The sequence below is a fragment of the Arachis hypogaea genome, chromosome 5 (genome assembly GCF_003086295.3).
Source record: "Arachis hypogaea cultivar Tifrunner chromosome 5, arahy.Tifrunner.gnm2.J5K5, whole genome shotgun sequence".
Classification (NCBI taxonomy): domain Eukaryota; kingdom Viridiplantae; phylum Streptophyta; class Magnoliopsida; order Fabales; family Fabaceae; genus Arachis; species Arachis hypogaea.
The window spans coordinates 104106666-104178754 of NC_092040.1; the positions used below are offsets into that span (position 1 = coordinate 104106666).

Below are 72089 nucleotides of genomic sequence, written 5' to 3' on the forward strand. Positions count from 1 at the left end.
TTATAAAATATCAATTAAATTTTATACCTTGAATAAAATAGTTACGTTTCTAAAAAAAATGAACAAAAATATTTTTATTTTTACTAAAAATTTATGTCACTTTAGCTTTTTTTCTATATCACATCTTGTATTTTTACTAGAGAGTTTTTATTCAAAATAAGAAAATTTTATTTTTAGTTATTCTTTTCTTTTAGTTTTAAATATTATTTACTAATATAATAAAAAATTAAAAATAACAATAATTACTCACATAATTAAAATAGATATCCTAATATATATATATGATCTAATCCTATGTATACCAAGAATTATTATATATAATAAATAATTTTTTATTTTTTATAATTACTATTTATAAAATTTATTACATCATTTTCTCATCTTAATATCAATATTTAATGAATATAAGAAACAAAATATTATTTATATTATTTAACATACAAAACAAATATCTTAAGTCATCATGTAGAATAAGAAGTATAATAGTGTAAATACTTACTTACTTATTTATTCTATTTATTTATTCTATTATATAAATATTGAGTTTCTGCATTTAATGATGAAGCTGACGTAGCATGCTTCAGAGAGTGTTTCTCGATTTAATTATTTTAACTCATTAAATACAATTTATTACAATAACTTAATTATATTAAGTAATTGATTTGATTTGATATTTAAATATTAATATAATTTATTAAAATCTATATTACTTAATTAATTAGACTACGTTAATTATAATTCATTATATCAGTGAATTGGTTTTTTCATTTATGAAATCTAAAATAAAAATAAATAATTTATTATTTATTCTAATTAAATTCATTAAATTGGATGACGCATAACAACGCACACGACGACAGAACAGACACGACAACAGTAGTAACTGGACAGGTGGAATAACGGCGACGAGATGAAAGTTGCATATTCTTCTCTATTGCAATCGAAAGCAAGTCAAGCAATATTCTACTCTCCTGGGTTTTTGGGAGAGAGATCATAGAATTGAGGGCAAGAAAAGTTAGGTGGCTATTTGGTTTTTCAAGGCTTTCTTTTTTTTTCAGATTTCTAAATACTTAAAAGAGTACCGTGTTAAAGATTATATATCCTTCATTTCTTTCTTTTTTTTTAAATATAGATGAATATAAAATATATTAAAAATTGTCTCCGAGAAAATTAAATTAAGTTAAACAAATATATTATTATTATTATTATTGAATAAATTAAAAAAATTAATTAAAAAATATCGTTATTCTTCAATTTAACTCTAGCTATTATACAAAATCTCTATTTATATGATTTATTTCTCATTATATCTAGATTATATCTTATTAATAATTATAGATAAAAATTTTTATTAATTACATTTTAAATTTTCAATTATATGTGAGAACTAATTTTTTTTTATCTAAAGTTAATGTAAAATATAAAAAAAATTCACATCAAGTTATCTAGACTCTAGAATCATTAATAAGTTTTTTGACCAATAAGATGTCATTAATAATCTTCTCTAAAAATTTAAGTTGCATAAATATAATTAGATAATTTTAATAAGAATAATATTACGCATTTAAATTTATCTATTCTATTATATAAAAATCGAATTTTTGTACTTAATGATGAATCTGACATAGTATGCTTCTGAGAATGTTTTCCGATTTATTTATTTTAACTCATTAACTATAAGTTATTACGATAAATTAACTATATCAACTAATTAATTTGATTAAATATTTAAATATTATATAATTTATTGTAATTTATATCAATTTGATTTGGTAGTATTTTTTAATTTATTTATTTTAATATTCTGTTAGTATTTTTTAAAATTTATTAACCCAAATTTATTGTGTGTACTAATTAATTAATTTGATTAATTTATTAGTCATTAAAATAATAAATCTATGAATAAAATAGGCAACTAAGATACTTTCAACTAATAATCAAATCAAATCAAATCAAATCATATATATTGAGCTAAATTCAAATCATGTGAATTATGGACCAAATTAAAATAAAATAATTTCTTACTTATTCAATACACTTTTTGTATTTACAAATAAATTATTGTCTACTTCAATATATGAAATTTTTATGAATCTTTTATTGCGCAATTCACTTTAACACAAATAAATTAATTTATAAAAATTTAAACTTGAACGCTTACTATGATTAAACTCAAACTTTAATTTATTTTGTCATATTATTATATAGATATTAAATTCTTCGATTAAACACTTATTTGATTATGAAATAATATTATATATTACTTTATATTGACAATTTAATTTCAGTTACTACACAAATATTATATTTTAGGTAATTGTATATTTTTTTTGTTATGTTAAAAATTACTATATAATTTTAAGATAATTTAGTTATCTTTATTTTTTTAAAAGTATTGTCATTATTGGAGAGTAACTAATGTTTGTGATAGTATAAAATTAAAAAATAAAAATACAAAATATTAATATACTGTGTTTTCGAAGTATAAATCTTGAAGTAAATATATGTAATTATAATTAATGATCATAATTAAAAGTCTTTATTTTTTTTCAATTTTTTCGGGACATGTTTATCTTAAATTTTATTCCTTTATCAATTAGTTTGTTTTTTACATTTAATTATCATTAATTTATATAAATCAAAATGTATAACTTAAAAAGATAGATACGTGTCTAAAAAATAGAAAAAAATATTTTTTTGTTAGTAAAAAATTTATGAGCTTTCATTTTTTTTTGGCATCATATCTTACATTTTTATCATAAGTTATAGGTAAATTATTAAATATAAATTAGATTTATTACTTATTATCCTAATTCGAATTCATTAAATTCGATTTAAATGGAGACAACTAGACAACGTTATTGGATTTAGGGGATTCAGGTAATTTTAGGGTGACTTTGATTTATCAACATAAATTAACCTAATATGTGATATTAGTTATTGTTATATATATAAAAAATGTGATATATTTATGCATTGTTTAGATTAGAAGAATTTGTAGAGAAATAACATGCTGAGGAAGAAAATGGATGGAAAAATCAATTTTTCATCATTTGGTTCAACAAAGAAATTGAATGAAAAACATAAAAGTGTATATGAAGCTCACGTAAACTTTTTCTCTTCAAAATTGCGAAGAAAACTGATTCAAAAATGCAAACAGGGATAAAAATACAGAGTTACCATTTGAAATATAATTTATATATAATATATAAAAACATTAATATAATTTTTCTCTATTATAATTTTTTCTCTTCTTACTTTTCCTTCCATTCAAGCAAAAGAAATTTTTTTCTCTATTTTCTTTTCATTCATTTTTTTCATCTAAACAGCACACACAAAAAATATACTTTTCTTTTCATTTTCTTTCCTCTTATTTTTTATCTTATATCCAAACAATAGTTTAGTGTTTATCCATTTATCTTTTATTAATATTGTTATAACAAGGATACATGTAACTTTATAAAAATGATATAACCTAAACTTTGATTATCTAAGAATTGAGTAGCTAGAATAGCTCAACGTCACGAACCAATGAATGCTAGCAATAAGAATGATCACAAAAACAGCCGAAACGGGTATTTGCAGGGATTACTCGCGTTTTGGAGTTAGATGGGGACCCCTGAAATCCTCACGACCTGCCATTCGAAAATAAATGGGGACTAGGGGTGGCAAACGGGTCAAAATTTGTCGAGCTGGGCGTATAACCCGCCAAAAAATGCGGGTTGGGCTGGAAATTTATGGCCACCAAACTTAAAAATTCCGCCTACCCTGCACCGCCTAATCCACAGGATTTGGCGAGTTTCGGCAGAGCAGGGCAGGCTTTCTCGCTGGACCAAACTTTTATTTTGATAGAGCCATTTTTTTACAAATTTCTATGATGTTATTGATCTACAAAATGATGAAGATGATAATTGAAGAAGTTTTAAGTTATATTCTGGATAATATTTGTTTTGCTTTGGACAATGTTGGTTTCATTATTTTGTTTCAAAAAAATATTTATAATTATATTTATTACACATTTATAATTATAAAGCGTTAATGTACATGAATTTAAAAATTATAATTTTTTTATATTTTTAGAAATTATAAATTTATTGAAATTGTTGTGAAATTATATATATTGTTTAATATTTAATGACTTATAAAAAAAAGTAGATCCCGCCAGCCTACCATTAGACGGGCAGGGGAAAATTCAGAACCGTCTTACTTGGCGGGGCGGGCTTTTGGCGAGACAGGGCGGACTTTCCCATTTGCCACTCCTAATAGGGGAACGGACATAAGTACCCGCCCCATGAAAATTATTAAATATACGCGAATATAAAATTATTAATTTATCCTAATTTATATATACGTAAATTCATTTATTGAATTTAGTAATCCTAATTTCTGCCTCAAATTCAAATTTTTTCTTTCTCTTCCAGATTCATTTTCAGCCTTGATTCTCTTTCTCTAACTCACTTTCTCTACCTCTCATCAAGTCCATCACTATGTCGCTCAGTATTGTTCTAAAAAATTATGTTATGTTATTATGTTGGATTATTTTTTTATGTTTTCTCCTTTTGAAATGTTATTTTTCATAACAAATATGTTATAAATTGTGTTGAATTATATTGAATTGATTATTTTATGATTTATTATATTATGTCTTTTTCTGTTAATTTTTTAAAAAAATTTCAAAGAATATTCGTAGATACCCGAAGAGATCTACGTTCTCTAAGGGGTAATTAAACAGGAACTTGCAATGACGGAGAAAGAACGGGGACATTTTTTTTAAATAGGAATGAGGGATGGTAAGTGGGTTTCTCACGCTCTCCTGAGTCCTCATTACCATATTAATTTATTTTTCAATAGAATAAATTATATATTGAATAACAAAAGTTGCTATCGGTTTCTTTTCACACTAACTAATACTCAACGATGGTGTTTCGATACACCATATTACCAAAAAATATTAATCGATCTAATAACTTTTGTAATGACATAAGTTTATGAATTTGAAAATTTAAAAATTATTTCATAAAATGTGAAGTTTAATAAGTAATAATGTTGATCATATTATTTTGATTTCAAGAATGAATACGATAGCAATAAATAAAATTGTCCCAAGTAAATTTTAACAAAGACAAAAATTCATAAGTATTTTTATTATTGAAAAATTAATCTATTTTAAAGACAAATACAATTTTTTTCTATGGATTCCTAACTTGACAAGTCGAGAATTAATCCACCACATATTGATGCTCTATTTATTAAGGGTCTGTCACTAACTAATGGATTGTGATACACACAAGACGAGATTCAAACTCCAAATACTTGCTTAACCGGGCAAATGAGATGACCATTCAATAAATTTAAATTGATTAAAATAAATATTAATTATTTTTAATATTTTAAGTTGTAAAATATTTATAATAATAATTACTATGTATATTTTTTATTTAAATTTAATAAAAAAATTTATATAATTTTATGTATTATCTCGTGTAGGACACGGAAACATACACTAGTTAACATATAAAAAATCATTATTGAGGCTTTTAATGTTGAAAATATTAATATAAAGTATAGTCCTACAACTCTACAAGGTGGTAATTTAATTGATATAGTATTTTAATTATTTCTTAAATTACATATTGTATAAATATAGTTAGTCATTTATATTGTATAACTATCTGTTACTTCTAATTCTAAAAAAATTCAATTTTTAACTCCTATAATCCTATGCCATCTTAGAGGACTATGCTTTATATTAGTTTTTTCAATATCAAAAATTTCAGTAATGATTTTTAAATGCCAATTAATCAAAAGAATGATTTTTAATAAATTTTTAGAAATCGTTTATTATTCCGTTTTGAATTCTTAAGTTTATAAAAGTGTAGAATTTTTGGAATTTGAACAAAAATATAAAAATTAAATTTCTATTTTTATACATTTTAATTTTTTTGTTATTTTATTTAAATCCAAATAAGGATATTTTTTATTAATATTTATGTTTTAAAATTAATATACAATAAATAAACAATTCCAATAATATGTACAAATAGTAATATGCTGCAAAAGTAGTAAATAGAATCAGCTAGATTCGATTTACATGTAATTAGTGCATTAGTAGTAATTGATTCGATTTACATAGAATTAATGTAAATCGAGCATTATAGCTTCGATTTACATAAAATTAGTGTGAACAATGAACATGCATATAAGCTTTTTTAATATAGGGACGAGTAAAAAAAGATATTACCTAAATCTGACCTTGACCCCGTCCCGTCCCATCCAAGATCTCGTCCCACTAAAAATTCGTCCCGCATTAAATAAGGTGGGGGTAGGTACCTGCAGATTCTAGTAGTGTTATCATCCTTAATCTCACTGAATTCCTGCTTCCACAGTTTCAATAATTATAAGAATTTTCTTGTTAAAAACTCAGGATAACTACTAGTAACACAGAATATTAAAAGTCTCAACAATACCCGCACAATAAGACTCAACCACAATGACAATATGACATATTAGACAAGTATGGTATATAAAGAATGAGTTAATACTCGTATTGATATCTAAAGTTGCACTTGCGCCTCAAACTTATTCCCAAAATTTCAATTTACTCATTTTAATCCTCAAAGTTGACATTCATGATTCTCGTTAGTCCCTCAACTATTTCTTATTAATGGCATGCTGACATGACATATTAATGTAGACTGTTAGTTAGTTCTACGTGTCTAAACATGTTAATGTTAAGATCTATATGTAGGTATTTAAAAAAATCAGTTTAACTAAGTTGAACTAAATTATACCATAGATACTTTTTTTATTTTGGGATTAAATTTTTTATACTTAATATACCATTATATCGATGTATCAAGAAGTTTTGCACATATCATTTTTTAATTTAAAAATTTTTAAATTGCTAATTTTTTAACTTAAAAAATTTAAATAGTTATTTTAAGGGACTGAGTCAAATATTTAATTAATCATACGAGTTGAATAATACAAGTACGTAATATTAATACATGTATCTAAGAAACTGAATACTCGAGATATGTGTTTAATGTACCTTGCGTCACAGTACCTGAAATGTATAAAATTACATATATCAGTAAATATTCTATGCGTTATGAATTTTGGTAAATAATATATATAATTAATTTAAATAAAAAATTTTAGGAAAAAAGAGATAAAAAAAAAAAGAAGAAAGAGAGAAGTTAAAATTAATTTTTTATATGTTAAAAATTAATTTTAGCATATAAAGTAGTTTAAAGTGATATTATAAATTGGTTTAAAACAAGTTTCTATGTAAAAAAAAAAAAAAAACAGTTTAGTTCAATTTCTGAACCATTTAAAATAATTTGGTGCAGTGATACCATAATCTTAACACAACTTGAAAACTGGAGTTGAGAAGAATTATTTCGAAAGAGAATTCTACTTTTGCTATTCATATGTTGGCCGGGATAAAATAGTACCCCTGTCTCCAGAGAATTTAGTGAGAAAATTCAAAGACATGAAGAGAGAATGAATTATCAAGATTTCCCATATTTCCAAAGAAGGGAACAGAAATGAGTTTAAATATCAATTCTATTGTGATAAGGATGGATGTCCATTTATATGGGCGGCTCAGTTTTTCTATGATGAAAGGTACAAGTTCTCAAAATGAAGCAAATTTAATGAAGTTTGAAAAAGTAAATTTTGTATGCATATAAAAGCATAATCTAAGGCAAAAAAAAGACACACAACAAACACTCCTCTCTCTCTCCTCTTTCTCTCTCTCTATACCCTGCAACATATACTTAGTGAATATATATGAATCATTTATATTATATTGATATAATAATATTGATGAATATTAATACTAAAATTCTCTATTATACTTTTTTATTTTATATTTATTTCTTCTTTTTTATTTATTTATTTCACAACACGTTATCAGTACATCAAAATTTAAGAAGACTTAAGTAATAAATTTTTATTATGTCAAAATTCTCTCATCTTGAATTTAATGCTCTTAATATATCTGGAAACAACTACTTATCATGAATATTAGACACCGAAATTCATCTTAATTTAATGGATCTTGAAAATACCATTAATGCTAAAAATAAAACATCGCAGAAGGTTAACGATAAAGGATTGAAAAATGATTATCTCATATTAAATGATTCTGTAGATCTGTGAAAGAATCTTGAAGAAATGTATAATCATCAAAAGACAATGATACCTTTTCAAGCCCCATATGAGTGGACACACTTATGTGTACAAGATTTTAAATCTATAAATGATAAATTCAACGTTTTGAATTATCTCACAAATAAAATTATGTAGAAAAAAGATAAAACTTTCTCGACCTTCCATGCCTCAAATGTACTCCTGCAGCAGCAGTATCGAGAAGAAGAATTTAAAAAATATTTTAAACTAATTTCTTGCCTCCTTATTGAACATAAACATAACAATGAAGTGCTTTTAAGAAATTATGAAAAGAACCCAGCTAGCACCGCTCCATTTTCTGAAGCAAATGTGAATAGGTAAATGACAAGATTTTGATAATAAGAAAAATTATATTAACAAAAAAAGATCTCACTAGAAGTGGAATTAAAAAAGAAATAATAAGCAAAATAAATCAACAGAGGATACATGTTTTTGTTGTGGTGGAAAAGGCCAGGCACGATATTTAGCTACCTTACCCAAGGATGACCTCTAAAAATTTTGCATCGCCATTGAGCAATTTTTACAATTTGCATCAGAATTTACAAGTTATGACCTTGAAGCATCAATTGCTGCTCATTAAAGCAACAATTCACAGTATCTGGGTTGCAAACCCCCACAAATCTTAACGCAACTCTCATAAGATCCAGGCACAAACAGAGAAAGAAATGTCATGATTCCTGTAGAAGGATCTCATAAATGTCAGTTCTCAGATTCAACTCCTTGTCACGCATAACTTCCTGCAGATCAGATAGCTCTTTCGCAGTAAGGACAGAGTTCAGTCTGAGAAAGCCATCCAACCATAGTCTCTTTGACCTGGTATGCATATTGAAATAAATATATAAATATCACAGGAGTAGATACAACAGGTACCAGGCATGCTTGCTCACAACACATTTCAGTAAAAGGTAAGCTTCAAGATATTTGAAAAGTTCATATTTCTAGGTCTGAATTCTAAATTAAAAACATTTGGGTTAAGGATGAGAGTCTAGTGATATGCTTATAGACACAACATTTTTGGGGGTAAAGTCCTAAGTTCATTAACACTCAACTCTAAAAACTAATTATTTCTACATCATCTAAGGCAACAGTTTATATCATTCGCACATCTAAAACACAAGTTCTCACCAGGGGCACGCATGGATAGCACGGAAGAAAACACGTCGAGCTGCAGAAGGATCCTTTACAATGTCCATTTCATACGCAATGTAGCATCGCCATAGTACCACAGAACTACTAAGTTTATCAGAACCCAACGCCCTTTCAAACAACCCACGGATTCTATGCCGTGAACCACCTCTAGACATCTCATACGACAATGCAAAAAGCCAGAGAACAACAGATGGTTTCCTGAAGATTTACATTTAAAAAAAAAATGAGTGCTTTAAAAACTCATAGCAAAGTTTGAAAGTATAATACACAGAAAACTGAATAAGGATGTTACTTGTAACAATAGCCATCAAGCACCCGCCGCACTTTATTAGATGTTGTGTACAGATGGCCAACCTCCACTACACCTTTAAGAAGTTCTGGACTGAAGGGATACATCTGGAGTCCCTTGGAGATGGACTCCCAAACTTTAGCCAGACTTGATTGGCTCTGATGTCTCTGAAGCATCCTTATGTAATAGTTAAACAAAAATTCAAGTTGATAGCTATGGCTTCTCGTTTCTGCAGGTAGCAACAAAACAGACAAACAACATAAGCAACAAAGTCAACATGTATTAAGGAATATACAATGTCAGTTCCTGTAACAAGACAAACTGCTTCTGTATGATATGTTTTCCTGACAAGAAACTAGCTACTAAAGATGCATAACCTGGAAGCACAACTGCAAAAGCTTGATCCATAACATCAATGCCTGCATCCCACCCAGAGGTGAGCTCCTCAAACAGTGCAGCGGAACATATTAGAGCGACAGACTGATCATTTATTATACCACGAACCCAAGATGATCGTACAGTTCTCAGTTTTTCCTTAAACCCTTGACGTGCTCTAAGTTGATGCAAACTTGTTGCTTGACTTTTAAATGGGCTATATTTTGTATCACTACCCAAGCATGACAATATATGTATTGCTCTATGTGAAGATTCACGATCATTATCAGATTTATTTGCAAGCTCCATCTCAGCATACCAGAAATATAAAAGAGGAGCATTGGACTGTCGTTCCTACTCCATAAAGTAAACAAAAGCAATTACAAAAAGAATAAAGTCTTAGGCATAATACCTGTGTAATACACAGAATCTGCATTTAATTTGTTATATTATAAGACAAACAGGGTCATGATCAGAGGATAAGATATCATCATTAAATCCAAAAACATACAAAAATAACAACAAAAAGCAAAGTAGGATAAATACAAATACATACCACAGGAAGCCCTTCCACGGATAATAATGCCATGTCAAACACTTTTCTTGCATGATCAATGTTACCATAACTTGCCTCTCTTTGAGCATATATACCACATAATAGAACATCCTACATTAACCAAAAATAAGTACAGATAGTAAGAAACAGGCAGAGTAACAAATACTGTCCTACATAAAATTTGAAAAGCAAGGGCCTCTAAGATATTGTGAAGAAAAGAAAATGAAATAAAAAAGGATTTTATTATTTTTATGATTTTCACTTTTTACTTCACAAAACCTTGAAAAGAAGAACACTGAAAATGAAAACTAAACATGCCCTAACATCACTCTATTTTTATTTTCGCTTTTCCTCTTGTGGTATGCTCTTCAGTGTAACAAACAAAAACATAATGTTGATTCATCATAACAAGTATATCATTATATCAACAAGGATAGTTGTAATATAATTCTAGTAGATACTAACTCTTCTGTTTAGGAAGACACTTATTCATGTTACAAAAAAGAGAAATTGAGAGGAGAGGAAAAATGAGTACCTGCCTATCACTTTTTAAGAGAGACTTTGCTAAAGCTCGACATGGTGTAACCATGCAATTAGAAGGATTAATTTTTGTTACTAATAGCTCTTCAGAAATAAGGACAGCTTCTTCCAATATGTGATTACGTGGAAAAACAGTCAAGAAAAGTAAGACAGCATTGCGTAGAAATTTCATCATATCAGCATTCCTCGAGATACTGCCTGATAGAAAACCAAAACTGAAATCAGTAGGACTGCTTTCTTCTTTTGTCAACACTTCATGGGTGCTTTTCAACTTCTCTAACATAGATTCTGGCAGATCCTCAAAGCTAAGGACATTCTCTGTCCAAGTTGGACTGTTTGACGAAACCCTACAAAAGCAAGACAGGCAAAATGAGTAGCATTCAACTGGTTAAAATACAAATAAGCCCAAGCCACATCAAAGCAAGGAAGGACCCATCATACTATGCGAATCCTAGGTTTTGAAAACTGATCCCACAACCAACTGTGATGCAACCTAGGGAGTAGGAAAGGATATATAAGACCAAGAAGATTACAATTGAGATATCTTCCCACCATAGAAGTCAATGAACTGGGATACCAAAGATAATCGAGCCTCTGCTGTGCTCAAGGAGAATAGGTACTCATTCACATCTTCATATAAGACGGTTCTCAACAGTTGTTCATCGGCTTCTGCTTTGGGTGTTCCAATAGCAGTAGAGGTCATATCTGTTCATGGTTAATCAACATGCTAAAATCAGCACAATGTACGCATTGCATGGAGAGAGTCAAGAAAAATTAAAGCATAGAAAACATGTCGTGTGTGCACACACTATGTAGCAATACTGTATAGGAGGGACAAGTGAATAAAGAAGGAGAACTCTACCAGATTTCGTATGCAGAGGCATCCACTGATCACAATCTCTGGAAGATTCTACTTCTGACCATTTGATCCAAGTTGAAGCATCATTCACTTCACCACCATCCCCAGCATTGACATCAATTCCTAGCATTTTCATCAGTGTTTCATTATCAACTTCTGGCTCAACATCTTCATCTTCATCTTCATCCTCATTATCCTCCATAACCAAATCATCGTTGACTTCATCTTCAACTTTGGCAGCAACCTCCTTATCTTTAGACAATGGTTCTGACCAACCAGTCCAGCCACCACCCTCATTTTCACGTGAAAGCTCCTCTTTGACAATCCGCTGCCTAGTTTCCTCCTCTTTCTCCAACCAGGTGGACCAACCAAGAGCTCCTTCTTCTCCAACTCTAGCACCACCACTATTCCAAAAATATTCAAACAATCTTTGCTTACTCTGCTCTGTGAAAAGCAAAGGTGGACAGAACAAACTAAACTCAATTTCAGCCTGAAATAAAGCAGTGGCCAACTCCCTGTAACCAGCCTGCCATTCAAATCTGCAAAGACTGAGAAATATATCCACAAGACCAAGTTCTAGCTCAACAATTACAGGATCTGGCGAAGAGGGATCAGCACCTCGGTGAACCTGCTTAAAACAAAGTATTCACATGACATGAAATTACTTGGTGAAAACAGTCTGGTAAAGTGTGTAAAATCAACTACAAGACCTCAGACATACAAAGCTCATTAACAAAATTTCTTTCTTTAAAGACATATATGCTGACGGGACCAATTTTTTAACTCTTGTAGTCCATAGATAAAAGAAAATGGCACTACATGAGATTTCACTATAATCCAATTATGGCTCACATTACAACCACTCCCAGAGTTAATAAAAAATAAAGAAAAAGGGGTTGCTCAGTGAACAGTATCTCTCAATTTATTTTCTTACCCTGTTTCATTATCATAAATCCAAATAAGGGATCTGATCATTGTTTTCTATGGAATATGGCACTACCTATGCAATTAAGATAAATAACTCAACAGATAGGCAATGTGCAGTTTCAAGCACAAAATAGAAGAGAGGGTAAAGAATAAAATATTAAGAACCTGCCTAGAGTGCTTGCTGCATGAAGCAGATAGAGCTTCAATTGCATGTGCATACATCTTCCTAACCTCTGAAACCTTAAATCTGGAGAAATCTCTCTGAACAACATGCAAGAATTCTCTCCACAACTTATAGCTTCCAGAGTGTTGCACAAGTATCTTCTGCCATCTCCCAATTAGCACATCAGAGCTGTCTCTTGTTTGATATGTTTTCAAAAGGTAAAGCAATAGCACATCATTGTCTGGGTTAAGCTCAACTGACTTTTCCAGAATGCTAATCTTCTTTTCAAGAGTCTGCAAGCGAGCACCTTTTTGTCGTTGCATCCCTGCAACCTTATCTTGGAACTCAGCAAAAGCTAACCAAACTTTCTCATCATCGGGATGCTCCCTTGTGAGTTTGTTAAACTCCCGAGTTTTGTTTAACATTTCATCTTCCCAAGATTCTTCAACCACTGATGCAGTTTTAGAGACAGAATCACTATCCACAGCTCGATGAGATGTCCCAATATCAGACAAAGGTATAAACTCGTCATCCGCCAAAACGGAAGACAATTTTGGTGCAACAAGACGAAGACGCTTAAAACTTTTGTGCCGTTCCAGAGCTATATACTTCCCAGACCAGTAACGACCAGCAGACTTCATTGTACCATCCAATGTATCCACATCGCTCTCTTTTTCCAAGAGAGAAACACTATGGTTCCGCCAATATAATCTTCTAACATTTAGCCCAGATAGTTTCGAAGGATTGTAAGGTTTGTACCATGCAATATCCATTCTGCATGGTAGTTATAAAATCCTTCAGCATTCATTACTCATACTTCGAATAGCTCAGGTAAAAAGAAAGAACTCTTCAGGTGAATAAAAGTCAAAGGTTCAACACACACTAAACTAAAATTCCCTACACGGCTACACATCAATGTAGTTGTTATTGTTAAATTTATTAAATCTGACAGAAGAAAAGTGAAACTCAGATTCACCTCCCCATTTCTTTCTCTACTTCAACAAGTGATTTTATTTTCCCTTTATGGGTATATTAGCCCCAACCTGATTTATGGGCATACACAAACAAACAAACAATAGTTGCAACCCTATGGTTCATACTTCCTAGTTGGCTAGTTCTATGAATTTTGACCATGAAAATGCATATAGAGTACTACATTTGATTCTCGATTCCCAGTAAGTGAATCACCAATATGCCTAACATGACCAAATTTGCACCACACAATCTCCGTCATTCAACCAAAAAACACTAAGCACTCAAAACCTCAACAAAAGTCACTTGAAACCAACCACCAATGCAAGCTTACTCTAACTATTCAATTTAAAGTATGAAATTATAAAAAAAAAAAAGTACCTATAGATGCAACCAAATGCAAGATTATCACGATCACCGTGAGAATCGAAATAATAGTCTTTGGCGGCGGTGGACGACTCTGAATCGGCCCAAGCTCGAACGCCCGACTTCCTCGAATTATAACTGTCGAGTCCGCCTCTCTCACGTGACCTATCGCGCTTCCGCTTCTTACTCTTCTTACTCCTCTTCTCCTTCTTATCTCTTCCCTCAGACTCGGAAGATTCTAGAATCTCGTAGGAAGAACGAGGAACGGCCTTCTCCTCAGCTCGATTTCCGCCATCTTCTTCGTGTTCCTCGTCGTCGTCGGAGCGGTGGCGCTGTGGTGGCGATAGGGCGGTTTCGCTGAGGAGTTGGGAGGCAACGGCGTCGTTTATGAGAGACACGTCGGCGGTGAAGCTGGAGTTGGAGAGCCATTGAGGGACCGTACTAGTGGCCAGCGTAGAGGAGGAGCTTGCTGTGAGAGGGAACAGAGGGAAAATAGAAGTTGTTTCGTCGGTGGCTGCTGCGGTGACTTCCTCCTCCGTCGATGTCGGCGTCAGTTGCTCTGGCGGTTTGTTGTCCATCGGAAAGTTGGAAAGGGGAAACAGTGGCTACGGCTAATGCCTAATGAACGCACCGGTTGCGAAGGGTATAATCATTTTATTTAGGTGGAGATGGATTTCTGTGAAGTCGTTAGCTCCTACTAGTGAGATCATTTCACAATTTTAATTAAACTGTCATTGACTCTCGAATTATCTTTTATTTGTTGATATGAATATTTTGATTTGAAAGAATTAATTAAAGAAAAAGTATAGGTATATAATTTTTAATCAACCAACTTTAAATAATTATAATTAAAAATTATTAATTTTATATTTTTAAAAAATAAAATCTAAATAATCATTCATAAATGATAAAATTTAAAAATATTTATTAGTTTATTATTGATTAGAAGAGGTAATGACCAATTCGGTACCCGAAAGATTCAAATGCTGACATTTTGGTACTCAATTATTGTTATTGACAAAAAGGTATTTGAATGATTAAAAATTTTGGCAAGCATGTCCAAGTGCTTGACGGAACATAGCTCCGGTGAGTACGATGCTTACGTGGACGTCGGTTTTTGCTGACAAGTTTAGTTTTATATTAGATGGAATTTATAATTAAAATTATGCTTATCCTACCTGGAAGTTAACTTAACCTAGTTGAACATTGGTTTAGCTCCAAATTAATTTTGCCCTAAAACCCAATTAGCATATGTTGTTACTAGTTACTGAGTTACTGTGGTTAGTGTGTCACTACTAGCGAAACTCAAAGGTCACGTAGAGAGAGAGAGACGTTGCTCTGGAAGCTTGGCGTGAAGAAGAACGATACAAGGCGAGAGACATTGTCGAATCAAGGGTAACGGTTCTCAAATGGCATCGTTGGATCACCATTCTTCGCAAGGAGCAACCCTACAAAGAGGTACGTTTTGCTTCATGTTCTTGGTTTAAGTTCTGATTTTTTGCATTTGCTGGTGACATCCTGTTTATTCATTGTATCTTCTCTCTACTATTTCTTAGATGGATCGTGTAGTTCCGTTTGTGTATCATCACATGGGTTGCTTGAAAAGGGTTAGAGATGGGAATGTGATATACGAAGGGGGTTTAGTAACTGAGATACACAGGGTGAGTGTGGAGACATGTAATTTATTTTTTGTTGAGGGGTTGTTTTTAGACCTGGGTACCCTGGATTAATGAGGCGTATTGGCTAGAACCTGGTTTCGAATTAGGTCAGGGTCTTAGAGTGCTAGGACAGATGCTGAAATGATGAGGATGTGTGAGAGTGCAATTAAAAATGACAACACTGTCCACCTTTATTTTGATCACCCATTGATGCCAACACTGAAATCATTGATGACGATGTGGTGTCTTATGGTAGCAGTGAGAGTGTGGTTGAGGTCAATCCACCTGGTGATGAGAAGGAAACTGAAGTTGTGAGTGAGGAAACTGGCGAGGTTAATCAGTTGAATAAAGCTTTGACAGTTGTTGTTAAAGAGACTTTGAATGAAGTTGTGATTGAGAAGGGTGTTGATGTTAATGAGTCGGATAAATGTGAGGGTGGTGTTATGAATGGGGATAAAGAGACTGAACAACCTGCAGCTCCAGAGAAAGTTGTTAAGAGGGTGAGAAAGAGGCATCCAAGACCACCACCCAGTGGTTTATCACAAGAAAGAAGAGTTGCTAAATCTGAACAGCCTGAAGGTGATCCTGTAGAAGCTGAAACAGTAAATGAAGAAACAAATGAGAAGAATGATGATGATGCACATGTTGCCAACGAAGGTGCTAACATTGAAGAACCATTGGTGGATGAGTTGAGGGCAGAGGAAGCAGCTACTCAGAATGCAGCAGGTAAAACTATTATTTCTATTTGTTATAGCATTTTTGGATAAGTATTGGGTTTATTAATCCAATGATTATGATGCACCTGTTGCCAATGAAGGTGCTAATATTGAAGAACCAGTGGTGGATGAGTTGAGGGCAGAGGAAACAGCTACAAAAAATGCAGCAGGTAATACTAGTATTTCTGTTTTGTTACATCATTTTTTGATAAATATTGAATGATGACTGACATATATCATCACCTGATGTATTAACAGATACAGAAACACAAAGAAAGGAAAGGACAAATACAAGGAGAAATCATCCACGGCCTCAACCATCTGGGCAGAGGATTGTACCTGAAAAGGATGATGAAGCACCAAGGGTAGAGGTGCCTAACCCAAACAAAGCAGATGGAGACATGGGACCTGAGATGTACCAATACGAATCTGATGAACTGTATAGCCCTCCTGGATCTGATGATGAAGATGAACCTGTTTTTTCCTCAACATAACCTGAACACACCCTATGGGAAAATTACTCTAGAGTTGAACATGGAGTTTGAGACCATGGAACACTTTAAAGCAGCAGTGCAAAAGTACAACATACAAATAGGGAGACGGGTATTCTATCTTAGGAATGAGAATAAGAGGTGCAGGGTGATTTGCTACGACCCCGACTGTCCTTGGTTGTGTTACTGTTCTAGGACCAACTATCCAGCCTCGTTTCAGATTAAGACATTTGTGGATGAGCATACGTGTCCGAGAAGCAACAAGAGTAAGTCAGTGAGTTGTGCCTGGGCTGCTGAGGAGCTTGTGCCGAAACTCAGAATCCATCCTAACATGTTACAAAGGGAGGCACATGAGTGGTTTAAGGTGGAGTATGACATCTCAGTTAATGAGAGGATGATGTACAGGGCTATGGATAAGGCTAAAGATGTTATTGAAGGAACGGAAAAGGATCAATACCTGAGACTTAGAGACTATCTGAATGAGATCATCAAGGCTAATCCTGGGTCAAGAGCCAACATGGGGACAACTCCACAGCAGGAAGGATAGCCTAGGTTTAGGAACTTGTATGTTTGTTTGGCTGCTTGCAAGCAGGGATTTAAAGCAGGGTGCAGACCCTTCATAGTGTTGGATGGGACGTTTCTGAAAGGCTACTTTGGAAGGCAGTTACTAACAGCAGTAGGTCAGGACGCGAATAACCAGCTTTTCCCAATTGCATACGGTGTTGTCGATGCAGAAACTCGGGAAAATTAGAGATTCTTTCTCGAGGAGTTACATACTGACATAGGGGACTATAATGAAAATGGCTGGGTTTTCATGTCCGACCAGCAAAAGGTAATATGCAGTGTATTCAATCATTGTTGATCTTATATTCCTAATTGAGTATCTTAAGTGTATTAATGTTAACTGCTGAATTTACCCATGATTGCAGGAATTGATACCAGCATTACAGGATGTGATGCCAGGTGTGAAACACAAATTTTGTTGTATGCATATGTGGAGAAACCTGAACAAACGATGGAAGGATAAGGAACTTAAGGGAGCATTCTGGCAATGTGCAAAAGCAACTACTGATCAAGAATTCAAGGATGCAATGGCTAATGTGAAACGGATTAATAAACAGGCGTGGAAGTATTTGGATAAATTTGAGCAAGAACAGTGGTCGAGAAGCAAGTTTTCTGAATGGCCAAAGGTAGATAGCTTGATTAGCAACAACTGTGAATCGTTTAATTCAACCATTGTGGGTCTGCGGGGGAAAAGCATACTGACAATGCTTGAGGAGCTCAGGTTCTATATCATGAAAACGATGGCAACTCACAAGGACGCACTGATGGCTTACACTGGACATATAGCCCTTATACAAGTGAGTATATTAGAGAAGAAAAAAAAACAAGCTAACTACTGGGAGGCACAGTGGTGTGGTAATGATGACCACAACAAATTTGAAGTCAGAAAGTGGCAACATAGAGTCAGGGTGAACACAAGAGAGAGGACATGTTCCTGCAGAAAATGGCAGCTGACTGGACTACCATGCTGTCATGGTATAGCAGCAATCCAGAGGAAGAATGAGAAGTCTGAAGACTATGTCCATCACAAGCTCACCATCGAGGCATACAACAGGACTTACCAGTTTCACATTAACAGTATACCAAGCCAAGAGTATTGGGAGCACCATGAAAGGTTGCCTTGTCTGCCTCCTCCATACAAGAGGCCTATTGGCAGACCTTCAAAGAAAAGGAAGAAGGACAGCAGCGAACAAGACTTTGGGAGCCAATACAATGCCAAGAGAAGATATGGCCAAATAACATGTCAAACCTGCAAGAGAGTAAGTCAAACGAATTTATTCTCTACTATCTACTTACATAATATCATTTAATCATACATAAACTGTTTGAATACTGATTTAAGTTATTCATTGCCTGGCTGCCAAGGTTGGACATAATAGTAGAACTTGCCCTGAGATATTAACTGGAACAGCAGCTCAAGAGACTATGGAGGCTGCACATGCTGCACATGTTGCAGATGAGAAAAACCTCACTCAAAACCACCCAGAAAGTCAGCCTGATGAGGTAAACTTTTGTATTTTAGTTCAAACCTTATTCTTTCCAATATGTTGCACCTGGAACTGAGAAAGCCATTTTTTAAACTAAACACCCTACTGATACAGAACACTGAGGCTGATATGTCTACTACAACAACTGCTGCACCCCCTAATGCAGCCACTACACCAGCAACCAGCTTAGGACCAGCACCTCCAGTGGCAGCAAGGCCAATAGGGCCAACACCACCAATACCACCAAGAAGAGGCACGGGCAGGACCAATCGAAGAGGAAGAAACCCAAGCTCAACAGTAGGGTTGCCAGCGATGCTGCTGGATCTAAATCTCAGATCCCAGCCACACCAACCAATGTTGCAAGACCAAGTAGTGGGCCTGGGTCAATGTCACAAGGACCTTTGGTTAGGCCCACTCTTCAAGCCTAACATTCAGCCACATCTAGGCCACCAAGTGTGACTAGGGAAACCATGGCAGCAGCAAGCCCAGCCACACAGAGCAGGTTCACAGGCTTCATGCCCACCCCATCCTTGAAGAAGAAAAAGGCTTCAGCAAGCATCAAGAAGTGACCTTACTTTCTTGGATTTTCATTTTATTTTTAATTCCATGTTGGACCTGATGTAGATACTATGCAACTAAATGCCATTATGGCATGTTGAGTTTTTAGTTCCATGTTGGACCTGATTTAGTATTACTTGTTATAAACATAAGTGTCATTATGCCATGTTAGGTTTTTTGGGGCAAAACTTGTGTTATTTTGGGTCTGAGGTATGTTACTCTGGATACTTATGGATTATGATTTCATGCTATGAGACAGGTGTTTTTATACAACTTCTGTTTATGCCATTTTTTCATTAATGGCTTACCTATCTTATATATAGCTTGCTCACAATTCAACAGCAATAACTCAGTCACAGAAGACTCATAAGAGTGCATCCATTAATTCATTTCAATTACAATTAGGAGAACATTACAAAGAAACAAAATTTCATTCTTAAACTCTTAAATTTGACCATTGTCTTCCTACTTAGCCATACAAAGCAGACTCAAAACCAGATTTAACCCAAACAATATACAGATAACAATCAACAACAACTCAACCCTCCTCAACTGCTCCTTCATGTCATTCACCACAAAAAGCACCATCATCATCCTATCCCTTTCCCAGCCATCACTACCCTCCTGGTTGATTCTGCTTTTCTTCTTTGGGTCTGCTATACCCACCATGTTGCTATTCTCCGAAGAAATTTCTCCTTCTACACATTGCTCTTCTATTTCATCCAACCATTGAAAATACCCACAACGTCCTTGTGTGTTCTAGCATGGCACAAAAATTTCATGAATCAGACAAGATCGGAAAGTAAATCTGAAAAAGTGAAAAAAAGAAACCCAGGAAGAATGCATCATTTCGTCATGTATACATCAACATTTTTAGGTTACCTTCCACATAGGGCAACGTAAAAACCATCTATCAGGGTTGCTACTTGTCTTCGACTTCAACGGAACCACCGGAAGGGGACAAAAGCAACACCCATCATAGATTTTACTACCAACTCCTGAACTACCATCAACGTCGAAGGCTTGAATGGATGAGTGCTTTCTTACGGTTCCACCTTTTCCACGAGCCCTAACTGCTTGCATCTTCCAGATTAGGATCGTGCTCTACGAGTGAGCCAAGAGAACAAAATTGGGTTTTAGGGCAAAATTAGTTTGGGGCTAAACCAATGTTCAATTAGGTTAAGTTAATTTCCAGGTAGGATAAGCATAATTTTAATTATAAATTCCATCTAATATAAGACTAAACTTGTCAGCAAAAACTGGCCTCCACGTAAACATCGTACTCACCGGAGCTATGTTCCGGCAAGTACTTGGACACGCTTGGCAAAATTTTTAATCATTCAAGTACCTTTTTATCAATAACAATAGTTGGGTACCAAAATGTCAGCGTTTGAATCTTTCGGGTACTAAATTGGTCATTACCTCTTGATTAAAATTTTGTTAGTTATCTAACGAAATTGTTAATTAAATTGTTAATAATATTATTAGTAAGGTGAATAATAATATTTTGAAATGTAAATTAAAATATTTTTTTAATACAAAATAATTTTTAAAATAAGACATCTTTTAATTATATTGAATATAAAAATATCAAATGATTTCAATTTTAAATTTTTTTGTAAAATAATCTCTAATAATTTTATTGATTATTATTATTATTTAGTGACTATATATATATATATATATATATATAATATAATATGATACAATATTATTATTCAATTAATAATAATAATTATTATTTTATTTTATTTTTTTTGGATGAAGGACTGTTATATCTAATGAAAAAAATATTGGAGATTGATCTGTGTATTAACTTTTTTTGAGACTAAAATGTCCGTTTTTAAAATTTTTGGAGACTGATTTGAATAATTACTCTGCCGGAAAATAAATTAGAGATTGATTTGTCTGTCGGACTAAAATCTTAAGGATTGATTTGTCTGTCGAAATAAAATCTTAAGAATTAATTTGTGTATTAATTTTCTTGAGAACTAAAATATCCGCTTTTAAAATTTTTAGAGATTAATTTGAATAATTACTCTTATGAATATAAATATTTATTCACATTGATTTTAAAAAATTTTAAATTAGACTAGTACAATAAATTTTAATAGTTTTGAGTCTAATAATTATTATTGTTTGTCAATTTGGTTCTCCCATCAACTTGACTAGTCAAATCCTAATGACAATGTCACACATGGCCTATTAACCAATTGAGTTAGAGGAACATGTGAGATCGAGAATAAATTGATCCATACCTTACCAAACGTAAAAACATCATTTTTTAAGGATTAATTAATCTAACTAATAATATCATTTGGTGCGACTAATATGTCTGACTATATTCATTTTCTATGATATTATGTCTTGTTCTATACTTCTATGTGATTGCTGAGTGTCATTAGGATTTGACGGGTCCCACCAATTTGACGGATGTAAATAATTATTGGAAATTCACAAAACTATTAAAATTTGTTGGAGAATAATACGTCTAGGAATATCTTGAAAACTAATTTAGATAAATACAGTATGTCTTTTTCTTAATTAAGTAAAATTAGGTAAGATTTCATATACAATTGTCTTTATATAAAGTTAATAATTAAAAATTATTAAATAATTTGATAGATTTAATTAAATTATTATGTAATGGTTATCAACTATCCCTGATCTGTGGAAGAGGAGGACATGGAGCTTGGAATTGTTATTTTCGCTTTGACCAGTAATTCCAACAAAACAATGGTATGGTACCAATGCATCACCAACAGAGGTTCCCTACTCCAATTCCATGCCTTCACCACCCTCTCCAACTTTTCATCAACCGCGAGCTTACTACACAGTGCCTACTTCTACAAATAATACTGCATGGTTTCCTGATTCTGGTGCTAGTCACCATTTGCTATCCTCCACACCATGCATTGCAGACTCGGACAGGCTCTATGGAGGTAATCGTACAGGTATCAAAATTCGTAACTCTGGCTCATCTTACCTAGTTGAAAAATTGAATAATGTGAGTTATAAATTGCTCAATTTATTATATGTCCCTCAAATCACTCAAAATCTGCTCAGTGTGTCTAAGTTTGCTGCTGACAACAATGTACCTCATACTGTGCTTGTACGTGATCAGTTTTTAAGAATCTGCTTCTCAAGGGCCAAACTAAAGGGCGCATATATGTGCTTGACAATCTGCTCTAGTGCTCTTGTTCCTAAAAACTTTATTTGAATAAAGAATCTCTCAGTAGTAAATATCAAAGAGTCTGTAATAACATAGCTATACCTAGTATGCCTTTCAATTCAAATTCATCTTCTTGTAACTCTATACTTTCTTCTAGTTCCAGTAATGAAAGTCCATTTTTTCTGAATTCCACTTGCAATATATCCACTAATGATCGTAGTTTTACCTTTGGTAACAATCAAAAAAAAAAAAAAAATAACAATGCTTGCTAGCTCAAAAAAATATGACATTATATGAACTCTGGCACAAACATTTAGTCCATACTGACATAGCTACTGTTATTAAGGTTCTTAAGCAATGTGGCTTGACTCTAACACCTAAATATGTGCCAAATATAGTGCGAGAGACTTGTACCAAATCAAAAATGCACTCTATTCCCTTTTACTCCACTGACACACTATATACTACTCCCTTAGAATTGTTTTTGCAGATATTTAGGGACCTTCTCCCATCACTTCTCGAAATGGATATAGGTTCTATGTTTGCTTTGTTGATGCTTATACCAAATATTCTTACTTGTTCCTTCTAACAAACAAATCTCAAGCTCTAACAGCCTTTGAAGTGTATAAAAATTTGATGGAGATACAAACAAGCTGCAAAATCAAATCTATACAAACTGGCCATGGTATGGAATTCAAATCTATAGCTTTTACTTCATTTTTACAGAAACATGGAATAAGGCAAAGGTTTTCTTGTCCTTATACTCATCATTAACAAGTAATGTTGAGAGAAGACATAGAAGTATCACTGAAATAGGTCTATTCTTATTATTTACTACTACTTTACCCATGATATTTTGGGAGGATTCATTTTCAACCGACGTTTATCTATTAAATAGGTTACCTACTAGCATTCTTAACTATATGTCACCCTTTGAAAAGCTGTACAATAAAAAACCAGACTATACTCTATTAAAAATATTTGGTTGTGTTTGTTTTCCTTTCCTAAGACCATATAATAAACATAAGTTGCCGCTTAGATCTGAGAAATGCATTTTCCTAGGCTATGATAGCAGTCATCATGGTTTTAAATGCATGACTAAATCTGGTAGAATATATCTATCAAGAAATGTGCAATTTGATGAACACAATTTTCCTATGCTGAATTATTTGATCATACTAATATTCTTCCATCTGCTACTAACCAAGACACTGACTACTAATCCCTCTTTTTCTCTTATGTCCATAAGCTCTATTCCTAATGCCAGTAATATTCAGACTGTATCATTAATTCCCAGCCCTGAACAACAACAACACACTACAAATGACAGTGTAAGTACAACACAACATTCTCATAGTACTTTCCCATCTTCCAGGCCTCTACACAACACTAAATTGAAGGGATCGTATGAACAAATTTTTTCCCCTGTAATCAGACCTCCCCCCCACCCCCTCTTTAAGAATTGTGCTAAGCATTAGTTCTTGTATTAACACAATTATCCAAAAATACATGTAATTATTGATATTGATTATTAGATATGACTCAGAGAAAAGGGAGTGCCATTTTATGAAAGGACTATGCTATAGAAGAGTCAAAATGAGTGTGTTTTTTAAGCTCCAATGAACAAACTATGCACACAGGGTATGAATAAATAAAATGTAGTGGATCTGGATGAGAATTAAAACTGAAAACTAATCAAAGTTCAACTCGATAGCATTTAGCTAGTTTAATCTTCTTGCTCATAATGTAAACTGCCAATTTCCTTGTCCACAATTTATGCTTGTTTATCCTGTGTCATAAACTCTTTTGACTTGTTCTTCACACAAGGATTTGATGATTTGAAAGTTGCATTGATATATATCCCTTTACTCAAGTTGAGCTATGTACAAATGACAGATCAGTTTTAATAACAAGAAGCACTTTGGAAGAGCTAAAGAGGCAACAATAACTTACCAATGCTGTTCCCTAACCATACTTCTCTGTGCGGGATTAATAGTTCAGATGCGTGCCAGCTGAACGGTGGAGGATCCTTCTTGCCACGACCGTGGTCAGGATGGTCTCGCGGTGTTCTGACAGACCCAACAAATTTTCTTTTATATCTTTTCGCCAAAGCAGAAACAGTGTCGTTCAACAATTCCGCCATCCATTGACAATAAAGTGTAGAGCCAGGTAAAAAATTAAAAATAAAAGCAGATTTCGTTACATACTGCCATGGAAACTTTGCGCAATGAAAAGTGAAAACGAAAGAAAGGAGGAGAACGGGAACACGGAGTCGGAAAAAAATTTGGACCATTTCTCGATTTGTGCGTGTCATCCTTGCGCAGGGGCCATGCTAATCTTCTCTGTATCGTTCCAATTTTATCGGATGTCCCCGAAGGGACGAGCCTTTGCGTTCGCCTCTGATATATAAGTTATTGGTTTCTCAAAACTCGGGCGATGTGAGACTTGTTTGCCATTGAGAGCAGCTGAAGAATATCAACAAGTTCTCAACCTCGCTTTATGGAAAATGAAGAAGGGGATACAACTAGTTGTGGGTTTCTGTGTTCATTTCGGTGGTTCTGCCTTGTTGGTGGTTGCATGCATAGCCATTTCAGGTTAGCCTTGGGGAGTTTAAGAGATGGTTTGCAATGTTCTTAAACACGGTTGGTCATGAAATATTTTCATTATTAATTGCTTGTTTGAGGTTGTCTATAAAATATATAAAGCTATTTGATCCAAAGTTTTAGAATGTTCATAGAAAAATAAAAAATGATTAATGATATTGGCCATCTTTTTAAAATGCTATAGGAGCAATTTATGGCGCTTATATTTCATATGCAGTTAGCCTAAGTGAATAACCCAAATTTATTAGAAAAAAAATGATATCTAACACAAAATATAATGGTCGTGAGTGATTGGGATATGTGCTTTATTTTTGCATTACCTAGATCTGGATGAAAAGGCACTGCGCATGACGCACTATATTCGACGATGCTATTACAACTCCTACTATAAATATCCTCCTCCAGGTTAGTTTCTATAATATTCTTACAAATGAGCTATATTTACTTGGTTATCATATGATATGTAACTAATTTTATTATTTATTAGGTAAATATTATTTGGTAGATGACAGTTATCCAATATCGAAAAAGTATATTGATCCATATAAATGTGAACATTATCATCTTACAGATTGATTTACAAATCATAACGAAGTGTTCAATTATTATTACTCAAGCTTAAGAGGTACAATAGAGAGGACTTTTGGAGCATGATATGTACAATCATGACTATTTATAACTTTATTAGAAATCATTCTGGAACACATTAAATTCAATCAATATGAATATACAAACATTCTTGATGCAGAAGATGATAGTCATGTTAGTGAAAGTTCTGATCAAACTTTAACTTTTAGCTCTTCTACAAAAATAAACCGAATTCGAAATTCGATTAAAAATCAAATTATTAATTACATGCAACAAAAATAAGTGTTATTATGTATTAATTTTGTATAGCATATTATATTATCTTTTATGTATTTTATTTATATTTTATCTATTTTTTATATAAAATATCAATTTTTATGTTATTTTTTATTTAATAATTAATATTAATTTTTACTATAAAATTGGTTAATTAAATTCATTCAAATATCTAAAACAAAATAATAGGATAATATAAAATATTATTTAAATTCATGTTATACAAACTTATCTTTTATCAAAATCAAGTTTGAAAAATCAATTTGATGCAAACATTAATTCAAGCACACATTATGACATTATATCATTTAAAAAAAAATCCAACATAAAACCCAAGTAGGATAGGACGATAGGTTCATTTTTGCTTGTGATTCGTACCAATGACTACTCTTAGTTTATAAACCATAATTTCATAAACAAGTGGTATCAAATAGAAGAAATATATTTACATGAACCATAACACTTTAACGAGAAACAAAAAAACAAAAGTTGGTGCAATAATTGGGGATAAACAAGCTAATTCAGAAATTCATCTCGGCATCCATGTAATTAAACAATTATCTAATGCCATGCAATGCAAGAGTCCACAACCTTCGTTGAACTTTGAACCCATTTTTGCTACCAATATTAACTAGAACCATTAAAAACCAAATTGGAGAAGGTTCTTCATAGGCTCATAGCATTCCAACCAACAGGGACTTCAAAAACTTGCATGTGTCAACCATTTCTCATCATATTTCACCACCTTTGCTTCCAATTGGTGCTTCCAACAGTGGAATCAAACCCCATTTCAAAATCTTATAGGTATTCATTCTACTTTCACAAGATACTACTAAAATAAGCCTAAAAAGGATTATCCAACATCATGTACAAGCCAAAGATATCAAAGATTTCCCTCCCAATATCAGCAAACAAAGGAAAGAAAATCCGCAACCTACTGTTACGTCGTTCGAGTTAAAAATATTACATCATTGAGTCATGGTTAACTAGGATACAATTTGAAGAACTGAGGAGGAGGAGGAGGAGGAGGGGGAGGAGGAGGGAGACAAGCATTACCCGAGAAAACCAAACACCTTTCAGCGACGCATTTTTGCAGGGTTGTGAAAGGGCATAAATCTTTCCATATCATCTTTAAAATGGATGATGAGAAGCAGTAATAATGTATAGCAGCAGTGCCTTCCATCTCAATGTCGTATTTTAACCGACTTAGGGGGTTAAGCGTCATCATCAGAAGAAAAAGAAACTGCTGAATACTTCAAGATGATATGGGTTCATAGGGGTATGATAACCAAGGGTGCTTCAAGGCCTCAGCCGCAGAGGGCCGCTTCTTTGGGTTAACCTCGAGCAAATGAGCAACAAAGTCAATGAAACCTTGATCTCCCATCGGCAATCTATGCCTCAATGACGTCTTTTTCGGGATCAGGTATTCTAACTTGTTGGATTCCTGTGTAAAAAATATATCTTTACCGTCAAACTCTTTGAAGAAAGTAAAGGGCATAGGTAATGGCAACATTTTTACATTTTTAACATGGCAAAAACTAAATTATAAACATTTTTCTGGAATGATGACCAGTCTGTTTCATACACTGAAAATTAGAAATATAATTTGTACCTGATTCCGTTCATAAAGCATATGATTTTTGGTGAAGTACTTGTATGTATCTCGTCCCTTTGCAAGCATACTTTGATCAATTGGACCAATGATCCCAATCACCCGGGCGAGTAATGTTGCAGGGGAATCATTTTGGAAAAGAACCTACAACAAATTTAGTGGAGTGTCACATGGCAAAGACGAAGAAGGATACAAGATAGAGGATAACAGTTCCTCTAAACAAGAGCAAAAACAACCAAAAGAGTTATCTAAAAAAACATGGGTAAGAGAGAATTAAGCATCGGGAAAATAGGCATATTATGCACTATGCAGTTATTATGATTCCATTTTTGGGATGTATAGTTATTTTTCACTTCCACATCTAAAACATGCTTCAAGTTTATTATTTGATGTTACTACAAAACAATCCCGAACTTACTTGAGAAAGATTTCCAACATCTAAAAGAACATCATCAGGGAGAAATAGATGTAGAAGAAAACATTTCACAAGTAATTCCCGTGTGAACCAGAAATGAATATTAGGTACAAACTAAATGGTTGGAAGGATATATCAAATTTAATGTGATTTGAGAATACATATTTACCATCTAATCATATATTAAACTTACATTGCCAGTGCAAAGTTCTGCCAAGATGCATCCAAGTGACCAAATATCAATCTTCTTGTCATATGAAAGTCCCAAAATGACCTCAGGTGCACGATAGGACCTGGACTGAACATAGGAGCAAAGGTGATCCGTCTCAAAACAACTACTTCCAAGATCAATGACCTTCACCTCACATCTGCTATAGCTTTTAACCAAAATGTTCTCCGGCTTTAGGTCACAATGTATTAGTCCAAGGCTGTGCAAAAACTGAAGTGCTTCCAAACACTGAATGGTAATTGACTGCACACACAAATTGAAGAGTTTATAATGACAGTAGTAGGATAACAGTTAAGGAAAACTTAAGATCAAACACGTAAACAAACATACCTGTAATCTAGGCATTGTGAAGTAGACTTCACCGCCTGATTCTCTGTTGAATTTATGAAACTCGTACAAATTGGCTTTAAGTAGCTCGCATACTATTAACAAATGTTCCTGCATAACAAAAGGGGGAAGGAATGAAATGTGAAAAGTCAGTCATAGAACCACTAATCAAAAGATATTTAGTGAACTCTTGTTAGGAAGTTTAATTCATTAGACATAATAACATAATTCAACTCTAATTAAAAATTGAAATCAGTGCTGACAATTTATACCATGTCCTGTAATGCTATGGAAACTGCCAAAGCTCAAATTGTCATTAATTAACATAAGTTTTTGGAATATAATGGAAATGTGTAGCCCAGATTCGGTAACCATTTAACATAATGTACGGTGTAGAGACTTAACAGCAGAAGGGAATAACAATTCAGTAAATTAAATAAATAGACTTATATATGCAAACATGACCAAATAAAAAATTGATTGAAGATCAACAGCACATCCAAGATCACTTACTCTATAATAGAAATAATCATATAATCGCAGAAGGTGATACTTGTCAGCAGGATCATGCTTATTGACATACTTCAGAAGCTTGATTTCATCAAGGCTTTGGTCAAAGAAGTCCTTGTTGTTTTTTATAATTTTAACACAAACATCCATGCCCGTGTGCAGGTCATGAGCTTGTATAGCTTTGCTAAATGCAGCAGATCCCAGATACTCAGTGACATGATAACGGCCGGCTATTACCGAATTCAAAACAACATGGAAATGCTTGTCTTCCTCAAAGCCAGTTCTGATAGCAACAAACATAGGTTCAGATAGACTATCTTGGCCAAAGGAGGAAGGATATGAACAACAAAAAGGAACTGTTTAGCTGACATTCAAAGGGATCAGCATGCATTGTTCATAGCTAAAGCTTTTATGTCCTATTTACACCTTTTGAATCTATGCAATCATGGCTAATGTACTATCTTTTATGTCCCATCTTTTTCCATCAAAAGAAAAAATTAAATACCAAGTATCTACCAAAAAAAAACTAATGGATCAATTCACTAATGTACCAAACTTTTCAATAGTTTCCAACATCTAGTAAAATATTTCTTTCCTCAAATACTTTGCAAACTTTTAAAAAAGGAAATAAAATAAAATTAATATATATATAGCAGCAAATGTATGTAGTGAACATGCCTGTTTTTCCTGTGCACAATCTTCAGATTGAAGGTTTCAAACTCCTCCTCCTGGGCTTTTATTTGCCTTACCTGCTCTTGCACAGCAGCAGCCTCTTCATCATCTAGTGAGGCGCCTAGTTCATCTTCCCTTTCAGTGCCACCTTTTTCATCCTCTTCTAGCTTGGCATGATCTGTTTCAGTATACCCATAATTTGATAATGTGGTCGGGGAAGAGTTTGTTGACCTCACCATATTAGCATTATTATCATCCCTAGAACTTTTAACGGGAGAAGAATCGCTGCTCTTTCGCCTCCAAGAAGAAAGCATGTCATCGGTTCCCACATATGCATTAAGACGGTCATCTCTTTCGTCCACATTACAACTACTTGACCACAGAGCCTTACTGGGACCAGCTTGAATAATCTGGCCATCATTTAAAGTTTGGGGGAATGAGAAGTTCACATCATTATTCGTTTTCATCTGTAAGCGTGCATCTTTATCACCCCCAATGATGTATTTATTCAACTCACTCTTGTCACTTTTTTTCTTGCTTTTTATCGATTTGTTCGAAATGTTATCCAAATCATGACTGTGTTTGGAGCCACCAATCCCGACATCTCGATCACGGAAATATTCTAAATCCCCTTCGCTACTACCCCCAATCAAACTTCCATGCACTTCACTGCCAAAGTCAGCAGCATCACTGTTAATCCCCACTCCAATTGACCTAACCGAACCATGCTGATCATCTTCCATACAGATATCTTCAAGTCGTGATCTTCCACTATCATTTAGAAGCTTCCCATTTCCTAACATGGTGCGATCATTTGTCTGGGAGACAAACCCCTGCCATACAGGTTCCACTCGCATCAGATTCAATTCTTCATCGTCAATCAATTGTCCATTGTATTGACCAATTGTGTCAATATCATTCGTTCCTCCATACATTTCAGTAACCGTAAGACCAATGGGATCATCCGAAACAGTGACTGGCTCGGCATTCTTCGCATGAAGATATTGCTCTCCAGAGAAATAAGAATCCTCCTCAGCAAAAGACTGATCATCATCGTCATCTTTGGCCGGACCTCTTTCCTGAGGATCTGGAACACTTCCATGTGTGGTCCCCTTTTCATTGTCACTAGGGTAATCAACTTCATGTGCCAAAAACCAGGCCTCATCCTCAATGGGTTGTCTCATGTACCCAACATCGTCATCATCGTCATATTCATCAGAGTCCCAATATTCATTTGGATAGTCAATAGATTCACTCAACCCATCGCCAATTGTTGCAAAACCAGATACAAGATCAGACGTATCCTCTACAATCCCTTGACTCACAGACAGCCAACTACCCCCTGAAGGCCTCCTCATACCTGAGACCCATGAAAAAGTCAAAGCCAGTCTTTGGGACAAAATAAGCATAATGAAATACAGGAAGCATTTTACAGTTTATTCAATCTTTGAATTTGTGCAAATTTCTTATGTTATTTCTAGAGGCAAAACAGGTCAAAAAACACCATTAATGCAAAGAGCAAACCTTCCTTAAAGTCAATTAATGCAAAGGGAAAATGCAAACTCTTTAAAACAGAAAAGGAATTGAGAGAAAGATGTACCATAATAAAAAACTTACATTATTTTCTATTGATCAATACCTTGTCTAATAACTGATGAGAGAAAATGAAGTCCTTGACATTAGGCAATGAATTCACTCACAAATAAAAGATCATACGAATAGAGTTCAAACAACAAAAACATTCAACGAAATTCAAATTTACTAAGGAAAAAAATCCACAGCATGAATTGAGTAAATCACCAATTGAACTCTTAAAAGTCAAAATGGCAACTAAATCCATTCCAAACATAAATCCTAACTTGATCAACCAAAAGAAAATCTAACAAGGACTAGCTAAATGAGTTACAGCAATTGGCATGAAATGAACAAGTATGTCAAACTGTCACAACTGCAAACTTCATAATACAAAGAAGCCAACTAAATAGATCAACACTTGAAATATCAAGTCTAGTTTGCAAAGGAACATAAGAAATAGAACTACAAGAAACAACATCCTTAGACAGAAAAAGGGAAAATTGTCACCGAGCATGTAAATCTATCATATCAACATTTGAGTCCCAAAATAAAAGGAAATAACTAATTAAATTGCAAAGAATAATGGAAAGATATGATATTTTAACCAATTTAATAATATTCTTAAGATGTTAAAAAAGCTTACCTGCAGTTTTAATTTCTTGTCCAATGGGCACATCCAAATATGACCCAATAAGCAAAGTGTTGTCAGTAGAACCACTGAGTTTTGCGGACAGTCCATCGCGCTCAAACTTCTCCTCCCAATTAATAGCCAACTGCTTATCTTCTGACTTGATCTTAACAGGAGGAAGCCGAGGAAATTCTTCCTTCTGGTTCTCTGGTGAAAGAGGGAAACTTAGGCTGCTGAAATTATTCTGTTCGGAACTGCCTTGCAACTTTCCTAAGTACAAAGCCCTCCCCACTTCATCCACCTGCTCTTTTATTGCTGCTCTGGCATCACTTGTTTCTTCCTTTCTCTTCTCCTCTTTTCTGCCTAAATAAGTTGACCCATTATAGCTCGTAGACACATCCCCTGTTCCCGTTGAGAACGGGAAAACAGTCTTCACGGAACAATCTTTCCACGGGTCCAATGACAAATTCACATTATCATCATTTCTCGACAAAGCATTATCGACCAAGTTCTCTTTCAGAGAAGAACTACTAAATTTTAGCTGTCGATCCAGTTCCCTAGGTTCTTTGCTTTGAATGAGCTCATACTTTGGTTCAGCAGTGGCTTTACTACTACTTCCAAGCCAAGTGGAATTTCTTTCCATAGGCACAGCATTTTCCTCCCCAGATTTTGCTTTCCTGTTGGCTGCATCAACAGCTTCACTTGTTTGAGATTTTGATTGCTGAGACATTGGGGTCTTCAACATATTACTAGCCCCACTACCACCATAAGTTTGGTAAGGCTCCGCTGGACCATTTCCAGGGCCAAACTTCCATGAGTTCAAATCAAGAAGATTGTCCTCCGAACCCTTTGAGAAACTGAAGTTTTTGTCACTTGTTCCACCCACTTCGTTGGATTGATTACGCTCCCCTGTAGAAGCAGCAGCTTTCCGTTTGCTTTCAACATTATTTCTACTAGTTCCATACTCTATTTCCTTCACAATCAGCTCTTTAGAACCATCAACACTATCACGAGAATCCGAGCCACGGCTTTCTAGCACTGTCGTCCCCTTATCATCATGTGACACATTACACAATTCCTTTTCCTCTAATTTAAGCTTCTGAAGGAACCCATTCACATCAGAACGGTTGCCGAGTTCACTACGCAAGGCTGCCTCAGCCCGGGTGAACCGGTTCCTCCTCAGAAATTCCAAAATCACATCAACTGAATTCGGGTCTGACATTTCTAAGCTGCTACCAACCTAAACAAATAAAAACACACACAAATACTTCAAAAACATCCACAAAAGAACTTCCATTCCAATCTACAGATAAATACCACAACCTACAAGACGTCAATGCACATTCCCATATAGCAACAATTATTTTCTTATGAACACACACCCATTAAAAAATTTAAAAAATTCGCAAGGTTTGGAGAGAGAGCACTTCAAAAGCTCACCTACCTCTTGTACCAATCAAAACCAAGTGGCAGAACTATCATGAGTCCCACGTATTGCACCTAAAAACATACCCCAGAAACTAAATCCTTGTTTCTTCACCAACACAACAAAAAGGAGGGGGGAGAGAGGAAAAAACCTTCAACAACCACAAGGACAGCAAAATAAAAATTATCAAACTTGGATTCTGTTCCTTAAAAACAACGAAACCTATGTCAAAGGATGCTTGCTGTTGCTTCAAAAAACAAAAAACCAAAAACCGCCAACACAAGGTGCCGGCCAAAGCTCTCGAGATAGATAGATACCCCAATCGCCGATCCGGCACCACTGCAAACACAAGAAAAGCTGAAATCAACGAAATGGGCACCACAGATCTTTACGCCAGTGCCTAAATAAAAGATTAAAAATAAAAAGCAAGGTTTTTGCGAAGTTGGGATTTTTCAGCGAGACCCAGTTGCCATCAAGATCTGTGCATTCACGTTCCTTAATCATTTACCGTCTTTTGGTGAAATACGAAGGAAAACGAAAATGGGGTCCCCCCAAAAAAATGGGGTCCCAAAAAGAAAGGAATTTTTGAAATGGGGAGAGAGAGAGAGAGAGAGAGGACCTGGTAGCAGTGCCTATTCGTTGGTGATGGTGGTGTTGTTATTGTTGATGTTGTTGCGTGGAAAGGCTTTTTGATGGGTGAAGGTGGGAGATGGTGGTGGTGTTGGAGGGGTAGCAACCTACGCTTCCTCCCTTTGTTGTTCCTTTTGCCTCGCAGCTATTGTGGTTTGGTTTGTGCTGGTGAATTGAAAATTTTGAGGGTGGTGATGCTGTTTGCTCTGGATCAAAGGTTTTCACTATTTTGGTTTTTGTATTTTTGTGTTGTGTGAGAGACTAGGTTCCTTGGTGATGTACTTTTTTCTTTTTCTTTTTTTTCTTACGGGTATCAATTAAGTTTAATTCGAATCTTTGTTATTTATTTATTTATTTATTCATGTAGTATAAGTTTTTTGGGAGAGCTATTGTGTTCTTTGATTTCAATTCTTTTAGCATTCAAGAATAGATTTTACTGAGGTTACTAATTGGGTAGGTAGTTGCAATCCAAGCTCAAATGTTTTTTACCCGTTTGGATTTGGAAGCCAAAATGCATATATTTAGGATGAGAATTCCTAATTGTTGGATAAAGTTTAAGATTTTTTTAGGTTAAAAATAGGTTTAGTTAATTAAAAGTTTTTTTGCAATTTCTCCAAATTTATTATTAGATTTTTATATTTTAAAATTTTCAATTTAAATATTATATACATAGAGGAGGGATCAACCAATAACATTTATACCTATTATAGTTACAATCATGTGTATTTTAATATTTGATGATATTATATGAATAAGTTATTATCAAATTCAGTTAAATTGGTCTAATAGCTTAATAATTAATAATAAAAAATTTAGTTGAAGAAAAAAAAGAAAAAGAATTAAAAAAAAACTTAGTTTTTATGTTACAAAAATAATTTATTCATTTAGTATTTTTTTTTAATGTGTTACATATAGAGAGAGCAAGAAAGGGGATAAATGTTGTGCTCGGTTCTGGAATTCACGGTTCTCACCAATTATTATTAAAACTAGGGGTGCACAGGCCCGGCCCGGCCCGAAAGCCCGGTCCGATCCTAAACACTTTAGGGGCTAATTTGGTGTGGTTTTATTGGGTTTAGAATCGGGTAAGGGTCTCAAAAATAGACCTAGTCATTATTTTGGGTCGGGTCCTGGTCATAGTTCGGGTCACCCGAAGTCGGCCCAGTGGCCCGGTCATCATACAGAATTAATATTTTGTGTTATTAGTGATGGATCATGACTATTCTTATGTAGAATTTAAGTATTGTAAACCTTAATATTTTGTGTTATTAGTCATTATAAGACTATAAGTTAATGTTTTATGTTTAGAATGCATAATATTGTGTTATTTGTATTGATTTAAATATTTGGTATTATTAGACAATATTAGTATTGATTGTAGTTTTGCTTTAGTATTGATTGTGGTTATGCTTTAATTTTAAAGAATGGTTGGTTCTTGTTATATTTTTCTAAGTGAATTTTACTATGTTAAATAATGGTTGGAGTCTTGGAAATTTAGATATTTTTACATGCTAGCTTACAAGAAGGTATCAACGGAATGTAATGTTAACGGCCCGGTTTTCACCCGGTTTTTACCCGGTATAATTGTGGCTCGAAAGTGTATTGGTTTCATCGGGTCTAGGGTCGGGTTCGGGTCTAATAAATAGACCCGGTGTATGTTTCGGGTCGAGTCGGGTCTGGGTCCCATCAAACCCGGCTTCACCCGGCTCATGTGCACCCCTAATTAAAACAAGGCTAATATAAAGCGTTATGCAAATTACAGTTTTATTAGGACAATTTAAAAAATACTAACATAAAGCGTTATGTAAATTACAGTTTTACTAGGTCAATTTAAAAAAGGTTAGTACTACTAAAAGTTGAACTTTTTATCTAATTTGTATTGATTGAAAAGGTCAATACAAAGAATAGACCGACTCGATTAGGAGTTATCAATCGGAAAGATGTTGAATGTATGTTATGTAATAAAAGTGTTGAATATGATTACCATTTATTCTTTGATTGTGATTTTTTTTGACAGGTTTTATGTGTTTGGCTGTCATTTGTTGGAAGATAATGGACGTGCCTAAGGACATTGAAAGAACATTTCCTTAACTGGACTAAGATATCATTTCATAAAAAAGTATGTAAGAGATGGATGGTATATTTCTATGCAATTATTTAGAACATTTGGCTAGAAAAAGAATAGATGGATTTTCTAGCATAAAGAAAAAGGAGTTGATGAAAATCATGAGATCATCCAAATATCCTTTACAAATTACAAGTAGAAATTAGGTGTGGATTTTTTTTGTTGTTAATGGTAATGTTAGAGATGACAAAAGATTAAATTTAGTGTTCTTTGTGTTAAGTAGTTTCTTTTCTTTTCTTTTTCTATATAATTTTTGATCGTCTTGTTTGTTGTCTTTGTACACTCCATTTAAGGTGTTGAGCTATTTTTTTTCAAAAGAAAACATGAAGTGTTATAAAATTAGTGTGACATTCCTAATAATAAAGTGACATGATTAAGATTTTAATATCATCAAATAAGTGTTATAAATTGATTGATTGCATTCATATTAGTTAATTAATTTTACATTAGTAGAAACTAAAATGAGTTCAATTAACTAAATTAGGATATCTATTTAATTATATTAAAATTTTAACTATATCATTTTACTCCTGAAATATTATGCTGGCACTATAATGTTTAATGTTAATACTGTATTAACGGTAATTGAATTAGAGATAACAGAGACTCATAATTTATAAAATAAAAGACTAATTTAGTTATTTTAAAAATCAAAAATTATTTTGACGAAAATTAAAATTTTTAAAGAATATATATAAGGAAAAGTATATGGAACTAACTCCAAATCAGACAAAAATAGGACAACTTAATTAATTATAAATATAATAATTAGTTTTATTTATTTATGATTTAAAATATTGGTTATAAAATGATACGTTCAGTATCATTGTAACATGAATCACGGAAACTGATTCAATTAACTTCCGTTTCTTTACCCTTCTTCTCTCTCTCCAAATACCTAAAACATGATAAATTAGAAAACAGATTTAGAACTATTCAATTTACAAAGAAAAAAAACATCCTAATATCTAGTATAAGTACCACCAACGTAAAAATTTTAGATTCACCCAAAAATATTTTGCTAATTTTTTGTTGGAACCATCTTAATTCCTTAGCATTATTGTATATATAATCATAGTTTAGAGGTTATAGAATGTCTATAAGGTTCATAACTTAAATATACTAGGTTCATAAAACATGAAAACTTATTAGAAGGCAACCTAAGAAAGAGGAAAAATACATCTCAAATCGAACTTAAAAAACCTAATGCATATGACTTTCAAAAAGTGTAATATGAATAGTTACAGTACACATTATTTGTTGGAAGAAACTCACATATAATTATTTTCATTTGAAATTGTTAGCTAAGAATTGTTAGATAATTTAACATTAACATATTTGATAAAATTATTATCTAAAGATTCTCATCTATCAACTTTACATAAAAACAACTATATTAGAGTTTTCACCTTATTTAATTAGAATGATGAGACTATTAGAAACAATAAGGGAATCTGAAGAAAGTGTTTTAATATATTATTCATGTTGAGAAAAAGTAGAATATACAAGTGGTATATATAGCTGCTAGAGGAATCAAATTAATAAAAGCATAAAATCTTACAATTAATATATAGATACGCTATATAAATACAAATGATACTAATTGATCTAATTTTATTCTAATTATTCTCTTAACATCCCCCTCAAACTCAAGTGGTGGGAGTTAAGGATACCATCTTGAGTTTGAATAACAGAGTCTGGAAACGAGTCGAATGATGAGTCTTCATAAAGATATCAGCAGTCTGATCCAGTGTTCTAACAGCGATGAGACGAACAACATCAATAAGGATACGTTGCCGAACAAAGTGACAATCAATCTCAATGTGTTTGGTGTGTTCATGAAACACATCATTATGTGCAATCTGAATAGCACTGCGGTTATCACAAAAAATATTAGTTGGAGATGACTGAGGAACACCCAAGTCTTCGAGAAGCCAACGTATCGAAATAACTTCAGCAGTGGTGTCAGCTAGAGCACGCTATTCAGCTTCTGTGCTTGATAGAGCAGTGAATGTATGCTTCTTTGCTCGCCAGGAAATGAGAGAGTCGTTAAGAAACAAACAATAACCAGTAGTGGAACGACGATCAGTGGGATCACCAGCCCAATCAGCATCTGAGTACGTTTGAAGGAATAAAGATGAATGGGCATAAAAATAAAGGCCATGGAATAGGGTGCCTTTGATGTAGTGAAGAATGCGAAGAACTCCCGCATAGTGAGTAGTACGAGGAGCTGACAAGAACTGGCCAAGAATATGAACCGGATAGGCGATATCTAGTCGGGTGACAGTTAAGTAGACGAGTCCTCCAACTAGCTGTCGATAAAGAGTAGGATTATCTAAAACAGTGCCATCCATAGGAGTAAATCGAACATTAGGCTCAAGAAGAGTAGACTCAGTGCGACTATCTGCAATTTCAGCTCGAGCAAGAAGATCTGAAACATATTTAGTTTGAGAGAGATAGATTCCATCATCGGTGGATATGATTTCTAGACCAAGAAAATAGTTGAGAAAACCAAGATCTTTCATCTCAAAAGTACGGTGAAGGGACGCCTTGAGATCAGAGATACCATCAACATTATCTCCAGTAATAATCATGTCATCAACATACAAAAGTAGAAGAACAACTCCACATTCACTTTTACGAATGAAGAGAGCATTCTCATGAGGCCTGCAAGTGAAACTAAGATTGTATATGGTAGTGCTGAACTTGTCAAACCATTCACAAGGAGCTTGTTTAAGTCTATTAAAAAATGCATTCTTCACGTCCATCTGACTGAGAGACTAATTTTTTTACTGCAACAATGGCAAAAAGAGCTCGCTAGAGCAAGAGTTTCTTCATAATCAATACCATATTCTTGCGTACAAACCTGAGCAACCAATCGTGCCTTATAACGATCAATAGAACTATTAGAGCGAGTCTTGATCTTGTATACCCATTTACTTTCCACAACTTTCTGATTAGAAGGAGGATCAACCAAATTCCAAGTGTGTGCTTTTTCAAGTGCCTGTATTTCTTTCTGCATTATTTGTTGTCAATTTGAATTTGTAGAGATTTCTCTGAATTACTTAGGTTCATGTTGATGAAGAATTGTAAAAAGAAGAACAGTAATATCTACGTTATTACAAGAACACAAACTGAATCTATTAAATACACAAAAATATGACTATTTAGTATTTTGCAATCGAAAATGCGAAAGAAAAAAGTGAAAAACATGGACGATTAGTTTTTGAGTACTTTCAATAATTTTTCTTCTTCTTTTTTGGTGTTTCTTGTTGAAGATTTCAAATGTAGTTATGAGATTTCATTGAGATTTTGCAAAGATTTTTTAGAGATTTTGAAGAATTTTTTCAAAGATTTTTATAGATATTTTGAACCTTGTTTAAAGTTTTTTTGTTGTAGTTTTGAAGAAGAAAGAAAAACTGTTTTTTACATTAATGTGTATGGCTTTAAAACAATGACACAAGCGCATGTGTACGTTTACTTTTTTTGTGAAATTAATTTTTATTAAATCTGAATCAATTATTCAATTTAATTAAATTTATTTATTAAAAAAACTTATAATAATTCTTATTTATCATTTTTATAGAAAAATTTTCGTCTAGATAGTCATCATATATTTATGTAACTGCCTCTTACTTACAATTAAATGAATCCATATTTGTTTTACCCAATTTTTGACGTAGTTCAATTAATGTTTTATGTTAAAAAATTAATTCTATAATATATATACTAAGATTCAATTACTCAATTATATTTATATATTTAATTTATATATGTTTTCAATTAAATAATTATTTATTAAAATAATTAAATTTATTATATTAGAATAATAATATTTAAATTATATTCTGCCAACTTGTGAACCTATTTCACGTGTCATTATCTCAACGTGGATCTAGAATTAGATCTAGTCATCTACTCATCTGAACTAGCAAGAGGCCCGCGCATACGCACGGGTGAGTGATTGAGTTTGTAAAATTAATAACAAAAATATAAAAAGAATACATAGAAATTAGATAATAATATATTTTTTCTATATATTTATTGAGTTTAGAAATATGATCACAATGATGTAACTAATAATTCTAAATCGTGTATTGATTAAACATGCTTAATTCAACAATTATATAAATTGAGTCATCAAAATTTGTAATTGAGAGGTCAGATAGTATAAGTACTACATTGTATTTATTTTTTAAATGTGCAAGTTTTCTATTTTCCAAATTAAGGATCCTTTATATACATTTTTTTGTTCTATCACTCTTTCATCTTCTATTGAAGACCTTAATCTCATATTCTGAATTAAAGTTAGTAACTTATATTCATACCATAGATAAAAGGAATCAATTGATGCATTAACAATCTCTTGTCTAGATCCATTTGTTATCACATAAAGAATTTGAACATATGATAACGTAACATAATACTTATTTTAATAATTTGATTTTGTATTTGTGAAATTTTTGAAGATATCATTTTAAACGGACTTAGGCTTAGTTTGGTAAAACTTTTCGAAGAGATGCTTCTGTTTTTCAAAAGTATAAGAAACTCGTTTTGCGTTTGATAAATCAAAAGTTCATGTGTTTATACTTGTGACTTTTAAAAGTAAGAGATACTTTTCAAAGATAACTTTTTAAAATTTGTAGCATCTATAAATTTTTTTAATATAATAATTATTGAATATATAAGCATTAATTTTGTATAAATTTTAGAAACAATACAATAATATAACTATCATCAATATAAAATTTTAGATCTTTAAATATATCAACTAAACTTTATAAATAATTAACATTCTCTTCAACTTAGCTTTAAGGGTAATATTATACTTTACAAAATAAGCAAACTATTAAAATAGATATTATTTGCAAAAAGTGATCATGATTTATACTAAGAGCCTAAGATCACAAATAATACTCCAAAGTTTAAATTGTAAAAACATTAATAAATAAAATCCTAAAATTAAAATAATAGAATGTATAGTATAATGGTCTAAAAATCTGATGAAATATCTTTATATTTGTTTGTACTTTTATATTATGTTTTATTTTCATAGAAAATACTGTAGGGATGTTCATGCATCGGATCCGATCTGCATATCTGCGGTATTTATCCGAATCTGATCTGAAAATTACGGATATGGATCCGATAGCGGATCAGATTCGCATACTAATAGAATCGGATTGCAGATTTCATGTAGGTATCCGCATATCCGCTTATCTGCAAAAATAAATAAATAAATAAATAAATAAATATTATTTTTATGTTTTATTTTAACTAATAGTTATCATATATGTCACATTATTTTATTTTTATTATTTAAAAATAATATGTTTAATATTATTTTAAAAGTAAACATGTTTAAAAGAGTAAAAAAAGAGATTTTATTAATTTTTTAAAATAAAATAAGATTTTAAAAAGTATTTTTATGTTTTGCGGATATATCCGATATCTGATTTGATCTGTAAATGTGCAAATCGGTCAGATTCAAGCTAAAAAAATGCGGATATTGGATCCGATTCAATCCGATAATTTTAGTACAGATCGAATCGAGATTTTGATCATATCCGATCCAATTCGATCCGCGTTCACCCCTAGAAAATAATAATAAAGACCCTCTTAATTTTTAATTTTACCACTCCAATCTACTACTACACCTAACTTTCAGCGCTAAACTAAATTGCCTTTAAAACTGAAAATATGATATATATATATATATATATATAATATTCAATAATTACAAAATTAAAAAAAGAAAATTTAATTTCAATTTTTGAATATGATTCGTATCATAAATAAAAACTAAATAAAAAAATTTTAATCACTAATATATCTACCACACATAAAGAATAATATATTTGAAAATATAAAAGTAATTAAATTCCTTTTTTCCTATACTTTTATTTCTAATTAAAACAGACAATAAAAGTTCATAAATCCAAATTGAAGGTTAGCAATAGAAAAATAATAAAATTTAAATTTGTATTTAAAACATTACATCATACTCAAGAAATAAATCATCTCCTACAATTCAATACTCTATACAACTTAAATAAATTATTTCTTGAATGATCCTTTCATGTTAAAAACAAAATTTCTTGATACTTAGCAGTATACAATCATTTTTATATTATAATCCCTCTTTTAGTACTTAATTCCCATCCACATCATATGTTAAAAGATTAGTATATCATAGATTATCTTAACATACTTCTTAAATGAAATCTATTTGATTTATTTTTACAAAAATAAAAAATAAAATTTTCGTAAAAATAAAATATAAAAAATAAAATTATTTCAAGATATAAAATTTGGATTTGATTGTGAAATAAAAGAACTACTCATCCGATACTATGTCCATTACTACCGCACAATATGAAAAAAATAAAAAAATTATTGTCTATCTAAAAATTATTAAAAATTAAGTACACTTATTGATTATAAAAAGTTGTAATTATTATAAGGATTTAAAGTGAAAGATATATGTATAAAAATTGAAATTATTTTAAGTAGTTTTAGAAAGATATAAGTTGAAATTTAAAATATATTTGACTATATAATGTAATTTTTATTTTGCTGTTCTCTAATAGGATATCATTCTATTAAATCAATTATTTCGCATATTAATTTTCAATAAAAAATATAATGATTTTCTTAAATAAAAAACCTACCAACACAATATATGTCTTTGTTCGAAAAATGATTTTCTAATCCAAAATAATACATAACTACTAAAGAAATGGCATACTAAATATTATCTACTTGAAATTGGTGATGATAATAATGGGCTATAGAAAAAGTTCACTTCCACACTTTTTTTTCTCAAAATTTCATCTAGTAATAAGTGATATTGTATTAATTTTTTCAATCCCCTAACCTTGTGCTTGTATTCGGCTTGAAGATAGAACAAATAAAATAATAAAAATAAAGTATTATTTTTATTTCTAACGTTTAGAACAAATTTTTTTTTGTTCTAATATTAATTAGTAATTTATCACTTGAATTATAATCATGCAATAGTTATTTTCAAATAAAAAAGGCTAAATCTTTTTTTTTCTTTTATAATTGAAGAAATGAAATTAAAAATTATTAAAATAATTATTAGAATTAAGAATTCTATAATACTTATGGAAGCTATTTTTGTTTGGGTAAGAACCATTCGGTTACAAATTCTTCTAACATTTGCCTTCAAATTGTGAATTAATTAGGATAAAAAGTCACTTTTTTTATTAATATAAGGATGTTAAACTTTTTTACAAATAATAAATTAAATTCTACTCTTTTAAACTCGATTTTACCTCACTTATCTTATGTTGTAGCACAGAGTAAGATATAAAATTTCTTTTATGCATCAAACAAACATTATATAACAACATAGCTTATCATGTTCATACACTTTATATACTAAAGAAAAATAAAAATAAAACACTAAGCAAAAAGAAAGAAAAGAAAAATACTAAGCTATTGCGAGAAGAACTAATAAAAATTTTGGATGCAATTAATTTAATTACTCTCACAAAAAAAAGTGTTACAACAAAAATATTAAAGAATGTTTAAAAGAAAGTGTCAAAACAAAAAAATGAGGGAAATATTTCTCATGAATATTGAATATCTTATCTCTTTAAAATAGCCAAGTACTCCTTATTCCTTAAAGTATCTTATCTCTTTAAGGAATAAAAATTTAAGAAATGCACACATATATATCCTAAATGATAAAAAGAATTAGAGTCATTACAACACAATAAAATGGTTTCAAATCAAATATATATATATATATATAAATGATGGATGGAAATGGCTAAACTTGGCCACAAAAAATCATGTGTTGTAAGTAAATGTTACTCAAACAAACACACTTACATCTCCTTCAGAAGAGAAAAAAAAAGGGGATAAAACACAATATCTATGCAATAGATGTCACTACACTTATATCTAATCACTCAATATAGTAACTTATTTTACACCGATGAAACCAAAGCAATCCCATTCTTTTCTATTATATCCACCAAACATGAAAAATCTGCAAAACATTGGATAAAATATAAGGGACAGTCACATTTACTTTAAATTATAGATATCAAACATTTATTACAGTTAAAAAAAAAGAAAAAATTATTACTCAATAAAACAAAAAAAAAATTTAACTGGTCATCATTAAGTGTAATCAACCAATTCATTACCAATCTTCAACACAAAAATGTTGAGGCATAGAAGCGAGTTATAAGATCACATGTAAATACAGGCAGCAATCTCGTTGTCACCAGCTGAAAAAAAAAAAGATGCAGGAAGGCATGGAATTTTGATTTTGAAAGAAATAATTCCACAAAAGAAGATAACAGTATAATTAGTAGTCAAAATAATAAAAGTTCTATGAAAGAATTATCTACTTTGATCACTTGAATTATGTCATATACAATTCTGTAAATTTATACACATTTTTTCTAAGATCAAGAAATCTTTAAATAAAGTGAATTAATTATAAAGATAAACATATCAAATTTCACAAAACTCAAGTCAGATAGATGCACAAAACATAAAGGAATTTTTAAGCCATTTTAAATTTTCTTTACACAACATAGATTAATTAAAAAACAAATTTTGCAAATGTTTAATCACCTCCGCTAGTAATTCAAGATCTAAAAATATTTTGTTTCTGCTCCATCAAGCTTCATCTGGAGCAAAAACATGGTACAACATTTTTTAGCAACACAACAGAAAAAAACATTCAACAAAAAATAATTGAAGGAAATCCTAACGATGGCAAGTTTAATTTAATTGTTCTTGAGGTAACACAAAAGTTTCTCATCAAAAATATATTATCATTGAACCTTCAAAAGCTTTAGATTCTACAAAAACTTCTACAAATGTAATAAACCATTAAGAATTTTGGAATCTTCACAAGTGACAACACTTACCATGTAAATTGCTCTAGACAAAGACTTGCTAAGCATACAGTATGCATCAATCATCCTTGCAGATTGCTCAACAGTGAAATCCCTTTCTTTCAAAACAAATGATAGAATAAAAATATTAACTTCTCCTATAACTCATTTAAATACACAAACTTTCAAATGATTCACCAAAGAGTAAAGAGGCAAAGCAAAAAAGTGCAAGAAAAAATATCAAAGGTTATCCCAACAGACCGACCTAAGAATGTACTGAATCAAAATGCAATTTGTTTTGCCAATCTTTATATTTGCCATCCAAATTCACACCCTCTATATCATACTTCTCTCCCTCTTTAAAAATTTGGGGCAAAAAGAAAACACCTCTTAATTTTAATTGCTGAGAAAAAAATTATGATAGCATAATCATTAATTTAAAAGGTAGCAATCTTATTAGTTCTTGGACATAATCATCAATTTTACATGAATTTTGCTCCAAACATTAGTAGAACTCAATCCATATCATTCACAGAAAAATGACAAATTCAACTCAATCCATTTTGGCCTATGATTAACACCCAAAAAGGAAGGTGTTTTGAAAAAATATTTGTTAAAAAATAAAATGTAGTTTTGTTTTGAGTATACCTTGTTTTGTTTAAATATTTCATGTCTTCATTGCTTATGTTAGTCCTGCATGCCCTCCATTAGGCCTCGACCACTTCCATCCATCAACCAAAGATCCATTCCTGCCAACTGATCATAAAGCAAGCAAGTATCATTAAATTGGTAAGCAAAGGTGACACAATGAATACACAACACCACCAAATAAAAATACTTCTCCGACAAAATAACCTCTTAGGTTTCAGCAGCAACACAAACTTCATCTTCTTTAATGAATTTAGTGAAGGATGAATGATCACACACTCATAAGGGATTGCTTGTCACAGACAGTTAATGAGCAAAATGCAAAAAGATAAAAAAAGTTGCCAACTTTGAGGGTACCCAACATCATGAAAAGCAAAATTGGAACCAAATTTATAGAAAAGAGGGAGAAATGAAGGATGGGGTATCGATAAAATAGGAGTGTACTGATTACTTGAGTTGGAGAGATGAAGCTTGAGGTCTAGGGATGAGAGTTCGATACCATAGCTCAGCCATTTCCTGAGTTAAGTCCTCTACTTCCTCTTTGTCCTTCAACTTTTCTACTCGCAATTCTTTCTTGTTAGTCCTCAACTCCTGCACAGCCAACGGGTTATGAAGGAATGCCGCCAGCGGTGCAGCGACTTTAGCATCGCCACGACTTCTACCTTCATCTCCATCATATCTGAACCCACAAAAAAAATATTGATAATGCTAATAATAAATCCCTCAAAATCTAAACTAAAACAAAAATTAAACAAAAATTGTGGGCGAAAAGACCTTGAGGGGCATCTTCGGTGTGGTAGAGGCGCTTGAGGATGTCATTTTAAACTCTAATTTCAAATGAAAAAATTGCGCTCAAAATTTGGTGTTCAAATCCTGATTTGAAACGAAAAGATCGCGCCCAAATTGCTGCAGAAGAGAGTGCTGCTTCATTACCTGAGAGACAATGAGTTCTCAATCCATTGTTTACCCTAATCATCCAATCAAAAGCTAACATTCTCGTTTTCTTCCCCTAAATGGTGGTTTTTGGAATTGCTGCCAGATTAACTCTCTTCAACCCATTGGACAAAGATCTTCTCTGATAACCTTCCACCAGGTGAGAAGGTTTTGGCTTTTCGTTGAGGAGCGAAACACAAAAGAAAGAAAAAGTTTGGGAGATACCTGTCACTCTCTCAGAAACCATCTAACAGTGTTAAATAGTGTGTGGTTTTAGTGTTTGGCTAGTTAACCATTATATATTAATAGATAGATAAAAAAATTGCCATGCCGTGATAATAACTCACCGGGTGATTGACGAAATGAGATTCAGAGGTGTTCCCTGCAAATTACAGAACCATTTACGACAGCACTTTTAGCTGCAACACGTTTGTATATGTCTGAAACCCTAAACAACAAAACAAACAACAAAAAAAAATGAATACTTAAAGTAATCAACAAAAGAAAAGAACACTAATGTTCAAACCTGAAGCCCATAGTGTTGGCCCCACTTTAAAATAAATAACTAACAGTATGCATTTGAAGGAAGAAGAAAAAAAAAGGAATCTTTTCCTGCTTTCAGGCGTGTGACATGATTTTATTGCCGTTCCACTATTCTGGAAGCCACTTCTTCAATCTCTGTTTGTTGATGCGATGGCACGTTCTTGAAGATCCTTGTTCTTCCCCATCATGTTTCCTCCATCTCTAGCTCACCCCTGCTTCTCTGGACTTCCAAAATCTCCTTTCCAATCTAGTCTGACTTTCATGATAAACTTCAAATCTTCAGCTACAATCTCAACCCAACTGGTTGCCGAAAAGTGGGAACCACTCTCATTGCATACTACTACCACCTATCACTGTTATGTTATCATAATGAAATACCAAATTAGTTATATATCTGTTGAATTTTCAAATTATAGCAATGCTATTATAAACATAATTAAAAATTGTTAATCCAAACAAAATAAGTAGAATTAAAACAACGCTATCCACTATATCATATTAGAACAGGTTCAGTCTAGAAAAATTCTAATAATAATATGATGCCAAGTTGAACACTTGAACCTGCTAATTAATAATAATTTTTTTTACTCGGACAATATGAATAATGCAGCAAGAATTAGTGATATATAAGACCAAGATAACCAAAGATGATTCATTTAAAAGATGAAAGCAAAGCTATATATTATTGTAAGTGGTTTGTGATGTCCTTACCTTTACTTTCCTACTTTTGTCAATAACCAAATAGCTATTGTTGTAATAGCATAGCTTGTTTATGCTTCTTTTTTTCTTTTTTCATAATGAGTATTTATTGTTGCAAGGAACTGTATGATCATATAACAATAATTATAACGATAAAGGAATTGCACGATCATATAACAAATTTCGAGAAGACCCAAGATCATGTTAATCTTAAAAGTTGTGAAATTTAGTTAGAGGCAAAAGTTTAATTGTAGTAAATCCATTTAGAAAATTACCTACAGATAATATGATACCTGAAAAATTATATTAAAAAGTTTAGTAACTCCTCACTTAAAAATCCAAAACTAATTTGAAGATCCTTATACACTTTCTCAAGTTATTCCATCTCATCATTATTCCATCCACTTTGGTCTTCCTCAACTGTTCCATCATCTCGATTTTTTCCCTCTTCTCCTTGTTTCTCCTTATCCTCCTCACCATAATCGTTGACATCAAAATCACTTTTTTCATGCTCCATCTGCATCACAAAAACAACCCCTCAATCACAAATAAAAAATAAAGAACCAATATACTTGCACAACACTCTAGGGAGTAAATGAGTAAGCAAACAGCTAATATAGCCCTTAATCTATGTGAAGTCTTAGCACTAAAAGTAACAATAATTATAACGATAAAAGAATTGCACGATCATATAACAAATTTCGAGAAGACCCAAGATCATGTTAATCTTAGAAGTTGTGAAATTCAGTTAGAGGCAAAAGTTTGATTGTAGTAAATCCATTTAGAAAATTACCTACAGATAATATGATACCTGAAAAATTGTATTAAAAAGTTCAGTAACTCCTCACTTAAAAATCCAAAACTAATTTGAAGATCCTTATACACTTTCTCAAGTTATTCCATCTCATCATTATTCCATCCACTTTGATCTTCCTCAACTGTTCCCTCACCTCGATTTTTTCCCTCTTCTCCTTGTTTCTCCTTATCCTCCTCACCATAATCGTTGACATCAAAATTACTTTTTTCATGCTCCATCTGCATCACAAAAACAACCCCTCAATCACAAATAAAAAATAATGAACCAATATACTTGCACAACACTCTAGGGAGTAAATGAGTAAGCAAACAGCTAATATAGCCCTTAATCTATGTGAAGCCTTAGCACTAAAAGTAACAATAAAAAGCAAGTAATCAAAGAAGCTCTATCTCTATTCAACTTGGCAACTACAAATAGTTCAAGTTGCACAGTCAATTTTTCACTTGCTGCTCATAAAAGATAGTATTTTCTACGCTCTAAATTATTTCAAAATTCTAATTTATGAACATGTGGATCAAAAAACAAAGAACAAATTCGAACAAAAGGTGACATCTTCGACAACAACTTTATACACTATTTTCCAAAGCAAAGAACTAACCTTTATTTGACAAATTTATAAATGGTTATGGGTTTACGATTTTTCCCATTACAATATCTCATTTTTTCCCATCTAAACCACACATGCCAACATAACATTAGAGTAATAATTGAAATAATGCTAAAAGGCACCTCTTAAGTCCTAATTTGTGGGTGGAATAATAATCAAAATGCAGAAAATCAAGCAAATGTCAAAGATGAATAGATAACCACTTCAAAACTCTATTACACTTAGAAAACTCTATTACACATTATTGTTTCCTTTCCTTCTATTTTTTGTTTTTTTGTTGTATTTGGATCTTTCCATATTGTTGGTCATGTTTCAATCCTAGCCATTGATTAAAATTGAATGTTTATCTTTTAATGGTGGAGATTGAAACACAACTTAAAACATGAGAAGATTTGAATCTTTTTGCATCTCCCTAACATAGATAAAGCATAATTTCTTAAGGGAGAGACAATACTATCTCCCTCTTTAAGAAGAGGGAGAAACTTAGAAGATCCAATTTTATTATTTATTTATAATGGAAAATTACCTTCAATGTACTTCTTTTGGAAGTAAAACTTATCGAATTCATCGTCACCTGTAAATTGGAAACAGAAAACAAAACCCTCAATTAAGTTTATAGAAAAACAAAAGAGGACAGGTAGTATGAATTGGTTAGGTTTAATGCTTTTGTTAAGTAATATTGAAATAGTAAATTTTTTCATTTGCACAGTTAAGTCAACCATTTTGATTAAACAGGAAAAAAATAGATGTACTAAAAAAATATATGGTGCTTCAATTCATTGAATAAAGACTGGTACCTGAAGATCTCTAGCTTACTATTAGTTGAAGCTCCATTTCAGAAGTAACAATACATAATGTTAGCCAAGTAAATTTTCAAACAATCTAGTTGCTAATTACCTTAGTCATGTATTTTCACAGATACTGCACAACTTTTAGTGATTTCCCAATATTCCAAACAACCACAACTATATAAAAATGTTTCAAATTGGGATAACATAAAGAGAAGTTAATAAATTTGTCACAAACCCATATTTAAAGAATCCAAGTGATGCCACAAACAACAAATTCAGCCTTACTTCATGAACAATCTTTAACAACGAAACCAAGGATTCATTCGTCAAAAAGTACAATTATACTCGTACTTTCCACGTTTTGCAGCAAACTGAAATTTAAGCCATTCCAATATCATAATAACTAATAAGAATAAGAACCACGTGAACTTCTAATTGAGACAATAATTAGTAGATCTCATAATCAATTTCAACATTCTTCTTATATCATATATCAGCAATTACTGATTTCCTTTTTACCCAAAGAAATGCTTACTCTATGCATATGACTGAAACATTATCTATTGTCTCAAGCTCTTCCAATTTTTCCTGCATAGTTTAAGAAAACATAGGAAATTAATTAGTTTGAAAGATGAATAGCAATAAAGTTTGCGAGAAATTCTGACAGATAAAAGACAATTCAGAATTTGCAAAGGACTTTGGTTGCAACAAAATTAGATTCCACTTACCCAGTAAGCAAATCAAAATTATAAGAAATAAAGAAAGAACCAATCAGTAATTTATTGTCATGATCGAGGCGCTTGAGTTTTGCAAGAATCCTCGCTTACCTATTTTTACCCGCCAATTACAGAACCATTTACGACAACACTTTAAGCTGCAACTCGTTTGTATATGCGTGAAACCTAAACAGCAAGACAAAAGCGACCAAAAAAATTAATACTTGAAGCAATCAGCAAAAGAAAAGAACTCTAATATTGAAAACTGAAGCCCAACAGTGTTAACCCCACTTCAGAATAGATAAATAACAACAGAAACAGTGTGCATATGGACGAAGAAGAAGCAAGAAAGAATCTTTTCCTGCTTTTAGGCACGTGACATGAAGCAGATTCCATCGCCGTTCCATTTTTTTGACAGCCAGTTCTTCAATTTTTGTTTCTTGCTGCGGTGACACGTTGTTGAAGATCCTTGTTCTCGTGCTCTTCATTGTACACCTGAGGCTTCGCACGGTCCTCGATTCCAAGATTCCAATGATCCCCAAATTCATATTTCCTCAAACTCTGTTCTGTGCTTTGTTTGTTGCTAGAACAGCAAAACATGAATCTTAATAAGAACATAAATACATAGTTTAATAAGAATACATGTACATGAAAACTGTTAAAAAAACGCAAAACTCTTAAAAAATTAAAAAAAATTACCATGATTTTCGCAAGATGTAGGACTCTGTTTTCAATTAATCGCTCCTTGAGGCCATAAAAGCTATAAGTTCAAGAAAAAATAAGGCTACAGTTGGTGAGAGAAAGAGGAAGAGGAGGAGTGGACATTGTTGATGAGATCTTTAATGGGGATCTTTTATCTCCTTAAGTGCCAGTGCTGACGATGAACCTTGCGGATTTTCCGGCTAGCTTCTGCTCCTTTCACAGCTGACCAGTGGTGACAAAGAAAGGCTTCATCTGCGCCCCATAGGCGATGACATTTGCAACTTCTAGCTCTATTTTGATGAGCAAATGCCCAGCCGTCTCTCGTGGAGGACGATCAGAGAAGAGAGAAAAAGAGAAAGAGCATCGAAGGGAAGAGAGTGATTCTGATTTTTGTGGGTAAAGGAGAGAGAAAGCCAGAAATAGATAGGACATAGGAAAAAGGATTGAAATTTGAAAAATTTTGAAGAATTGCGCCCAAAATTTGCCATCAATCCCGCTCAAATTATTGCAGTATGCTCAATTACCCTTCCATTGCGTGAAGAACCATTGTGCAAAACAACGCTACATCCTTCATTCAGCTAGAAAGGTTTGGGAACACCTGTCACTCTCTCGGAAACCATTTTACAGTGTCAAATAGTGTGTAGGTTTACTGTTTGGCTAGTTAACTATTATATATTAATAGATTCAAGAAACGTTTAATAACCATGTCCCTTGCGTTGACTGCAATATTTCACACACTCTCACATCCCTCTCATCAATCACATCTTAACACGTGGACAGTAACACCAACATTTGGACGGTCAAAATTTTAAGGAAAAAACAATAAAGAATCAATCATTTTAATTTATATTAACTCATCTTTTTAAGTTTTAATCAATAGCCTAATATTTTAAATTTTAAGGGTTTTGTTAATGAAGTTTTTTTTATATATTAGATTATGAGTAATAAAATTTTTAAATTTGACTTAAATTATGTATTATATATTGTTATGGACATTTTGTCTTTTGACAATTAAAATATAATTATTAAAATTTATTGTTTTTGACCATGTTAGTCATTATATTTAAAAGTATAAGATAAAATATATTATTAAATTATTAGACTAAAAAAATTAGACTAAATAAATTAAATTAATAACTAAATAATGATAAAAAATAATAAATTTTAATAGTCTCTAATATTTTTTTTAAAATAATGTTTTTTTTATAAAATATCAGTGATATTTTATTTTTTGATAATTAAAAAATATTTTTTTATAAAATATTAATGATATTTTATATTATCATTATAGTAGGGTAAAACACTAAAAAATGATTAAATATTTTCGTATTTTATACTAAAATTATCCATATGTAAAAAATTTAGTCTTTTGTTAACTTGTATTCCGAGAGCATAAGTTAAAAACACTATAAAATAAATGTTTTATAAAAATTGTTGAAAAAATAAACCTTTTTATATTTTTAATACATTAAATATATTAAAAAATTAAAAAAAATTACTATTATATTTTTAAAAATGTTCTTAAGACACATATTAATAAAATTTTATTTTTAATTCAACAGTTTAATATTAAATTTTTAGTTAATACTTTTAAATATTACTGATTACTATTAGTTAAAAATAATAAGTTATGGAGCATGTAACTTTACCAGTTTTAATTACTACACATATGATATGCGGTACTTAAAATGTTTTATGGTCTACCAATAATAAAAAACCGATCTCCCATGGCTGTAACTTTTGAAAACTAAGAGCCTAGCAGGTAAACAAATAAATTAGTCTAGAATAAACTATATCGTTAAATAAACTTTCATTTGACTTCTAATTTTTTTTTCTGAAATAACTTTTAAAAAGAGAAATAATATCGTTTTTTTTAATTTGATTATTTCGTTAATTTTTATAATTTTATCAAATTTATTATTAAATTCTTATTTTTTAATTAAATTTATATATTATTTTTAATTTTATAATTAAATTTTTATAAATATAAAAAATATTAAATTAATAAAATATTTTTTTATAATTTAAAAATATATTTACAAAATTAAAAATAGTATAAAAATTTAATTAAAAATATATATAAAAATCTAATTACAAATTCAATAAAAGTATACAGATTACAAAATAATTAATTTTTTTAAAGACGATTTTAGTTGGAAAATATGTATCGAATAAAGAGAGACTTCGTTTAAAGGCGTTGGCTACTATTTTGCTCACCCTGTTGTTACACATGTTTGACTTCATCTGAATTCCTCGTGAGCCTACTCGTCGCTTCTCATGGCTGCCTCTCGAAACGATATACTCATCATTTCTGATTTTGAAGAGAAAGAGGATGGAAGGCAGGAATAAAACCTGAAGAAATTAAAGGAAGGAGCCTCATTTTTGTTCGAACACACATGTCCAAGCTTGGATGGATATCCTTTTATTTTAGATAGTTTAATTTTCCCCTCCATGTTTTTGGGGTATAACTTGTTTTCTTGTATCACTCATTTCTTTGGATTATCTAACGAGTATGTTTTGTTAGGGGTGTACATGATCTGATTTGGTTTGAAGATCTGATCCAATTTTAAATATTTTAGGAATTAATTTATTGTAATTTTATCGAATTAATGATTAGATAAGGATATCAAAAATAGATTTGGTCATTGTTTTGGGTCGGATCCGAACCATAGCTCGGGTCACTCGAATTTGGTTCGATCGTTTGGTCATTATGCACAATTAATATTTTGTGTTATTAGTGATGGATAATAGCTATTTTTGTGTGAAATTTAAGTATTGTAAATCTTAATATTTTATGTTATTAATCATTATAAGACTATAAGTTAATGTTTTATATTTAAAATGCATAAGATTTTAGACTAATGGCATAATATAATGTTATTTATATTGATTTAAATATTTGATATTATTAGACAATATTAGTATTGATTATGGTTATGCTTTAATTTTAGAGAAGAGTTGGTTCTTGCTATATTTTTCTAAGTGAATTTTACCATATCAAATAATGGTTGGAACCTTGAAAATTTGGATATTTTCATATGTTAACTTACAAAAAGATATCAAGAGATTTTCACTCGATTTTTACCCAGTATAATCGTGGCCTGAAAGTGTATAGGTTTTATCAGATTTGGAGTCGGATTCGAGTCAAATTTCGGGCAAGATCTGGGTCACATCAAATTCGATTTTTTTGGCTCATGAACACTCTTAAGTTTTGCAGATCGAGAGCATGATTTATCTTTTTATATCATAATTAGATTTAATTATTTTATTAATTTTTATAATTTTATTAAATTTATATTAGAATTTTATAATTTTATTTTTTAATGAAACTTTTATATTATTTTTAATTTTATTATTAAATTCTTATCAATAAAAAAATTAGAATTAATAAAATATTTTTTTATAAATTAAAAATACATATAATTAATAATTTAAGTAGATTTTTTATCATATATTTTTGAAAAAATATTATATTAATTTTAATATTTTTTTATACAAAAAAATTTAATTATTAAATTAAAAATAATATAAAAATTAAATTAAAAAAATTATAAAATATCTAATTATAAATTTAATAAAATTATAAAAATTAACAGAACAATTAAATGTAACTATTTATATATATGTGTGTAAACATATAGTGATCATCCAATTTAGGTGCACCTATGAGAGAAGGATTTGGATATAAAAACAATTTAGTGTCATTATCGAGTACTTTTTTTATCACTTATTTTGGTAATTATGTGATGTTAGTTGGTGTTGGGCTATTTGACCTTGAGATGATTTAGAATATGGTTTAATATGGGGAGTGGATCCTTTTCAGTGGAAAAAAATTTGGATGGTATTCAGTGGAAAATTTCACTCTTTATTGCATTCTCTTTCTCATTTATTTCTAGTCCTATTTATAGAATTAAAGGTGGGAGATTACACTTTATTCTCTCCAGTGACAACAAAAATGGAGAGGATCCATTTCCTTTTTTTCAAAGATAATACTTTTATTGCAATTAAATGATTCAATTACAATATCCACACAAACAGGGATAAGCATATACAATAATAAAAATTTGGGGAACTCCCAGAAATAATAATACCAAGCTAAAACAGTAGGGATTAAAACAAAAAGGACAAACTATTCTCTCCTCTTTAGTTTTAGTTGCTATGCTCCCAAGTCGCCTAAATTCTTCCGCAAATGTCAGAGCTTGGGACAGAATTTTCCCAACCTCAACTCTACAATTTTAAAAAATGAGAGTGTTCCTGGACAACCAGATCTGCCATAGAAGGTAACCCACTTGACTGATTTTTTCTTTTGAGTCTCTTCTTCTTCTCACCGCTTCCATCAACTGTCACCACCACTCCCATGATTCCATAGTCGGATCCCTGGGAATCACACTTGTTACTGGTGATTGATTCCAGACTTGCACAACTCCCGGACAGAAAATCAGAGCATGAAGGTGCGTTTCTGGCAGTGAAGAACATCACGGGCATAAATTGAGGATCTGAGGTATCCTCTTATAAAGATTTGTCTTCACTGCTAGCCCTTCGTGAGCAAATTTCTAAAGAAATGCCTTGATTTTTGGTTGGCATCAAACCTCCCAGATGCTCCTCCATAGTTGTCTATTTTGAAATCTGACATGAAGATCTTTCATAGGCTTATGAAAAAAATTGTAAGCTACTTCATATCCCGTTCTAATATTGTACTGACCTAAATCATGCTTTATCCACCTGACTGAATCTTCACCTTCTTCAATGTCTATTTGGCAGATTTGTTGTGCTATATTGGGACTGAACTTACTATGAATGAGCTGTGTATTCTAACCCCCTATCTTATTGAATAGTTGTCTTAGCCAGATCAGATTTTCATCACTGCAGTCTTCTTCCTGTATTCGAAAGGGAGGTAAGTTACCAAACCATGGTTCTTCTTTGAATTTTACTATACCCTGTGTCGTGACTTTATATTTAGTACCCTGTTCCAGTACTTTTCTACCTTCTAATAAGCTCTGCCAAGCCCAAGATGGTCTTAGGTTTCGCTCCTAAAAAAGAGGTAAGTCTAAAATATTTGCTTTTAAAGACTTTATAAAATAGAGAATTTGGTTTAGTCATTTGTCTCCATCCCTGTTTTGCCAGCATCGCCAGATTAAACGCTTTGAGATTTTTAAACCCCATACCGCCTTCCGCTTTAATTCTGCTCATTGTATCCCAACTGATCCATTGGAATTTTTTTCATTCTATTTTTGACCCCACTAGAATTGCATCATCATTTTGTGAATATCATCTAATAGTGATTCGGGCAGTTTGAAACAACTTAGAGTATAGACAGGTATAGCACACCCCACAGCTTTGATTAAGATTTCTCTTCTACTTGCTGACAATAGTTGACGCTTCCAACCTTGTAGCATTTTCGACACCTTATCATTTACATAAGCAAATGTCTGACTTTTAGATCTGTTAACAATAGATGGGAGACCCAAATATTTGTCTTGTGCACCAATATTAGGGACTCTAAGAAAAGTAGTGATTTCTTCCTTAATAGTATGAGGTGTATTCTTACTGAAAAATACACAGACTTACTGAAATTAATAATCTGACCGCTTAGGGAGCCATACTGTTGAATAACATTAATCAAATTAGCGCAATTATGTGGAGTTGCTTTACAGAATAGTAAAGAGTCATCAGCGAATAAAAGGTGGTTGATGGTCCGACATCTACTGTTCAACCGAAACCCCTGAAATAGGTTATCCTGTTCTCCTTTGTGGAGCAGAAATGATAGACCTTCTGCGCATAATAGAAAAAGGTAGGGTGAGAGGGGATCTCCTTGCCGGAGCCCTCTACTTGGTTTAAAGAAACCAATAGGAGAATTTTCCATAATAACAGAATAAGAAATAGTAGTGACACATTCCTTTACCCATTCTATCAACCTCTGACAAAAACCAAATTTTTTCATTACGAACCACACAAAACTCCATTCCACTCGATCATAGGCTTTGCTCATATCCATCTTTAGAGCTAGATCAGTGCCCCCAAATGATTTATTCTTTAAGAAATGCATGCATTCATGAGCCACAAGAATATTATCACTAATAAGTCTTTCTCTAATAAATGCATTCTGATTGTCACTAATTATTTTATTCATAAGAGGCTGCAAGCGATGAACAAGTATCTTGGAAATAATTTTATAAAATACGGTGCTTAGGCTGATGGGTCGGATCTGCGACATATTTTATGCATTTGGAGTCTTTGGAGTTAGACAAATTTGAGTATGGTTGAAACTCTTTAGTATTCTTCCTCCACCAAAGAAGCTCTTAACTGCCCTGCATACATCCCCTCCGATGATTCTCCAATAAAATTGAAAAAATTTTGCCGTGAATCCATCATCTCCCAGTGTAGCCCCCGGGTTAATAGAAAAAACTACCCTCTTAATTTCTCCTTCACTAATCGGTTTAGTAAGGTGCTGATTAGTCTAAGAGGAGACCTTCTTTCTCAACCCAGCCAGCACATGGGAATGATCTTGAGGATTTCCTGTTGTAAATAACTCTTCAAAGTATATTTGTGCTCTCGTCCAATTGTTTCTGGAGTAGTACACCACTCTCCATTTTCATCCTCTAACCTCCATATTTTATTTCTCCTGTTTCTAACTTGACTATTAGAGTGAAAATTTTTTGTGTTTTGATCTCTCCATTTAAACCAATCAATTCTAGCTTTCTCCCTCCAGAACCTTTCCTCCATAATACATGCATTACTCAACTCTTCCTCCAGCTGTAAGATCTCTATTTTATTAGTAGAGCTGGGATCTTCCTTCAACGCTGATAGTTTAGTCGCAATCTTCTCCATTTCTTTTCTAGAATTTCCTACTCCCGAAGCTTGCCATTTAACTATTTCAGATCTACAGCGCTTAAGTTTCTAAAACAATTGGAACATTGGTGAGCTAGAGAAGCTTGTTTGCCACACCTCCTTAACTATTGAATCTGTCATCTCCTCCCCACACCATCTCTCTTGAAATTTGAACCTCCTTTTACTCTTGATGGTTGCTAAATTTAAGTTTAATAGCAGAGGACGATGGTCTGAACCAATATCATCTAAGTGTGTGAGTGTAGCCCACGGATATTCTTTCCTCAGTTTTAGAGACAAAAAAGCTCTATCTAGTCTTTCTCTGATTACTCTCTCTTGACAACTCCGATTCCACCATATAAATTTCTCTCCTAAATACCCTATATCCACCAGGCATCCATGATTCATAAAGTTTTGAAACTTCTGAATGGATTGAAATGATTTCTCTCTTCATCCCTCCTTTTTATCTGATGATAAAATGGCATTAAAATCACGAATGACAACATATCTTTCTCCGAACTGTCTAATAATCTCCAGCAAGACCTCATATTGAGTATCTCTCAGCTGGTCAGTACTGTGGAGGTGAACCCCCTAACATCTCCTATGTGATTTTTCTCTCTTGATCTTCAATTGAGAAGGATATATAAAATTCTGCACTGCTATTCACCTTCACCTTCACTCCTTCCCTCCATGCCAAAGCCAAGCCTCCTGCCGTGCCATTAGAATTAACACAACATACCTCCGTGAGACCCATACTTTTTAGCTGTCTTTCTACTAGCAAGGATTGGTTCTTTGTCTCACATAAGAACACCACCTTGGGGGAATGAGAGTTTTGCATCCCTTTGATATTGTGAACTGTCAGGGGTTTCCCTAAACCCCGACAGTTCCACATTATCAACTTCATAGCCCCATGGGTGCCTTTGATGGGTTGGCACCCTCACCCTAGTCAACATTTTTCTCTACTGACCATACTTTCTTAATCTGACCTTCCTCCACCTCCTCCCTAGTCTCCGCATTACGTTTCATCCCTGTAACCATCTTGATGTTTCTAGTATCATTGCTTTGTTGTGCTAAATGCTTAATCTTCTGCTTCTTTAAGCTTCTAGAGTCTTTACCAGATTTACTACCCGGCTGGAATGTGCCTACTTCCTCCATATAAAATGACTCCCCCATTACCTCCTCGGCTCCTGCAGGGTCATATTCCTTACTACTGTTTTGAGATAGAGAAATATGTAATATTTAGTTTGGGGTATGAATGTGCAGGTCTAGTGCGGGAGAATTTTGATTTTCTGTGTTAGGCTTGATGTGGATCATGGTTTTTGTATTGACGCCATTACAGGATAATTTGGAAAAGCTTTTGATTAGACTAACATGGGTTGACTTTTTGGTTAACTGATCTCCTCCTCTTCCTCTTCTACTTATGTTTGGGATCACATTCTCCTTATTATCCTCCAGCCTGTGAACTCTGCCCTTAGTTGAGTACTCCACCTTTCCTCCTTTTGATTCAGATCAGTAGAATTTTCTAAGAGTTTACTGCAATTTCTGGAATCATGGCCAATAAATCCACAAAAACTACAATACATCCCTAAGCGTTCATATTTCAACTGGACTTCAAATTTTTTTTTATCTGGACTAGCCATTCTAATAATCTGCTTCAGCCTGTGAGTAACATTCAAATTAATCCTCACCTTCATGATTCGATTCTCCTTACTTCTTATCAGGTAAGTCTCTACTTCCAGCACCTCACCCAATCTTTGTCTAATTTTGCGGGCAGCCTCCTTCGTTTTGCAATGGTCTGGCATACCCCATAATTGGATCCAGGTAGGTATTAATGAGTAATCCGCCTCTTCAACATTCATCTTTGCATTCCATCGCCTCACATGAATTACATATTAGGGAAACCCCTTTCCACCCTTATCACATCAGCCTCTTTAGCGAAGAAGAATTGATAAATATTTTTATCATGGTATTTCAAGCGGAATCCCTCTAGTTGATTCCAAATTACAAAAAATGCTGCCTCTATCATTTCCATACTGAAGCTTCTATCCACCATCAACCTTCCAACTAAACTCCTTGAACAATCCTCTAATCCTGATTTAATATCATCTTTCGCCAAACACACAATCTCTTCCATATTCTCTATACCAATCTGATCTCTCCTTGTACTCCTTTCTATATTAGCTAGGAATACTCTTACTTTAGTGAAATCGAGATATAATTTTGAATAAACGCGTGGTGGCACGCAAAACCCTAGCAGGGTGCAACACAAAACCGTAAAAGGATATTCAGTACAAAAGTGAGGATAATAATCTTTAGTATGTAATTTATGAGGATAATAATCTTTAATAGATGCTACATTTTTTGTTTTTAGGACGAGTGAATTTTTTGTTTTGAAAAGCAACAAATTAAATAATTTTTTTTATATAGACTTATGGTTACATTAAACAAGATATTTAGCTGATTTCTTTGCTTTGAAAAAAATTATAATTTTTAAATAAGTTTTTTATGTAGACTTATGGTTACATTAAACAAGATATTTAGCTATATTATTACTATAAATATAGATGTATATATTTTATATGATAAAGAATTATAAAATCAATTATAATTTAGTATATAAGGGTTGTGTGTAAAGAGTCTTCATTATTTAAAGGGTATTAGATTCAATTCTCTCCTATAATCATTTTGGAAGTATTTCTTAAGCATGAAAGCATTTCAATCATAGAAAACTGTTAGAATTGGAGTAAATAATCCAGTTTGACTTAATTAGTTGAGAATCAGTCACTAAATCGATTTGGTTTAAGATAAAAATTGTTTGATAGTGAATTGATAAAAAACTAAAAAAATTGATAATATTGTTAAATAGGTATAATTTTTTTGCAATTAACCGATTTAATCATAAATCAAAAAAAGAATTTAAAAAATGATATATTTTATACAAAAAATGTTATTTTATTATATACTCAAATTCTAGTTAAATATTTGAATTTATGAACTTCTAACTCTATTAATTCAATAATCAATTTGATTTTTAGAATTTTAATTTTAATAGATAGAATCGAATAGTTTACTCGCATTCAATTTAATCATATTTAATAATTGAGTTTATCTATGATGTGGCTTTAACCCACATATTAAGATTATAAAACAAAATTTTTTTTATTGAAAATATAAAAAATTTAAATTTTTATTATATTTATTTTATATTTATTAAATAAAAATATTTAAATTTTTTTATTAATAATAAATTTATTATGTGCCTTAAAACATATGTTAGCTAACCTTTTTTTTGGTGACTATATGTTAGCTAACCTTTTAATAATTTATGCTAATATATACGTACAACTATGAAAAATTAGTTGTCGGAAAGGATACTTTTGTTCAAAAAAATATAAATGTACACGTGAATAGAACATATGCATATAGAATATACCGGTATTTGAACTGAGAATTCTCTCAAATTAATTTATATGTATAAGTACTTACTTTGGCACGATAATAAATTTATATGTATTGTCGATACGATAAAAATGTGAAATAATTACTCTTAGATGAATAACCATCACGAAACTACAAATGAGGTCACAACGAGAGAACAAGTGGCTGCAATTGAGGAAATTGAAAAATTCGTCAAGGTATTTAAAACACAAAGTTACAAATTCCAGGCTCGAAGACTTTGTAGTGTCTAGTGCCTTAGGCTTGGAGAGCTCTCAAGTCTGGAATGACTCAAAATTTGTCTTGCTGGAATTTTTGCATTAATTTTCTGCATTATTAGCCTCTCTTGATTTTCGTATTCATGTATCAATGATTCAATGCAGTTTGGCACAAAAATTATAGTAGATTTTGATACCTGTACTTATCATCACTATTATCTTCAATTGCTCCCTTCATTATTTCCAGATTTCATACCCATTTCATCTTGTTTAGTTTTTGCCAAACACATACCATAATTATTAATTCCTACCTACGTATACCATCCAATTCCAAAGTTACTCATGTTTTGCTATTCTTAATTTATCGAGTCAATACATAACATATATCGTCAACGTGTCTGAATATATATATGCTATGCCTTTGTTATAAAGGAAAGACAGAAAAAAGACTTGATTTGCAAGTGACCCAAATCAGAAAAGTACCATAATCCAGATCTATTGTTGTAATACTCTCTCTGTTTTAACATAATATTAGCTTGAACAAAAAGTACAACGTTAAAACCTAGTATAAAACTATGTAAACGATAAACTTAGTTTTAATTAAATAGATATATAATTAATAGTTATTTGATTATGATAAATAAATTAGGAGTATTAATTTAAAAATAATTAATATTATTTTAATATCTTAATATAGTTACTAAATAATAATTTGTCGATATTAAAATTATTTAATAAATATCTTATAAATTAAATACTAACAAATCTTAAAAAGTATACACGGTCAACAACTTAATAATTAAGTCAACAACTACCATAATTTGGTGAGGCATACTAGTTAATTGAGAACCAAATTGTTAATTTTTTTCCATCAGAATCAAATGTCTTTTAATAAAATCAAAATGATTTAGTCAAAGAAAAAAAAATGATTCACAGTAAAAAAAAAAAGAGATTAGGACCATATTCCGTAGCGTCCTATATGCCAATGAAGAGATAAAATTGTTCGAAACTTCTAATAACTTGGTGTATTAAAAAGTAAATGAATAAAATAAAAATGTTTTATTAATAACAAAAATAATTACAATATATTTATGTGTATATATTTTTTAATAAAATAAATAAATTATTAAAATAATCAAACTTTTATACAGTAATTATATTTTTTTATAAACACTAAATATTTATATTTTTATTATATTATTGTGAATATTTTTTATATTCAAAATATTTATAAAAAGAATATAATTTTAATATTTTATTAGTGTAAAATAATTATATTATATATATATATATAATTATATAACATATTGTCACATCAATAAAATTATAAGAAATAATTTAAAGATTATCAAAATTTATTAATTATTAACTTAATTTTTTTAATTTAATAATATATTTTATTTTATAATTTTAAATATTAATAAATAATTAATAATAAAAAATAATAAATTTTAATAATTATTTTATATTGACGGCATTAATTAATACTCATCTAAAAGATGAATGTAATTGAACTAATCGGCATCAAAATTAAATTTTCATGAAAATATTAAAGAGAATAAAATTAAGAAATGAAGGTAGGAGGAGAAATGGGTAAGGTAAAACATCAGGCATAAGAGTGTGGCGGTGAGTCTGTGTCACCTCACTCACCCCCTTCAATTTTATTTTTTGGTTCCTTCTTCCTTCGCTTCGTTTCTTTGTGTGTGTTTATTAACCCCTTTGCTTCTTCTCTTCCCTTTCGTCTTTTCTCTTCAAACCTTCTCTTCTCTCTCTTTCTCTCTCTGACCCTTCTCTTCGTAAATCGAAGAGGTGGAAGAAGAAGAAGAAGAAACTAAAACACAACAATGAGGAAGAATCATCACCTGCTTCCTCTTCTGTTGCTCTCACTCACCTTCCTCTCATTCTCCACCGTCAGATCCGATTCCTCAGATCACAGATACAAGGAAGGAAATATCGTCCCTCTATACGCAAACAAAGTTGGCCCTTTCCACAACCCAAGGTAACTCCGATCTGATCTCTTCCACTGTAAATTCTTCTCCGCCTTGGAAAATTCTTAGCTCTTCAGTGTGGCTCTTATGGTTCAGTTATCGAACTTCGTTTGTTTCTCTGCTTAGCTTTGATCTCGCTTTGTAGCCACTGGATCTGTATTTTCTAGCTTCAACTGTTGTGAACGACTTGCTTTTCGTTTCTATTTGTACATTCAAAATTAGTGTTTGAATTCGCTGCAGAATGTAGATTTATGTAATAGTGTGCTGAGATTTTTAACTGATGTATTGATATATGTTTGATTCTAATGTGTATCTATGTAGATTTTGTTTATGGATTCATTTTGGATTTGTACTTTTGTAGGAGATTTATAAGCTCACGTCTTTAATTTCTGGTAAATGTGTGTTCTTTTGTAAATGTCTGAATGTTTGAATATGTTTAGTGTAGATTTATAATTTGGTTGGTTCAAATACCTCGACTTTTGGTAATAATGTGCTTTTTTATATAGTTTTTGAATTTGTCGGTGGCTTATGAGTTGATTCATTTATTTATAATAATTTATTTTTTCCCCATTAATTTTTTCAGTGAGACATATCGATATTTTGATCTACCATTCTGCCTGCCAGGTTGGTTTTCTTTTCATTTTTCCCCCTCAGGTCTTTCTTTAAGTGTTCAATCAGTTGTTTTTCCTTTTACACTGGTTGTGATTTCTTTAATTTTGGTTTTGTATTTGGATTTGGTTACAGATGATTTGAAGGAGAAGAAAGAAGCTCTTGGTGAGGTCTTAAACGGTGACCGTTTGGTTAGTGCTCCTTACAAGTTAGAGTTCCAGCAGGATAAGGACTCCGTGCCAGTTTGCAAGAAGACACTGAAGAAGGAAGATGTCGCCAAGTTCCGAGCAGCAGTTCGCAAAGACTACTACTTCCAGATGTACTATGATGACTTGCCCATTTGGGGTTTCATTGGAAAAGTTGATAAGGAGGGAAAGGATCCAAGTGATTACAAGTACTACCTGTACAAGCACATTCACTTTGACATATATTATAACAATGATCGCGTCATTGAGATCAATGTGCGAACGGATCCAAATGCACTTGTGGATGTCACGGAGGATAATGAGGTTGAGGTGGAGTTCTTGTATACTGTGAAGTGGAAGGAGACTAACACCCCCTTCGAGAAGCGGATGGATAAGTACTCACAATCTTCATCGCTACCCCATCATTTGGAAATCCACTGGTTCTCGATTATCAACTCATGTGTGACGGTCCTGCTGCTGACTGGTTTCCTTGCAACAATTCTGATGCGGGTCCTTAAGAATGACTTTGTCAAGTATGAAGCATCTTTACACCATCTTTTATGCGTGCTTATTGATTTTGTCTAAGGTACTTATACGTAGGTGTTATCCTTGATTCATTTCTGAATAGGTATGCCCATGATGAGGAAGCTGCTGAGGACCAAGAAGAGACTGGTTGGAAATATATTCATGGAGATGTATTTAGATTTCCAAAATACAAGTCTCTATTTGCTGCTGCCCTTGGATCTGGTACCCAATTGTTTACCCTGTGAGTTTCTTTTGGCCCCTCTGAATGTCTCTATTTAGAAGCTTCACTTCAGGGAAGTTAATTTTTAATTTTTCATATCAATAATTCGCATTACTGCATGCTTTGCAGTACGGTATTCATATTCATCTTGGCACTTGTTGGAGTCTTTTACCCATACAACCGAGGTGCTCTGTTTACCGCACTTGTTGTCATTTATGCGCTCACTTCAGGAATTGCTGGCTATACAGCAACATCTTTCTACTGTCAATTAGAAGGATCAAACTGGGTATTTATCTGTGAATTTTCCCTTCTATTTGATCCAGTTCCCACTGAACCGGCATTTTTTTGGCACTGGCCATTTATATTCTAGTTTCTTTGTCATGACAGGTTAGGAATCTTCTATTGACTGGATGCCTCTTCTGTGGACCATTGTTTCTCACATTTTGCTTCCTGAACACTGTTGCAATTGTTTACAATGCTACTGCAGCCCTCCCATTTGGTACAATTGTGGTTATAGTTCTGATATGGACACTTGTCACATCTCCTTTGCTTGTGTTGGGTGGGATTGCTGGGAAGAATAGCAAGGCTGAATTTCAGGCTCCCTGCCGTACAACCAAGTATCCAAGGGAGATTCCACCTTTGCCATGGTATCGGGGAACAATTCCCCAGATGGCAATGGCCGGGTTTTTGCCCTTCAGTGCAATATACATTGAACTATACTATATATTTGCCAGTGTTTGGGGTCACAGGATTTACACCATCTACAGTATACTGTTCATTGTCTTCATCATTCTCTTGATTGTTACTGCTTTCATTACTGTGGCATTAACGTACTTCCAGCTTGCTGCTGAGGATCACGAGTGGTGGTGGAGGTATGAAATCACTGTCCTCCCCCCCCTCCCTCCTCTTCTCTCTCTCTCTCTCTCTCTCTCTCTCTCTCTCTCTCTGTTAACTTTCCCTCTATGGTCATGGCTTGATTGCTTATTATATTCTTGATAGCTCGTGAGTCGTGAATATGGGGTGTGTGGACTGAATTTTGAATTAGCTGTCTCTTGGTAGATGTATTATTTTGTTATTGAATTGAGGTATATGGGTTCATTCCCTCTCCCCTCCCTCCCCCCCTTTTTATTTTTTTAACTCTTAAAATTGATTAACAGTTTTTTCAAATGAAAGTGAGCTGTTTTTAATGGTCAATATGCATAAAAATTTGAAGACAATTATAGGAATAATGCTGTTGATGATTTTCTACAAACAATGCAGACTCCATAACCTTATTGGCTTTTACCAATTTTATTTTGATAGTTTAGTTTTTAAAATGACATTGGTGATTATTCATGGATTAGCATTCTTCTTTCCTTGTTCTATTGTGTTTAGTTATCTCGACCTTATTGTGATGGTAATATGCGCGTTCAAAACGGATTTGTTAAGAGATTTAGATAAAGTTATTTGAACATGGATATGATCTATTACAGAGCATATAGTGTCATTTGATGCACATATATTTGATATTCACCTAGTGAGATAAGGTTTAGTTGGTAGTTCACTTGTAACTTTCTATGCTTTCAAAATTTAATACATGCAGTTCATTGACCGAGTGTATGCCAAATTTATGGTCTTCTTTTACCTTACTTAACTTTGACCAATTTGTTTCTTGTTTCCTTACAGATCATTCCTCTGTGGTGGTTCAACTGGCTTATTTATATACGCCTACTGTCTGTATTACTACTACGCTCGCTCGGACATGTCTGGATTCATGCAGACGTCATTTTTCTTTGGATACATGGCATGCATATGCTATGGTTTCTTCTTGATGCTTGGAACTGTCGGATTCCGTGCGGCTTTACTCTTTGTCCGCCACATATATCGATCCATCAAGTGCGAGTAAGACATTTTGTCCTGACCGGTCATCATCACAGGTCCTTTAGAAGAGCTGTTGTCTTCATTTCATAGGCATTCTGTAGAAAATTATAGTAATTTTGGTGTTCCTTTCTGTACTATAAGGGGAAGCTGGGTTGGGTTGGGTTGGTTCGGGGTTGTTTCTAGCTTCCAGGGAAACTTGTTAGATCACCACAAAGGGTGCTTTTGGAAAAAACGTCTGTACTACCATATCTTTAACCAAACACTTGCAATACCTTCATTTTCCGCTATTTTTGAACTTTTGCTTCATATCTCCAGTTTTTTAATGCGTAAACACAACTCAGTTTGATAAATTTGATTATGTTGAATCCAGAATACGTTACTTGTGAACATCTTTGTATTTAAACTTTCAACGGGAAAATAATACGTTACATGCCGGGCCGTGAAGTTACTAGGTCAGTTGTTAATAAATGTCCACCGGAATTAGGAGAAAATTTGTATGGAGATAATTATAGTATCTCATTGTCAGATACGTAGAGTGAATCTTTTCAGTTGAAAAGTCTAATTGACCAAAGCGTATATTGAGAAAGTATAGAGGAATTATATCATCAGCTAATTTGAACTTCTTTTTAAAAATAGGATTTTAAATTTTAAAATAAATAAAATTATAAATAATTAGGATTAGTGCTACAAAATTAGGATTACTGTAACGTAACCCTCTATTGAATATCATCGCATAACCGGTGCGGTTGTGACTCTGCCGCCACTCTTCTGTGCGCTGTGCCGGGCCAGCCTGCGTGGAATCCTCATCGCCGTGAGTGGCGCGTTCGATCCTTGAGGTCGAGTTCCACTTGGCGTGAGCCCCCTTGTCTGAGATTGCCGCGGAGTGCGCTGGACCTCGCCGTTGTCCTCCCAGCGTCGATTCGTCGTTGCCGTGACGCGCAGCTCTCCGTGCAACGTATCATCGGCACAATCAATCCCTCCCTATGTAGCACCTCTTGCTGTGTCGCCAATCTTTCTGCCAACACCATCTTGTTGACGCTCCAGGTCGTTGCATGAAGCAGTCGCAATTGCAAGCACTCCATAGACAAGGTAGGTAAAGCCGCTTGTGTACGTTCTTTTTTTTTTTTTTCTTTGACTTTGGATGTTTTTTTTTTAGTAAATGAATGAGTGGATGCTTGTTTCCCAAGTTTCGGGATTTTTTTTCCAGGGGGAGGACAAAGAAGACAATGAAAAGCGTGTTTTTTGAAATTTAAAAAGTTGGCTCAAGTTCGTCGGTATCTTAGCCGGATGCCTAGCAAACTTTGTGTATATTTCTACCACTAATTGAGCTTTCACATAATAATATAATATCACTAAAGTATGTATAAAATTGTTCGAATTCTTTTTTGTGCATGGAGTACTCATTGACAAGCGGCAGACTTTTAAATGGAGATAAGATCTACCATAAATTAATTCTTAATTTATCGAATTGGAGATACCATGGACAACCAAAGTATACATAAAATCAGTTGTAGAGATATACAACTAGTGGCGTGATGATTCCCATTTAAGTTCACCATCTTTATTTTGTTTTATTTTGTATTAACCCAAGATCCGGGAGTAATAATTCCATTTTTGTCTAAATTTCGGAGTAAATGGGCTCCGTCAGTCCCGAATGAATAAAAATCCAAAAAAAGACACCAATTTATATGTGAAAGGGAATCCTAATAACAAAAAAATATCATTCCTAAGAGGGATCCCCTCTTTTTTGTTTCGTGGGAACCCTTATCTAATTTGAAATTCAAAAGTTACCGATCATTTGTTAACTATTACAACTATTCCAACTATTTAATCAATTACTTCTTGAAAATGCTAAAAGTATTACTCAATTTTTTTATATGATACCGGGTCGGGATTGATATTAAGAATCAGAAACCCATAAATTTGAATAGCAAAAATAAGAGTTGCTTTTGGATTATTACTAAAAAAGAATGAAGTCCAAATTATTAACTTATGACTTATTTATTTTTAAACAAATGTAGAGTTTATGTTAGTAAATCGCCCTGGATTACAAGAAATTCGAAAAATAACTGAAGTAAGCAAAATGTCGATGCAATTTAAGTATTTAAACCGTAAAACATTTTTGCTTTGTGTTTTGCGGTAAATCGCAATAGGTAGCTGCGATATTCGTAAATTCGTTAAAACCACAAGCCAATGCGATTTACATGTAATACACAGTAAAAAGAAAACAGCTTCTGCGATTTACTTGGAAACCATAAGCAGAGAAGAGTCACAGTGATTTACCCTTAAATTTGTGAAAAAACACACGCTAGATCATAAATCATATTATCTATTGCTAATGGTTGAATATGTAGTGTATTTTATAAGCAAAAAGTATAAACACTGAAATTCACACTCGTTTAATTAGAGTCCTGAACAGTTTCTTCATATATCAATACCATATTTGTGTAAATTTCAACTAGGATGGGATATGATAAAATTAGTGGCCATTATTTTATTGGATAATATTTTAAGCCATTGAAATTCAAGGATAAGTAAACCATAGGACAGCGAAGTAAACATCAAAAACAAAATCATGAAACACCAGAAATCAGCAGCTTGAATCACTTCCCAATATAATCAAAGAGCTCGAATCTTCTTCAATTTATTGTAGGATATACTTGAATTTCAATGTAACAGGCCTACAAAAACAAGTGAAGTTATTATAGATTACATACAAGTATTCGAAATTTGTGATAATATTCCCCTTACAGTAGTGGTTGTAATTGTACACTGCTACTAGTTCAAATTAATGAAGGCACAGAAACAAAAATATATAATCTAGTTCTTAAAAGAAAAGAACAAAGCTAAATTAAACTAAACTTGTAAAATACTTAATTAATGTTATTAAGAAAACTTTTAAGAAGTATTATGATTGCCTAAGTATCTCATTGAAACTTGTATTGCATTTCTTATAGTTCAATAATTGAGAAACTACTTCAAAATTTTTGACCTACCATGTCTAGACAAGAATTAAGAACTTATTAGTTATTATATAAAATATTCTTAAACAAATGTGTGTTTGTCTCTCTCTCTCTCTATATATATATATAATACACACACAAAGAAATACTATTTGCACACCAAATTCAGTCACTATATATTTATATATAAATACATGTAAAATTTAACTCATTTTTCAGTGTATATTTTATATTCCAATATATATTTTTACCTTAGTGACTAATTTTAATAGTTAATTTTAATATTAACATAATATATATATGGATAAAATATTCTTAAACAAATCTATCTATATATATATATATATATATATATATATATATATATATATATATATATAGGAGTAAAATATATTTTTTGAAAATTTTAAAAAATATGCCTATATTTAATTTGATTTAATTTGATCTCCAATATTTAAAATTAATTTTCATTCTACTGATTTGGTCAATTTCCTTAGTAAAAAATAGTTAATTTTTTTTTTAATTTTATTTCTACTATTATATCCTCAACTCTAAATCATTTGCGTCACCTCTCTTCTTCCTCCTTTCTCTACAAGACTCAATCACAGCCACCACTTCTTCCCCACTGCTGCCACCCACCAACGCCAATCACCCACTGCCATTGCCGCCATCCTCCGCAACAAAACCACCACTTTTTAAACATTGAAATAATATATCTCATATTTAATTTCAAATCACTAATCATAATATATCATCTCACAAATACTAACGTCATATTAAAATAAAAACCAACATTAGAAATTTAGAATTGCTCCTAATAACTTGGTACTTCCTCAGTAATAAACTGATCTCTCGATCGATACTCGTAATATTTTTAAAAATGATTATAACAGAAACTAATAATGCAATAGCTTAGATGCTTACCATTACTATATTACTTGACAATCGTGGCATAGAATTTAAGAACGCATTGATGGAAACTTCTCTCATCAAAATGATAATGTATTCGACATTGCAGAAGACAATCCTGTAATGTAGATGCAACATAATAAACTGGAGTCCAAGGCCATTCTTGACTTGTATGGATTTCAGCAATCGCTGAACAAATGACCACGCCAATTATTAACATTGCAGTAACATGTTTTACATTATTCCTAGCCATAAGTCTCTTATTTTTTATGTCATGCGATAACAAGTTTTTGATGAACAAGATTTTATAGAGCCTTAAAATCTTCCTTAACATGGTTCTAGAGATAGGATATTCCTTGCTTA

The 72089-nt window shown here is 32.3% G+C and overlaps 4 protein-coding genes, 3 long non-coding RNA genes and 1 other non-coding gene across 13 annotated transcripts in view; 3 read left to right on the forward strand and 5 right to left on the reverse strand.

Moving 5' to 3' along the window:
* Positions 1-8526: 8526 nt before the first annotated feature.
* LOC112802408 (uncharacterized) lies at positions 8527-15128 on the reverse strand. Its single transcript, XM_025845619.3, has 10 exons — positions 14408-15128; positions 13057-13828; positions 11968-12592; positions 11639-11810; positions 11101-11452; positions 10566-10676; positions 10012-10363; positions 9638-9863; positions 9322-9543; positions 8527-9009 (listed from the first exon to the last, which is right to left on the reverse strand). The coding sequence occupies exons 1-10, from the start codon at positions 14968-14970 to the stop codon at positions 8865-8867; spliced, it is 3540 nt and encodes a 1179-aa protein (XP_025701404.1). The 5' UTR covers positions 14971-15128; the 3' UTR covers positions 8527-8864.
* A 5087-nt stretch (positions 15129-20215) lies between these two features.
* Positions 20216-25665, reverse strand: LOC112802409 (uncharacterized). 2 transcript variants are annotated; one of them, XM_025845620.3, is made up of 3 exons: positions 24992-25665; positions 20749-20970; positions 20216-20625 (listed from the first exon to the last, which is right to left on the reverse strand). In XM_025845620.3, exons 2-3 carry the CDS (start codon positions 20947-20949, stop codon positions 20332-20334), a joined length of 495 nt encoding a protein of 164 aa, XP_025701405.1. In that variant the 5' UTR covers positions 20950-20970; positions 24992-25665; the 3' UTR covers positions 20216-20331. The 2 variants fall into 2 exon arrangements, 1 of the variants encoding a protein (XP_025701405.1); XR_011882367.1 differs by lacking the exons at positions 20216-20625; positions 20749-20970 and adding an exon at positions 22193-23076.
* Positions 23072-25244, forward strand: LOC140184752 (uncharacterized). Its single transcript, XR_011882368.1, has 2 exons — positions 23072-24369; positions 24935-25244. It is a non-coding gene; the product is annotated as an uncharacterized lncRNA (long non-coding RNA).
* LOC112804760 (U6 spliceosomal RNA) lies at positions 25317-25419 on the reverse strand. Its single transcript, XR_003203376.1, has one exon. It is a non-coding gene; the product is annotated as a U6 spliceosomal RNA (small nuclear RNA).
* A 1234-nt stretch (positions 25666-26899) lies between the features above and the next one.
* LOC112802410 (uncharacterized) lies at positions 26900-34848 on the reverse strand. 5 transcript variants are annotated; one of them, XM_025845624.3, is made up of 10 exons: positions 34519-34775; positions 34051-34238; positions 33918-33973; positions 32489-33713; positions 30277-31630; positions 29602-29881; positions 29092-29199; positions 28726-29004; positions 28118-28261; positions 26900-27949 (listed from the first exon to the last, which is right to left on the reverse strand). In XM_025845624.3, exons 4-10 carry the CDS (start codon positions 33693-33695, stop codon positions 27761-27763), a joined length of 3561 nt encoding a protein of 1186 aa, XP_025701409.1. In that variant the 5' UTR covers positions 33696-33713; positions 33918-33973; positions 34051-34238; positions 34519-34775; the 3' UTR covers positions 26900-27760. The 5 variants fall into 5 exon arrangements, with proteins under 5 accessions (XP_025701409.1, XP_072093784.1, XP_025701407.1 ...); XM_072237683.1 differs by having other exon boundaries at positions 33914-33973; positions 34519-34696; XM_025845622.3 differs by having other exon boundaries at positions 33918-34238; positions 34519-34792.
* Positions 34849-63978: 29130 nt separating this feature from the next.
* LOC112802411 (transmembrane 9 superfamily member 3) lies at positions 63979-68204 on the forward strand. Its single transcript, XM_025845625.2, has 7 exons — positions 63979-64466; positions 65039-65079; positions 65200-65782; positions 65878-66015; positions 66124-66280; positions 66382-66866; positions 67660-68204. Exons 1-7 carry the CDS (start codon positions 64312-64314, stop codon positions 67877-67879), a joined length of 1779 nt encoding a protein of 592 aa, XP_025701410.1. The 5' UTR covers positions 63979-64311; the 3' UTR covers positions 67880-68204.
* A 344-nt stretch (positions 68205-68548) lies between these two features.
* LOC140184753 (uncharacterized) lies at positions 68549-69240 on the forward strand. The gene is made up of 2 exons (XR_011882369.1): positions 68549-68943; positions 69042-69240. It is a non-coding gene; the product is annotated as an uncharacterized lncRNA (long non-coding RNA).
* Positions 69241-70193: 953 nt separating this feature from the next.
* The window catches only part of LOC112799822 (uncharacterized), a 1944-nt gene continuing 48 nt past the window's right edge, over positions 70194-72089 (reverse strand). The window contains exons 1-2 of the long non-coding RNA XR_003201227.2: positions 71742-72089; positions 70194-70535 (exon numbers count right to left, since the gene is read on the reverse strand). The exon at positions 71742-72089 is cut by the window's right edge and continues 48 nt beyond it. This is a non-coding gene — a long non-coding RNA (uncharacterized lncRNA). The remainder of the gene's footprint in view (positions 70536-71741) is intronic.

Excerpts from the sequence above, each read along its gene's own strand:
- LOC112802410 (XM_025845621.2), bottom strand. The coding sequence starts at position 33,695 with ATGTCAGACCCGAATTCAGTTGATGTGATTTTGGAATTTCTGAGGAGG. Across the intron at positions 29,005-29,091 it reads TCACAATGCCTAGATTACAG|TCAATTACCATTCAGTGTTT; the intron begins GTATGTTTGTTT and ends TTGTGTGTGCAG. Across the intron at positions 28,262-28,725 it reads CAGAACTTTGCACTGGCAAT|GTTCTTTTCCAAAATGATTC; the intron begins GTAAGTTTAATA and ends AATTTGTTGTAG.
- LOC112802411 (XM_025845625.2), top strand. The coding sequence starts at position 64,312 with ATGAGGAAGAATCATCACCTGCTTCCTCTTCTGTTGCTCTCACTCACC. Across the intron at positions 66,016-66,123 it reads GGTACCCAATTGTTTACCCT|TACGGTATTCATATTCATCT; the intron begins GTGAGTTTCTTT and ends CATGCTTTGCAG. Across the intron at positions 66,867-67,659 it reads GATCACGAGTGGTGGTGGAG|ATCATTCCTCTGTGGTGGTT; the intron begins GTATGAAATCAC and ends GTTTCCTTACAG.
- LOC112802409 (XM_025845620.3), bottom strand. The coding sequence starts at position 20,949 with ATGCAAGCAGTTAGGGCTCGTGGAAAAGGTGGAACCGTAAGAAAGCAC. Across the intron at positions 20,626-20,748 it reads TACGTTGCCCTATGTGGAAG|AACACACAAGGACGTTGTGG; the intron begins GTAACCTAAAAA and ends GTGCCATGCTAG.
- LOC112802408 (XM_025845619.3), bottom strand. The coding sequence starts at position 14,970 with ATGGACAACAAACCGCCAGAGCAACTGACGCCGACATCGACGGAGGAG. Across the intron at positions 13,829-14,407 it reads GCATTTGGTTGCATCTATAG|AATGGATATTGCATGGTACA; the intron begins GTACTTTTTTTT and ends ACTACCATGCAG. Across the intron at positions 11,811-11,967 it reads GCCTCTGCATACGAAATCTG|ATATGACCTCTACTGCTATT; the intron begins GTAGAGTTCTCC and ends AACCATGAACAG.